The sequence below is a fragment of the Carassius gibelio genome, chromosome B14, assembly GCF_023724105.1.
Source record: "Carassius gibelio isolate Cgi1373 ecotype wild population from Czech Republic chromosome B14, carGib1.2-hapl.c, whole genome shotgun sequence".
Taxonomy (NCBI): Eukaryota; Metazoa; Chordata; class Actinopteri; order Cypriniformes; family Cyprinidae; genus Carassius; species Carassius gibelio.
Window position 1 is genome coordinate 6,161,368 of NC_068409.1, and position 52,378 is coordinate 6,213,745.

Below are 52,378 nucleotides of genomic sequence, written 5' to 3' on the forward strand. Positions count from 1 at the left end.
TCTGGAGCCGGTCGCTCTGGTACATTCACTTGTTCTTCACAAATGGAATCTGCAGGTTCTCTATTGTGGCGTATAAAAGCCCGTCGAGGCCCCCCTCTCAGCTTTTGTGCGAGCCACACAAATAGCATCCTGCTTTACGTCTGTTCAAGCTGTTCTCATGAATGTCCTCAGCTCAGATCACGTCCTGCATCTGAGAAACCCGGCAACTTACACCCAACCTGCAGCACAAGACAAACGAAATGCATATTCAGATTTAGATCACATGTCCTTGGCAAATTTCTGCATTAGCGACTGAGATTTTCTGACATTCTGGGAACGCCTGAGTGTGTTCTTTGAGTTCCACTTAGACGTCTTCGCCTGGGCGAGCTTTTATGCTGTTTGAAAGGAAATAAGAGGCTCTCAGCATCTACAAGTGCCTTAACCAGAGCGGCCTTCCTCCAATCCTGCTGCACTCAGCTGGGGTTCACGGGACGTGACCAAGGCTAAAACTAATGTGCTTCAAAAACAAGAAAAATGCTCTGCTTGTCGATTCCCGTCGCACGGGGCATTGCAGAAGGCTGCTTTAGAGGATATTGTTGCTTATTATAATCAGCTGCTATTCATAGATCCAACTGTATTTTATATATGCGTGATATTTCCTGATACTTTAGCCATGCAATAGCAGGAGTATTCTTGAAATAGTTTTCAAACACAGAAAACGGAAAGCATTGTAGTACTCAAACCAACATGAATTAAAAACTGGTGCTTTCTGGCAGCCATTGACTTTCATAGCATGGAAAAAACACACTATGGGAGTATTGTTAGTGGCTATCAGCAACTTGTTAGAGGCTTATTCCTTAAAATCTCTTCATTTATGTTCAGCAAAACAGCAGAACTCACACAGGTTTGGAACAACATGACGGTCAGGAAATTATTGAGAACACAATTTCATTATTTACACTATAGCAATAAATAATTCTGAATTTATAGATCCTCCTGATGCTTCTTTTTCATCGTTTAAATTACTTTTCTAAAATAGTCTACTGCTTATATGCGTTCAGAAAGTCTTCCAGTTTTGTGGACACAGAGATCGGTCACTAACATTGAGAGCCAATCAGCATTTGACCACTGGATTTGCAAAAATATTTTCAATTTTAAGAACAATTTTCTCAATATTTCAACACTGCATGAATTACTGATGAACAGGTGAATTAATTTTTATTAGAAGTTCTTTTTTTTTAACCCCAGTTTTGGAAACCTTGATTAATGTAATGTTTAATGCACTTAATGCTGTTAATAACAACGAATGGAATATATTTTTCTTTTATTCATATTTTTATATCACTATGGCACAAGAGTGTGCTATTAAAAACGATTTATGTCAAAAGTAATGTAAAATTAGTCCGATTGTATAAACTATAAATGTGTCCCTGCAGCACAGAAGCAGTCATCAGTTGCACCGGTACTGTATATGTGTAGCAATAGCAATAGCAATACATTGTATGGGTCAAAATTATCGATTTTTCTTTTATGCCAAAAATCATTAGGATATTAAGTAAAGATCATGTTCCATGAAAGTAATTTGCTAATGTCATACCGTAAATATATCAAAACGTAATTTTTTAATAAGTAATTCGCATTGCTAAGAACTTCATTTGGACAAACTGAAAGGCGATTTTCTCCATTTTATTATTTTTTTTTTTTATTTTTCACCCTCAGATCCCAGATATTCAAATAGTTGTATCTCAGCCAAACTGGTAATATCCTAATAAACAATACATCAATGGAAAGATTATTTATTGAACTAATGTATTAATCTTTTTATTTATTTATTTATTGACCCTTATGGTTTTGTGGTTAAGGATCACATGTGTTATGTAATTACGTTACTAATTTAAATTAGTAAAAAAAAAAATTGTCATGCAATCTCAAATCAGTAACGAATACAAATATGCCCAGCACTGCAAACACTCATATCCGGTCAGATGATGAGCAATTTTCCTACTTTAGAAATACGAGCCAGTAAAATCCCAGTGTGTATACTGTGCATGGTTAGATTTGGTTTTGGTGGAGTGGAAAAGGAAACTTTTTGGCCTTTTCACCTGTAGCACCTCCCCCTCACGCACACGTCACCGAGGGCGCGCGCACTCTCACTCTCACGAGCCGAGCGCGCAACGAGACTGCGCCCATCACAGCGCGGAACAATGGCAGCATCCAGCTCCTGACTCACAGATGGAGACGTGCTGGAGCAGATGAGAGCGCTTCAGAGGAGATTTGATCACACGCTCCTGCTGTCATCAGGGATGGAGCGATAGAGGCGCGCGGTTCTCCATCACTGACGGGAGGCGCGTCCACCTGCTCTCTGACGCAGGCCCGGGATGCGCGAGAAAACATGCACAAGTGCCTCCGATCACGGAAATTATTTCCACATACGAGCTCTTTTGTGGCGTTAAAAGCTCTCGGCATTTAGAAATAGGCACTGATCCGGCAGCGTAAGGAACGGGTAAGTCATCTGGCGTGCCTTTCTGCATGAGATACGGATGAAAACGCATCACTTTATCAATATGCATGCACCGCATGACTCTTGCAACACAGTGCGCGCTGGTATAATGAGATATGATGAGGAGGAGGTGTTCGTAGTGTGTGTAGTAATGTTACTTTGGGCTCATGAAACCCTGCTCACTTCTGACACTTGGCTGAAAACCAAGCGTTTTTTGGGCATGTTTCTTAAATCCTATGTAGAAAGCGTGTTTGGGCACCATAGTCTCATTGGAACATCATGATCTCAAAAACTGCTCATATAAATGCTTTTGGTCACAATGATATCAAAAAAACTAGCGAGCAGCCTTTCTTGACATCTATTTGGGCATCTGGTTTCCTACCTAGAGGGCATTTTTGGGAGCCTTATTTAAAATCATAAAGTGTTGGCTCCTTAGCGTTTTTTTTGGGATGGACTCTTGAGTGGACTGCTTGGTTATCATATTCATGGCTCAATACTGTAGTGAGCTGCAAACCCAGACAGCATTTCTGGCCATCAAAGGCACAGTCTTGTATATGCCCAAAGATGCTGTCAGGGTAAGTGTTCTTCTTCTAAAATACTTTTGCCGGCTTGTGCCAAAACGTACTAAAATGCATTATGCACAAATCCTTTGTGATTCATATTTGGTGAGAGTACAGAAATGCAGCATTTGTCTCATCAACCTCAAGTTCTTTAGGATTCATTAACAATTTTGTGTCTGAGTATTACATCATTTGTGGACTTGATGGTCTCAGAGCCTTGCGGTGACGCCTGACCATCGCTGAGCGTCCAGGTTTGGTTTGAGACGGCCGGGTCAGGACGTGTCAAAGACACTTGATCCAGGATGCATTTTAGGACTGAAATCTAGTGTTAGTGCAGATCTGATCATCTGTGACGACTGTTTGTTTATAGTCTTATAAAAGAACTGAATCTGTTGGCAGTTTTGAGCTCTCTGTCAGCCCAATCTGTGCCGCTCACTCACTGAGTCACAAGTCTATCAATGGGCTAGTGTTTCTCTTTCCTTCTTTTCTCCAGCGTTTAGTCATAACGTCTGCTGGTTTTCTTCTCTATGGTCCTCACAACAATGCCCTCAGAGATGATGGCTATGAGGATGAATGTTTTTTGGGGGGACCAGATGGCATCATGAAGTATTTGAACCTGGAGCCAAAGCGAGATTCATGATTTATTTGCCTGAGAAAGAAATTTGTTAAAGTGTAATAATAGAAGGTCTCGGCTGGAATGCATCCATTTTTCTTTTTTTTTTTCTCTCCGCATGATGTGTTAAATTCCACGACATTCCAGTTGTGGCTTCTGAATTCTGATTCATCCTTCACTATGCAGCATTCCTTTAATTTCTCTCATTATTTCCATTGTTTGTTTGTTTGTTTGTGTTCATGCATCTCTTTATGAAACGGCTCACTTTTATTGATTCGAGTTGAACTCCAAGCGTTCTCGCTGTTGTTGTGAGTGTATTGTTTTGTGCGTTTAATTAAAAGGACCTCGGCCTCAGGGATTTCTGAAAGCTACTTTACTACTAAGCTACTGCAGCAGCACAAATCCCTTGTTAGTCACATTACAACAACAGTTTTGCTAAGTGATTATGTAGCTAGAACCTATCTAGATGAGTCAGAAACCAAGTATGTGTTAATTAGTGAGATCAAAGCTGATTAATTGGTTGTAATTTGATCATTTTGAGATTATCAATATTAATAAATCGTATATGAGGCCACTGAACCAACTTTATGTCAGTTCCTAAAACTACCAATAAGCTCACATGCTATCGCAATATCTGCTTCAAATTAATTTTGGCATAAATACTGTGCAAAATGCATGCACATTTAAATGCGGTCTTTTATCTTAGCTATTATTGATCAAGTCAAGTCACCTTTATTTATATAACACTTTTTACAACGCAGATTGTGTCAATGCAGCTTTACAGTATTAAACCGTAAAATAGTGTGAAAAACCAGCAGTTTAAGTCTAGGTTGCAACAAACAATGATTTGGTCTGAAATCAATTGCTCTATAGTTATTAAAATCATCCATTGGCCATTAGAAAACCCAAATAGTCCCATCAATCATTTAAACCATATACTACCATCATCCACACTACGTTTCTGACGTGTCACATCCTACCACTGGTTCATGACGTGTTTAATTTTTCGACAGCTGTGATTTTGTGTGTTTGAGACATCTATGTCGGACCGTGGATAAGCTCAGTGAGACAGGCTGCTGCGCTGTAATTAAACAGCGAGGTGAGGTCCATGGGAGATTGTTCAGCTTCTTGATTGCTTTTCATGGCCGGAGGGGGAGAGAGCTCAGGCTTCTCCTCAGGGACTGAGACACATCTTCCTTTCATGCTTTTACAGACTTCCTGTGATCTCCACACACTGATCGCTGCAGCTGTCTGCTCACCTGAGGCTGAAGTTCATGAGCCAGTCCAGCGTTTCTGCTCTCCTGTCAATGAAATCACACATGAAATACAAAAAAATGTATTCCCATTGATTTTGACATCACCCTCTGAGATAATAGCAATTCCTCTAGAATAGTGTTTGGTGTTAGCTGTGCTTTTGTCGTGGTGTTGCAGTGTATGTGAACGCTTCAGTAGAGATGCCTAATTGGACAGGATTTTGGGTCATCATGGTCTGAAAACATAGTGAACCGTCTAGACGGAATGTTTGGCCATTGTGGCTTTAAAACCTTGCAAGCTGCCAAACTAGCATGGCATTTAAATCATTGATTTACCGCTGTTTACTGTGCCAGCTTTACTGAGAAGATGCACATTAAATATTGCATGCGATTTATCGTGCAGCCCTACTACCGAGATTGTATTTTTGGTATTGTAGACTCAAAACTTAAGCTGCCATCACAGAAAAGTAACACATAGTCAGATCCTCTAGTGTGCTGCTAACCTAGATCACATTTTTGTGAATGATGGTTTTATGGCATATTGGTCTCAAAACATGGTCTCAAACTGTCTGCCCAGACCACATTTGAACCTGGGTGTGTTTTAAGAAGTGGTCCCATGTTGTCCTCTAGACGTTTTTAGCAATGTTTTAATTGTATTTGTGGTGCTGTTACATTGTAAAGAAACCCTTCAGGAAAGCTGTATACTTCCACTTTAATTTTTTCCCTCATTCTTGGCACACAGTAAAGTGCTCGTCTTTGTTTCCCTCATCACATTTAAAAGCATATTGAAATGCCATGTGCATGGAACACACTGTACCTGGTTTAACTACACTATAATGTACAGAACACTCTCGTCTTTCTGTCTGATGTGATAATTTAGTGTGGTAGTACACATCTGAATAAGCAGAGCTGTTCGGCTCAAGTAGCTCTCGATGGAGCTGTTTTTTTTCCCCAGTGTGAATGGTGTGGTGGTTTTACGCTACATGTAAATTGCTGGGCTGTAGTGGCTGTGGTCAAGAGCTCTTTGATGAAATCATATTCCAGCCATGTGCGACTCGGAGAGAGTTGTCAACAGTGTGCTGGTTCACATAGAGATGACTGCAGGTGCAATGCAACACTTTATTTCATCAAAACAGGAGGCAAAATCATGACTGTCTAAAAGTGAAGTCTTCTCCACATGAAATATCATTGTAATTGCATTTTGTGTAAGCGATGAAAACAAAAATAATGGCTTTATTCAACAATTCCTTTGTCAATAGTCTCCTCTGTGTCTCTCCATAACACTGTATGCTGCGTATGCTCTTCTGTATCAGCCACGCCACAAAGATGTGCTTTTTCTAAATGTATTTAGCTTTGATTTGAAAGAAAACAGTGCATCCTTTTGGTGCAGCTGGTGAATAAAGTTGTTATTTTTGTTTTCTTTGCTTACAAAAAAGTCATAATATAATGTTATGGTTGTAACACTGATGGCAGATAAACTATTCTGACAATGCTTTTCATAATTTTCGGGACCTTGACACTGTTATTTATTTGGCAGTCTCAAGCCTCCCGGGTTAAGTCCAAAATATCTTAAATTGTGTTCTGAAGATAAAGCTTTTACGGGTTTGGAACGACATGGGGGTAAGTGATTAATGACAACATTTTCATTTTTGGATGGAGTAACCTTTTTTTTATATATATATTTATTTATTTATTTTATTTTATTTTTTAGTTTTTTTTTTATTAAGAAAAACATCTCAAGCACAGTACAAGGGATGGAGTAACCCTTTGTCGTATAAAAATTAGGACATGGTTAAGTTTTGAACATGCATTTTAATGCCACTCACTGGACATTTAACTTTGAAACTGTGGTGAAATGCGCACAAAGCAACGTAATATCTTATCGACACAACAGATGTTTTCCAGAGAGCCTGGGCTTTAATAGATATGCACTGTTATGGACTATAGCTGTGGTAAAAAATCATTTACAGAAACCGAATACAAATCTCTTTATATATTAGAATGAGTGTTGAATGTCGACATAATACATGCATAATATATAGAGGCTTCTCAGAAGGCACTCCTGCTTTATCTTTAATTGCGTTTTCATTACCCAGCCCCCCATCATCAGCGTCCTGCAGTGACACTAGAGTCTTTGTGTCTCTCGGCTCTTACGCTGTCGACTCTGGTTTCAGGATCTGCCACTGGAGCGCCGGAGGGGCTCAGAGAGGACGTCTTTAAACACCACCAAATGAGCTGAAAAAATGAGTCACAATGTTTCATGCTCGTCTCTTTCATCCAGTTTTTCAAAGGAGGGTATGATGGTGTAATGTTTAAAGATCTGGGCTGTTAACTCAGGGTTGCTAGGATCAGGCCTCGGTAGGGTCAATTTATGAAGCTCAGAAGTTAGATTTCATATGTCATTAGGTGTCAAGTAAAAAGAATAAATGGGAAATACGGTTTACTTGGATAGATTTTCAATACATTTAAAAGCATGCTCAGTGGAAAGCCAAAAACCATCAAAATGTTTACTCATAACAGCATACATATCAGAAGGCTGTCATGTTGCTGCACTATCAAAGGACAATCCTATCATGACTGTTTTTTGTTTTAGTTTTTTGTTTGTTGCAACCAGAATTATTACATACACGCTTACAAAAAAAGGTACAAAAGCTGTGTTACCCTTTCGAAAGGTACTCATTTGTACTTAATCCTAACATATAGAGTAAGTTCATGTAGTGAATTAATATTTCTCAGTACTTGCATAATTACACTGTAAGAAGGACACAAAGTGCAACCGAATATTGTATATTCTTGGTGCAGCTTAATTACAGTATTGAGTATACAGTATTATATTGAGCAGCAGTAGGAAAGCATTTTAGTGTGTTTAAAGTGCTGTGGTTGTCAGATGATACGCTTTACACTAGTGATGGGAAGTTCGGATCATTTTACCAAACCTTTGAGTCACGTTCAGCAAAATGAACGAATCATTTTTCGAATCATATCGTTAATTTACGTAGTTTTATAAAAATATGATTAAAATGTTTTACTTCCGTAACATCATGTCTACTTGTACTTACACAAACGTTGATCAAACTACATACAATACAAAACTACAATGCTGTAATAAACAGAAAAGATTACCTGGATCTTCAGTCTGTGATCAGCCAACCCGATCTCACGGCAATTCTTACATTTTTCACAAGGTGGCTTATTCGTACGAATTCGTACGACCACAATTGTACAAATCCAAACGATTGTTGCCAAATCGTACGTATTTTGCGAGTTGCACAATTCGTATGAATTTGTACGAATGACCTACACCTAACCCCGCCCCTAAACCTAACCGTCACTGGGGTTTAGACAAATCGTATAAAATCGTACGAATAAGCCACCTCGTAAAATACGTCCGAATTGGCCATGAGATAGCGTTGGATCAGCTCATCTCACCTCTTCTCTGACAAGTCTTCAGGTTTGAGTCGTTTCTTCATCACGTGACAGACCCATAAGCTTTAACCATACACCGTATAAAAGGCTTTAACATATCGTTCATTTTTTTGTCAGTGACGTGACCGCATTGGATAGAGAAATTAATTTACAAGCTTCCTTACAAACGGGTGCATAGTTATTATTATTATCATCATCATTATAATTATTATTTACTCTTACAGTTACTGTGTTTCTGGTCTCAAATTGTAGCTTTTTATGTGAATTTCTGTCATGATGGTTATTTTCCATATACTGAGTGTTGTAACAAAGGTAATAAAGAGTTGGTTATTATTATTATTAAGTCTCTTTCCGACTCAGACTGCATGGGTCACTTGATGAACAAATGACTCGAAAAACCAGAAGACTCGTGACATGAACTAATCAATTCTCTTTCCGACTCGGACTGCGTTGACTGAAACAGGTGAACTACTAGACTAAATCCAGTACAGAACAAATCACTTCCCGAGACGACTCATTCTTCCCGAGTCACATTAAAGATTCGTTCAAAATGAATGAATCGTTCAAGAACGACCCATGACTACTTTAAACTCCTTTATTCTCAGAGAGGCTGGCAGTGTCATGTTTTGAAGTCCTTTGACTCAAATGATTTCTGTAGTTTGGAGATTTCTAAAGGATGTTTGGATTTCTGTGAGGTTGAGGCCTGTGTCCTTTTAAACACTTGCATAGTATTACACTTTTATCACAGCTGCCAGCGCCAGTCGCATTGAGACAAGTTCTTACTGTCTGTGAAACTGTACACATAAGGAAATTACCCAAGGGCAGTCTTACACATAGACAGTGATAAGTGAAGCTCAAGAATTGTATTGCATTATTTAGCATTTTTCACATCACAAACAGTCAATCACAGTTTCTTATTTGAAATGAGCCACTCCACAAACAGCATTGATTTGCTTCCTCATATTTGCTGGTTTAATGTAAAGAATATTCACGTGTCCCAGGAAGTTCTGGAGAAAACAGTGCATTGATTTCCTTGACTCTGATTGCACCGTATATCTCCTCGTCCTCTCCTGTAAAGTGCAGGCAGCGAGGCTTTCACCTGTTTGCAGACTCACTCTTGGCCAGCTGGCAGACAGGGCTGTCATCAGCATGCGCTGGCACACTGGGACCTGTCAAGGGTTTGTTTCTCCACCTCGCTGGACTCAAGACATTTCAGCACAGCACCAGACCCAAACAGGGTTTTCTGAGCAGAAGAGGAGGACGGAAAACGGTTTTTAATTCATTATTAATCCTCATATCTGCTCTGACGCCTTCAGCGACATCAATTAATTTTCTATTAAAGTCCAAATTTGCTTAATTTCCTGATTTGCAGAGCACACTGTTTCATCGATGAATCAGTAGGGAGTCAAATCAGTAAGACGTGGCATATTTAATCATAATTGTATTAATAACCGTACTCTCAATTCTTCGTAGTTAGCCTGACTCACACATTAACCCCAGTTCAGTAGTGCTAACGATGACAACAGTTTGCTCTGAAACCCTACTGAGCCACCTACCTAGACAGCAGTTTTAGGCATCGAAGACAGTTTTGCAAGTTTAAAGAAATGGGGAATGAAACTACATGTTCAATTTAATACTGAAAAGTAAAAATTGCATTTCAAAATCTTTTACAGTGTTTTGCTTGTGCACTATTTCTTATGCTAGTTAGAGCTTTGCTTTGTTAGCTTAGCAATATGCTAAAGTTAAACTCTATTGATTACTGATGAGTAGAATTGGCGGGTATGACAGCACATGCTGTTTCATGTAAACAGTGTTGCAGATGGGAGCTTTCACAGAGTAACCGGTTTTGATTTTAATGGATATGTTTCAGTTTTTAAGCATTGTGTCACTAAACACGGTGGAGTCATAGGTAGTTTATAATTGCTGAGCAACGCCACGACTCACCGCATTAATAGAGAATTCATCATCAGCCATGTCATCATTATCATAATGGTAGTTTTTAATGTGTCGCATCGAATGTGCTTTAATTTAGTTGTTCGTAACACAAAGCTATTTTTGCAATAGTTTTGTTTGTTTGCGTCAAGCCCTAATAATAATAAATTTGAAAAATGTAGGGTTTTTTGGGTTGAATTCTCCAATAAAATAAATAAATCGTATTTATTTGTCTTAGAAGTTTCCTATTTAGAGCAGTGTAGCAGCACACTAGTGTTTGGAGCAGAGCAGATGTATAAGCAAGAACAGTAGGTTTTTATTAGAGAGCTAATGCATCTGTGGTAGTGATGAGCAGACCGCTCACATGCACCTCTGTGTTTTTCTAAACAAGCAGGCATGTTAAATCAGCCGCCCCTGGGCTTTGACTGAAGAACAGGGCTTCTGGGAACAGCCGAGGCAGAACAACACTCAAGTCTAGAGCACACTCTCAGTCCTGCTCTTCCTCGTCAGTTCAGCTCTCTAATGAAGATGCACCGAGCCGCCACAACGTGTCTTAAAATTAAATCTATGTGCTGCTGAGTTCTTGTAAACAAAGACAGATACAGTATGAGCACTGCTGCCTGTCAGTGTAGATGCAGGAACAGGGGTTTGAGAGCACAGGGGAGTGCTTCTTAAAGTCATCCTAGGTGCATATGACTTTCTTCTTTCAAACAAATCCAGTCGGAGTTAAATAAAAAATTGAGCTGCTTCCGTCTACAGTTGTTGGTGCAAGCTACTTAAAAGTGATTATTATATTTTTTAAAGAAAAAAACCTTTGTTCACTCCCTAGTGGTTTTATTGATAGGCGCTTTTTATTTCACTTCTTTTGGACTGATGCATGCAACAGCCGCGGAGTGCCATTAAAACAGACTGAAAGATCAAAGGACATTTTTTATATAGCTCCGACTGGATTCGTCAGGAAGAAGAAAGTCAAATACACCTAGGAAGACTTGAGGGTGAGTCATTTATGGGCTAACTTTCATTTTTAGGGAACTAACCCTTTAACTTGTTTCTTGATGTTTAACTCATGAACTCCAGATGAGCTCTTCTCCTGCTGATCTGTCAATCTATTGGTGCAGTTTTGATTGATCATCTGGGGCTCCCATGCTTTTTTATCAGCTGAACCCCTTTCATATAAAGGAAAAAGTATTTTAGGATGGATAATACTTTAATAATTTAACAGCACCTTTGCATGTAATGTATAATGTAATCTATGAGAATAATAATAATATGTTATTATTATATTAATTATTACTGTAATTTTAACTCCAAGTATACAAAATAAAGACAAAAATGTACAGTATGACTGCTATAATAAAAATATTATAACATTTAAATAAACAGATAAAATGTAAAAACAAACGCATTTAATAATTACAATAGTAAGTAAGCTTATGTAACGGAAATTACAAATAGGTTACAGTAGCACAATTATAATAGTAACGGCTATATTTAAATGTTTAATATGTGACTCACTGTTTGGCAAACCCTGATGTTTAAACAAAAATATATGGAAAATAAAATACAAAATATTAAATAATGCATTTATATATATGGAAAACTAGTGCTTATATATTTAAATATACTGCAATATGTATATGTTGATACATATAAAAAAATAATGCAGTGAAGAAGAAAAAATGCACTACATTTTAACATGCAGTAGCTTTTTTGGAATACTGAAATTAATTTCTCAAGAATTAATGCTTGTTTACATAAAACTGAACACATATTATCATTTTATTGTTTGCGTAGAATTCATATATGAAAATATGTGTGATCATATATGAGGAAAATAGCTGGAAAATTTACTGAAAACTGTAAAAATTTACTGGATTTTTGGACCGTTGGATGCCTTGGTAAATCATGATATTTTACATTTATTATTTAATCAACTGAGTGCTTATATATTTATAAACCCCCTTTTTTTGGAGTGATCTGTTTAAAGCAAAGGTCTAATCTAATGCTAAACATGTTCTTTCCTGTTTGTAAAAGCCCCAAATGAAATACAAACTCAAAGCAAATTGTTTATTAGATGAGAAAGCATGAGCTTGTGAAGTAAAATAAATCCAGCTTGATCCAGGGAATTGTTTTTCAAGGTTTGTACATTTTTGTCTCTCTCATCTCACGTCACCACATTTTCCCCTGCTAATGTCTGTTTTAGCAGAGTATTTAATACAGGCCGAGTCTTAATTGTAATTTTCTTCGATTCCGCTGGCATTTCCGCTGCGGTGAGCTGCACTTTTCTCTGGAGACCGTGGCTTCCCCATCACTTCTGAAATCAATTACATCTCATTCTCCGGCCTATCTGACTTTCTCACTTCGCCTGGCCTCTCTTCATTTCAGGCCCACATTTTAAAGCCCTTCTAGGGGCAGTTTGCGTTAAATAATTAACTCTCTGGAGACTGGAATATCCATACGTGCTTTCTGTGTGCTATTGACTCTCGCTTAATGCTTCCGCAGAGATTCATACCATTATGTCTTCCGTTTTCGGACGTAACGAACAAGCAGAATGCTTCTTGTACAGAAAACGTATAGATCTATCTACGTCCAGGCACTCGATGAGATGCTCGTGCGCACACTTTCACGCCAGCTGAGCAGAATTAACGTGCATGTTCCTGACGGCTCCTGCCTATTTTAAAGATGCCAGGTAGGCGGAGAAGTTGAACTGCGGAGGATCTCTGTGCAGCGAAGACTGCGTCTAATTAGTTTATCTAATTATGTCTTTGTGCTGGAAATTTCTGGAATTAGTGGCATGGCACAGATTGTGAGGATGCTCATTAGGCTTGTCACGAGAAATGTGAGGGTCGCCTCGCAGCAGGACACGTGGACAATTTCCCAGTACCTGTGCCTGTACCTAAGGTGTTACTATTCGGTTGCTAAGGTGCCCAGGATGGTTGCTAGGGTGCTGTTTTGCGGTTGCTTGGGCACTCTGTAGATCACCTTTAAATATATTACTGGTGTTTTTTTATGCTTCTGATCACCTGAGCAATTATTTGTAACAAACAGTGCATCAAATTGTTTTGCACACATTTCTCACACTATCACAGTTTACTCGCTATAGTTTAGAAAATAGTAATATGAGAAGAACTCTGAGTTAAACTGTGTCAGAACAAATTAATCTTGATAATGTCAGATAACTTTGATAGAAGGGTGTGTAATGGATTCGGTTGAATAGCAGCCAGCTGTTAGATTTAAGAACAAAATTAGATAATACCAATTTAGCTCAACCAGTTACTAAGCAATGCTTCATTTTGCTCAGTCTTTGGTATAAAAAGTTCTCATTAGCAATTAAGGAAAAAACTTCATTTTTGCTCCAAAACTTTGATCAGTTTTATTGCTACTACGTCCCCTTGGAATTATAAGGTTCTATCTGCATTCCGAGTAGTTTTGAGATTTTGGGCTTCAAAGTTTTTGCATTCCATTCGACTGTATAGAAACAACTTTGTTTTTATTTAAATAAAATGCCCCAAAATGTAAAGAAAATTAAAAAATCTATCACATAATATAAATACGCTGCCACTGAATAAGAATATGTGAATAACTAAATTTTGACAAAAATGTCAGATATAACCTTATAATTCCAAGGGGACGACTAGTCCACTGTATGAAGAATGTTTGGGTATAATATGTCACAGTTCACTTTATTTAGCTGTCCTCAATACTGTAAATGATCTACAGTGTCCTGCATCCACTAGTAAAACTAAATATAAAACATTATATCTGGTATCTATATAATTTTAGGTTTGACTGTATCTAGAAATATGGATCGAAAGATATTAATGACCAGTAAGGTTTCATTAATGATTCCATTAACCAATAAAATAATAGCTTATTGTATGAAACTTGACATTCTTGTGTAAAATGATGAGATTTCAGCAGAACAGGTTTGACAAATCAAAGCTAAATCCAGTACATGTCTTTCATAAGGTATTTACGTTTCACAGATCTGTCAGTGATTGTTTTTAAATGGATCATTCAAACAAACTAAAAAAGCCTGTTCTGTCATCATTTACTCATCCTCTTGTCAATCCAAACCTGTCTGAATTTCCGTCTTCTGCAGAACACAGAAGGAAATGTTAGGCAGACGACAGGCTCAGTCGCTTTCCTTGTTTTGAAGAAAGTCTGAGTCTGTCATTCTTCCTGTTCTTTGGGAAAAAAAGAAAGTCATACAGGTTTGAGTGACATGATATTCAGTAGATGATAACAGAATTGTGGGGGGATTTATTCCTTTATTTATAAATTAAAGAAAGTTACAAACAAAAAATGTGGTACATAACACATTTATTTATTTGTTAATAAAATGCAAAAAAAGTTATCTTTATCTACACATTTTTTCTTCACATTTAAGAAAACAGTCAGTAATTACGGTAACGCTTTACAATAATGTTCCATTCGTTAACTATATTTAATGCATTTAATGCACATAAACTAGCCATTAATGATACATTTGTTACAGTAATTAATAATCATTGGTGATATTAGTTAATAAAAATACAGCTGTTCATGGTTAGTTCATAATAGTTCAGATTCATTACCTAACTTTAATAGATGCAACTTTTAATTTTAATAATGTATTAGTAAATGTTGGAATCAACTTTAACCAAGATTAATAAATGCTTTAGAATCAGTTTTCATTATTAGTTTAATTTAGCTAATGTGTACAAATGGAACCTAAGAGTTAAAGTAATCACAATTATATAAGTCTCACAAGACGTATAAAAACATAACACAGTAATAATTCTTGATTCACATGGAGATGAGAATCAGTGAGAGCTCTGGATGTGTTTTTGAGCCTCTAAAAGAACCTGATCATAAGAGTCACTCGTTCATTAACAGGACTCCTATGTGTATTTTTAGCTGTTGGTTCTGAATAAGAATCATTTATCGGTTCACAACGACTCAAAGAGAAGCTGGACGTGACGGTAGTAGTGATTTGGTGAAGCATTCCTCTGAGTCTGTAAAGCGGTGAGAGCTGTTGAAGTGCATCTTAATGGCAGCCGGTCAGCTGGAAACACAGTAACAGTGTTTTACTCTAGCATTCGTCTGCCTCAGGACAAAAATAGAGATGCTCAGGAATGGTTGAGGCACAATTGTAAAAAAATGTAACAAAAACATTTGAGAAAGTATGGAATTGGTAACCTTGATTTATATCTCTGTAAATGAATGTGCAAGGCCTGTGGAGTCAGACATGTCCAGTTATTGTAGCCTTACAAACACTGTTTTATGCTTGATCCTGCAATCTTTTATTATCATAATCAGAAACATGCTGGTTTATAGCACACATAGATTAACCATTTAATGCACCTCATTATTATTCTAGTTATTTACCTACAGTGACTAATGAATCATAAATCTCTCGCATGCAAAGGAAATAGCTCCCTATTTAAAAAAATATGGTGGATAACAATGAGCTTCTTTCTCTATTAACACTAAATCAGTGTCTATCTGACTTACATATTACTAATTATTAACTATGCTCTCATAGATGTACGTTGAAAGGTAATTTCTGAAACATGTAATATATACAGTATATAAACATAAACACATGACATATATATATATATATATATATATATACACACACAAAATGTCTCAATGTAAACTGTATTATTGCACAGCTTAACCTGCAGTATAAGTATAAACTGATATAAAGAATATAGCATATCTCAAATGCCTGTTTTTATATAAATAAAAAAATGAATAAAAAAACCAAGCCTAGATTGTTATTAAAAAGATGTATATATAAGAATATCCAGCTTTATCCACTTAAATACAGTAAAACATAACATATACTATATAGCAAATCACAACTTTCTGATTGCTTTTTATCTTTATTATTGCCCAGCTCTAATCATCAACATTTTCTGTAAAGCTGCTTTAAAACAATGTGTATTGTGAAAAGTGTTATGCAAATGAATTTGACTTGAATAATTAGAGAACATATTGTTATAAATAGTTTCCTGCGAAAGTAAAATAACTAAAATAAAGTTGGTTTTGGTTCTAAAAAGAGACCCAAACAGCACAGTCTTCCAGCTTCCAGCGTAATTTCTAAAACACTTCTTCACGGAAGCTGCAAAGACCTTCTTGTTGTTTTGTAGTGTCCTTTCTCACTGAACCTTTCCCAGCAGCCATCTCTTTCTCACAGTAAAGGCAGCAGTGATCTTGCAGTGTTTGGCCAAACCCCCCTCCCTCCGTAAGCACACAGTAATTGGTATTCAGAGTGGCATCTGGGAGCCACATACACATTTCAGACCCAGCACAAATTCAGTGAGTCAATACACTGGTTCATTAGAGCACTGAGTCACTGCAAGCTGCCTCATTTGTTTGTGTTTGTCCAGTGCTTGCTCTTAAGAAGAACCCGCTGCCCATTGACATGAGAGACCTGACAAAAGGAGAGCTCGGTTTCTTAGTCACCTCATTCTTGCGGTCATTCGAATAATATCACACTACACTCCACTCGGATGGAGGTGACAGGCATATTTTCTGATTATTGTTGCATTTATTGATGCGTTTAATGGGTTAACTGTTAGTTGTTATGCTGTCTTGATATTAAACTGCATTTCATTAGCTCTGTACTTACACTCTGCACAATGACAATAAAGTTGAATCTAATCTAATCTAAAGGGAACCTATTATGCCCCTTTTTGCAAGATATAATATTGGTCTTGGGTGTTCCCAGAATGTGTCTGTGAAGTTTCAGCTCAAAATACCACACAGATCATTTATTATCTGGAAAATGTAATTTTGGGGCGTGTCTAAGAAAAGAGATATTTTGCTGTGCATCACTTTAAATGCAAATGAGCTTCCTATGAGCTGTCTCCAGAATAAGGCATAGTGTATACGTCTCTGCGCAGGGAGGACATGTTTGCTAGCATCACTAAACAGCAGCATGGCACAAACTAATCTAACCAGTGCTGCGCTAATCAATTACAATATTTTGATAATGCATGCACATAAATGCAATTAAAACGCTAACTGAGCGCTCTAAAGACAAGACATTCACAAAGCAGTCTGGAGTGAATTGGTTTGCACAAACACAAAAGCGTTTAGGTAGATTTTGAGGCGCATTACCTTCAAAAACAGAAGTAATCGTTGCCTCCTCAGTGTCTCAGATGTTAGGAGAAGATAAAGACCCTTATGTTCAGTCTTACATCCAAAGACTGCTTACAAGGGGAGAGGGGGTGTTCTTGAAGGGAAGTTTGTTAGAGTTTTCCCTCTTTCTCTCGCTCTTTTTGCTTTTAAATAGCTTGTAAATGCCCATGTGCATTTAACTTTCACTTTCGAATTGGCATCAGTTTGGCATCAATTGATTGAATGGAAAACAAAAAAACAGGACAATGACCAACTCTGCAAAATTAAAGGGTTAGTTCATCCCAAAATGAAAATTCTGTCATCATTTACTCACCCTCATGTCATTCCAAACCTGTAAGAGTTGTGTTATTATTTTTAACAAAAAAGAAGATACTTTGAAGGTTGCTGGTAATCAAACAGTTGGTGGTTCCCATTGACTTCCATAGTATTTCTTTCTACTATGGAAGTCAATGGGAACCACCAACTGTAAAACAGAATTTTCATTTTTGGGTTTACTATCCCTTTAAAGGGGACGTGTTTTGTGTTGAGAGATGCACACTCACTATGAAGACTGACTTGAAATGTATCCTGAAATTGGCTTATATAGAGGGATCCTGTCGCTAGATTGGATGGTGGTTTCGATAAAGTGGTACTGAGCGGCTTGTTTGTTCCAGGAGCTTTCAGTCGTACACATGGACCAGCGTGACCCTCATTATGGTTGCTTGGGAGAGCGTGTAAATAGGGTAGTTTTCACCACAACTCCAAAGGGCAGCTGAGTAGAGGCGCCTAACCTTTCCGACTCATAGAAGACGTCAACCATACAAATAACTCATTAACCTTATCCACTTAACGGGATGCCTGCACCCCTCACCCACCGCACCGGACTCTTTTAATTGGCCATAGCTAAGCCCAAAATGGCACGTCCCTTTACGAGCTGGCAGTCGCAGGCCGTGGAGTGGGACCTGGCCCCCGTTGAGTCGTGTTCTTCGCGAGGGTGTTGTTTTGGGGGTCGTATGCGATCACAGAGTAGCATTGATTGGGTGAGCTCAATAAGATGCGGCTTTTCATCGCCTTATTGAGAAGTGGGATTGTCTTAGAGGCTGCTGGAATAAACACATCTAATGCCCCAAAGGATATGCGTGCCCCCTTGTCCGGCACAAAGACCTCTGGAAGCGTCTACTCCCACCGATCAATACACTTGATTACTACAGGGCAAATAACTATGGCATGCTGTTTTCCTTTTGAAGAACTGCCCAGAATCCTCCTCTCCTAAAGGACTTCCTTTGTCTATGATGTCGTGGACAGATAGCATAATTTCTCATCTTCTAATAATGATCTGCTTTGTGTGGAGATATTGATTAACATCGACTGGCTAAGCTTGCAAAGACTCACACAAGCAAGACTCTCTTAAACCTGTTGCCTCACTGTGACTGTACTACTAGGGCTGGGCAATATGGCCAAAAAATCATATATCAATTTTTTTTTTTGGCTAAATTACGATGTAGTGTATATATCTCTAAAGTTTTCTGTGTTATTTTACATCCTGCCCAATGTTGTCCAGTGAAACAATGTTCATATTAAAGGCTTCAAAAGCAGTTATAGTCAGTGTAACCAAGTAGGTTATGCTGTATATTATGTGCAAAAAAGGGGCTAAAATTACATTTACAATTACATTATAGCATTGTAAAATTATATTCTAGAAAACAAAAAATTATGCTTTTTAATGCAGAACTAAAAATGAAAATGAAAGCAAGCAGACTACTGTACCTGTATAAGGCTACTTTGATTAGTATTAATTTAATTTAATTTGTTAATTTGATGATCAGATCAGAAAAAAAAGTCTCACTGCATTATTACAATTAATGGCATAAGAATGAACTGTTTTAGCTGCTGAGAATAATAGTGTTCTAATAATTTGGGCTACCACTGTATTTCAACGTCAAACAATATGTTTGACTTGAATAAAACCATTTAATTTAAATGTTACCATTTTTTCAGTATTGAAACTTAAAAAGACCAACTAGCTAAAATAAGGTTAGAGTTACACGAGCAAGATGTACTCAGACATATTTTATTGTTCCTGCTTGAAATCCATGTGGGTTATTTGCTGTTTGAGTCAGATCTCAAAAATAATCACAGTAGGCGCGTAAAGGCATGTCAGCGACAGAGCGATTTCTCACGAACACTGTCCTTGCTTTCACACCCTGTGCACTGCAGACAGGTGACACGCTTCAGTCCTCGATGCATGCTTGTGTTGAGAGAAATCTGCTTGTGTTTCAGTCTCTGTAGCTGTAGCACAGGACTGAAGCAGAAGTGTCTGAATAGTTTGAATTGTCTGTGGTGCATGACTTAGCAGAAAACACAAAAGAAAAGAAGTCCCTCATAATAGTGAGGGGTCGCAGACAGCACTGCCCGCAAGACACAAATTAAAGCAGAGATTTTACATGATGGATGACATTAGTTAAGCAATTATGTGTCCTGAATTTTTTATTCTGCCGTTATTTGCGTTATAATGGGAGAGTACTTTGCAGGGTAATTTAGGCTCTTGACCCAGTGTATGTTCATAGCACAAACATTTTGACACGTATTAAACACAATTACAAGATTAGTACCAAGTGCTTACATGCCAAAAAAAAAAAACATATATATATATATGCAAGATTAATGACCCATAGTCAAACTTTTTAATCCTCAAATTTGTCTTTCTTTTTGAGGAAGAGTGATGTTTAATGAAAGTTAGACAAGCATGCTTGATTTGAAGAACAGTGACAGAACTGATCTCAGAAAGCACCTGCTGTCTCAGCTTTAAATGATTCCTGTCATTGTTTTAATGAACTTCAGTTGTAAATGTGTTCAGATGTTGTGGATTTTCATTGGTTGGCGATCTCAAAAAGATCTGTGAAATTATATTTATACATTTGAACTTATTTCGATTTTTTTAAGCGTTGATTTTTAAGCATGAATATTCTAGTTGTCAAATAATCAAATCAAATAATAATAATAATTCATTAAAATTATTCATAAAAAAACCTATGTAAGTATCATAAATATTTCCTATTCTAAAACCACAAATGTGTTTATACTAAAAGAGGAGGTCAGATGTACACATATCATTCTTGGACGTCTGGATGCAGAATGTTTTAATATAAACCATAAAAGCAGTGTGCATTTGTGTAATGTACAGAAGTCAGTGTAGTCAAGAGAGATGTGTGAATTACTCTGTAGTTTATGGACTGATAGATGCTTAATTGCATGCATGAGACAGTGGTGTGTGTGTCTGGAGAGTGAGTGTGTGATGGGATGAGATTGATCCTCTCCGTGGAGAACACAGCAGGAGCTCTGACATAGGACTCCTCTCTCTCTCTCTCACACACACACACACACACACACACACACTTGCCTCTCTGCTTTTCACTGTTTCATGAATGATAGTAAGGTCTAGACAGGGCTGCATGAGAATAGTTAAATGATTGGTCGCGATTAATAAAGTGTTTCTTTGGAACATTATAAAGTTGCTTACACTGCATTCTTATATTGTAAGTAGTCCAAACAATCTGTGCACGAACAATGAATTACCTGGAAAAGCCTGCTTAAAATCCTTAGTTCATCTCTCAAAGTAAGTATTTATGTCAATGAAATAGCAGTGGCATCAGATTGACTAGTCAAATGCTTAGAAATGTTGTCCTGATGTGAACTATTTGACACCAGAATTGTGCATTTATCTTTCTGGCATTTATCAATTTCAACAGTACAGATTCACACACTACTGTATGTGGGATTCATTGAATATTGTCAGTGTAAGGTTATGATCGAGAGCTCGCTCCGCGTCTTCTTCTTCCTGGCGGTTGACTCTGTTTGTTTCCTTCTTGTTCTTGTTTTGTAACTCTGCTTTATATGTGCTTGCCAAATGAAGCCTCATGGGATCTTGTTTTTCAGAACTGATCTAATGCTTTACATGTCCCAAGATTTACCTGCACAATTCTTCAAGTCAGGACATATTTAAAAAAAAAAAAAAAAAAAAAGTCTAAAAGAGAAGTATAGAAAATATGCTTGATGCATTATGACAACTAGTTCAACCGTTATGTATTTAATGACTTACTGGTTAAATTAGTCTGTGTTTTGAGTGGTAAGACCGTTCGGCAGAGAGCCAGTGTATTTTGATCAGCCTGACGTAAGCAGTTGAGAACGTGGGAAACAGAAGATAATTGTTGATAACCAATTGTGTGACTGTACCAAAGCACAGGCAATTTGTTCAAAAGAATGAGAAATTGCTTTTGTGATGTGCACAAGTGACTAGATGTGGAGGTTTAACTGAGAGAAAAACTGTAATCACTGTTATTGTTGTTTATTTTATTTTATTTATTTATTTTACTTGTCATCAGACAGCAAACAAACAGCCGTTTGACAGAGAGACTTGCTCATCAGCAGTTTTTCTGTAACACAGAGACAGCATGCACGGTTGCCAGATTGGGAAGATTCAATAAACCACTGGATTTAAGAGCAAAGGTCTGATTGGGGGTTTAAACTCTTGAAATCTGGCAACCACAACAATGAAAACTTGCTGAGGCTTGTTACAAATGCAAGATAATGAAAATGTCACATTAAAATGAACCGTTTCCTGAATAAATAACCAGCCAGCAAATATTGCAGATGAGTATGCTTAATAAATCAGGAAAAGCTGAAATCGTGAGCATGATTACAATCCAATTTATAATGCAGGCCTAAAATATGCATACAGCTCTATTTAGATATGAACTTTACTTACTCTTATAGGAAAAGTTCACCCAAACATGACAATTCTGGCATTTCTTCACCCTCATATTGTAGACCAATTTCTTTCTTTCTTTCTTCACATAAAGTCACATAAAGTGACTAGTGGCTGTCGTGCTCAAAAAAGGACATATGCATCTGTCCAAACTGATCCCGACTGTTAGTGCCTGGAAATCTACCGCCACAGTGCATTATTATAATTGGAGATGGATATCTTGTAGAACGTATCACAATAAACACAGGACTTTAGGAAGGGTGGATGCAATAGTGTTTTGCATTAGCATGTTGCTAAGCTAATGACATGATTCTCTAATTAGCTTGAACAATATGCTGGGTAAAGCAGTCAGTAAATAGAGGTTTACACCTTTATATATGCTATTATCATTACCATATATGATATATAAGTCACTTATGCTCAGCAAGGATTCATTTAATGCAGTACATAAATAAAAACAGCAATATTGTGAAGTGTTTTTAACTTCTATCTGAATCTCTTTTAAGGTGAAATTTATTTCTGTGATGCTCCGCTGTATTTTTAGCATCATTCCTCCAGTCTTCAGTGTCACATGATCTTCAGAAATCATGAAAATATGATGATTTACTGCTCAAGAAACATTTCTGAACATTATCAGTTGAAAACACTTTTGAAACATCTTAATAAACACTTAATAAACACTTGAACAGTAGTGCATATTTATAAAATTAATTTTTCATTTTTTATAAAGTCGTTTAGGACACCACATTGACTTTCACTGTATAGACAAAAACAATATTTTGTTTTTCGCAGAAGTAAGAAAGTCATATAGGTTTGAAATGGGTGGACACATTTTCGGGTGGACTTTAATAGGAACCAACTGCATTTAGATGAATGTCTTGTCATGCTGGGCATTTTCACCGATTGCGTTTGCCTGTTTATAAACGCAGTGTGTTTGCTTAAAGGGGGGGTGAAATGCTCGTTTTCACTCAATATCCTGTTAATCTTGAGTACATATAGAGTAGTACTGCATCCTTCATAAATCCAAAAAGTCTTTAGTTTTATTATATTCATAAGAGAAAGATAGTCTGTAACGTTTTTCCCGGAAAAACACGAGCGGCTGGAGGCGTGACGTGTGGACGGAGCTAAAGAATCACGAGCGCGAATAGGCTTTTGAGTTGAGAGCGTTTGGAAGCCGTGACATTACCGTGAGGGAAAACCCATCATCCAAAACAAACCATGGCTTACAGTCAGATTCAGCCGTTTATTTATGATCCAGAATCAGATCCAGAGGCTGAAACTGAACGAAAGCAGCAGCAGCAACGACTCGCTCCGAGCGGGGCTCGAACCTGGGTCTTCTGCATGGGAGGGGACGCACTAACAAGGAGGCAGAGATATTTGAAGCAGTTTTACTCACCGCCTGCGGTTCCAACACACGATCGTGACCCTTTTTCGTTGGGATTGCATCATCCTTAAGAAATAAACGATACGCAAATCCGTCGTCAAATTACGTCGTCATCCACTGGTCCCTTAATGCTGTTTTTTTTGGTAATCTGTGCAGGGTTGTCTTGCCCTTGCAACCAAAAACACACTTCTTTTGTGACATTTCGCGACGCTCTCGCTCTGATCAGTGAAGTCTGTTGTGCTCTCAGTGCTCTGCTATACGGGAGCGCGCTCTTCCGGCAGAAGTGCCTCAGGACCCATATAAGGAAATTCCGCTCCATCTAACGTCACACAGAGCCATACTCGAAAAAAACTTTCCGAAACTTGTGACAAACCGGAAGGAGTATTTTGGGAACAAAAATACTCCTTCAAACGTACAACTTAATTTTTGAAACTTTGTCCATGTTTAGCATGGGAATCCAACTCTTTAACAGTGTAAAAAACTCAGTATGCATCAAATAGCATTTCACCCCCCCTTTAAGCACTGAACTGAGTGTGAACTCGCTGCCACAGTAAGACATACTTTTTTTTTTAGTATTGACTTGGAACTGAAGTAATGGCACTTTATTTGTAACATGAACTGATATTGGCATAGTCAAATATTTGCAGGAAAGAAAAGATACACCAAACCAGCTGTGCATCCTCACCTTCATCTGAAGAACTGATGCAGAAGGACAAGACAAGGCTTTGGATCAAACCCCCTTTCTACATGCTTTATCTTATCTCTTTATTCTTCACACGCATTTACAGACTCGGTGGATTAGATTACGGTAGATTCACGGTGAACTGAGTATACTGTCGTTAAACCACCTGTTCTGCATTTGGACTGATAAGAAACAACTGTTCGCCAGCTGGCTTTCATATTCAGAGGCTTGCTATTTAACAATTCAACATTTTAGATGGAGTTTAGAAGGTGCCATATTAAAGCCTGTGAACTGAGTGCAGTACAGTATCGCTGCAAACCATCTGAATTGATCCGTTGTGCTGCAGTGCATGGTGCTCTCAGTGATAGAACTGGTTTTCATCAGTTGAGCTTCCTGTACTGAAGCCTGTATCTGTTCTTATGCATGAAGAAACCTTGTTCTTTCAGACAGATTCAGTGTTTTGGAGAGAAACCTGGCTGTGTATCAGCGCTGGTGAACGTCTTCGGTCTCTGTGACTCAGGAGATGGACTCAGACACGTGTCAGTCAGTTACTGATGTTTGTTTCTCTGAGTCACTGTGGTGTCAGACTCAGAAAAACTGCACCCATGCTCCTCTTGTGTAGTGACCTACTTAGGGTTGCCACCTTCAGCGAGGCAAAATAAGGGACACCCATTCCCCCCTCCTAAAAAACAACACACCAAGGACGCAAATAATGAGGAGCTCGCTGCTCAACAGTAAACCATGAGAAAACATGCTAGGGTAGGCTATGTTAACCTGCAACAGAACACAGTAAGATTGTTATTTTAAATGTGATTATTTATAATTATTAATTATTATTAGTCTTCTTTGACAGTTCTGCATCTGTTATCTGTAAGGGATTAATTTGTATTATTTATTCATTTGATTAAATTAGGACTACATTATACATTATTTTATCTAAATAATAAAGCATTTTTAAATTCAGTGCTACAGCCTTGTGTTCAGATGTGAGCTCTAGATGTTTTAAACCGCGCAGCTTTAGTGCATGCTGCTTTAAAGGGTTAGTTCAGCAAAAAAATTAAATTAACCCATAAATTACTCACCCTCAAGTCATCCTAGTTGTATATGACTTTCTTCTTCCAGATGAATCCAGTCAGAGTTATATTAGTCTGTTTAATGGCACTCAGTGGGTGTTGCAGTGCATCAGTCCAAAAGAAGTGAAATAAAAAGCACTCAACCATAATAAAAAGTGTCTCACATGGCTCTGTGGGGTGAACAAAGGCCTCTTGTAGCACTGTTGGGAACGTTACTTTAAAAAAGTAATTAGTTATAGTTACTCACTACTTTTTCCAAAAGTAACTGAGTTAGTAACTGAATTACTTTATAATAAAAGTAACTCGTTACCAGGGAAAGTAACTATTTGCGTTACTGTAAAAAAAAAAAAAAAAGTTGCTATATATCAGATAATTTTTTCTTTTTTTTTTTTTTGCAGTTTTCACAAGTCAGTTGAAATGAGTAGAACAGACAGGTACATAACTTTCAATATTTATTTCACGTCAACAGACAGCAAGAGTTTTATCCTGCACTTCAAGTATTATCTTTGTAAGAAAGGGTGTTTTGGGCCACTAGCTTTGGATCCGTGTGTCACACATTACATGTACACATTACATGCACGTTCTTGCCTTTGACCACAATGAATTTGAAGTAGTGCTTATATCTCCACCTTGAAAATGAAAACTTTTCATCGGATTGCTACTGACTCGCCATTTCTGCTGCGAATCTCTGTGTAGCTCAGCTGTTGCGTGTTTGTGTATGTGTGTGTGTGTGTGTTTGGCGCCGCTGGCGCAGCCGCGTGTGCCGGCATGTGTGTAAAAACACTGGCTCAGCAACACATGACTCTGTCTCAGCCAATCACAACCGCTTGTCTCGTCATTAACCCACCTGCTCACTCGCTGTGTAAGCCAGGGGTCCGTTCGGATTGCATAGTTTATTAAATCAATGCATAGTAACGCACCGCATTTAACGTTCAGTAACGTTAACGGCGTTGTAACGATGGGAAAAGTTATTGGTTAGATTACCTCGTTACTGAAAAAATAACGTCGTTACCTAACGCCGTTCTTTTAAACGCCGTTATTCCAAACACTGTCTTGTAGTGACTCGTTGCATTTTTTAAAGAAAAATATTAATATTTAAAACGTAATAATCAATTTAATCTAGCTTAGTGGCAACCCTAGACCTGTTTCCGACACACTGTTGATTAATGACCTCTTCGGCTCATCGACGGATCTTTAGACCATGAGTTCCTGAAAGACAATTAGTTTCACCAGCCAAAGTAGCAGAAGTACCTTAAATGATGCATTAAGTTAAATAAATGACCAAATAAAACGAAAATAATACCAACAGTTTCCATTGACAAAGCTTTGAAAAATGTGTTCATAAAAGCAGAAATTTTAGTTCAATGGCCATTTGGTAAACTGCTCAGAAGATTCATATGGGCTTGACTATCTGTCCCTCCCAATGCATCTCTGATCAGGCACACCATGGACCGAGCGATGAGGGATTTTGTGTTGATGTTGATAGTAATATTAAACAATATTACACTGAGTGTGTTTTTGTGCTGTTTAAGCCTGTCATGAATCAAACAATATGAAGCTAAAGCCACCAGTTGGACAAGCAATCTTTCCATCTTAATGAATAATTCATTCAATCAATTCATTCAATCGATTTATTTAAAAAGGCTGATTCGTTTACAAATGAAGCAAGTGTCTGTCTTTATGGATCATTAAATCACAGACTCAGGAACTAAACACTGCGGTGTTACTCGAGACACATACAGTATATTCTGCTCTGGCTTTTGAACCATTTTTGTTAACATTACTGAGACAAACAGATAACAATGTGTCTAAAATGTAACTCACTCAATATTAACGTCTTGTTTGTTGAACTGTTGTACTGTATAATCAATATCATATTTGCAATTAAGATTCAGGAGAATCAGCACTGATGCATGTGTGATATTACTTAATTATATATTTGCTTTCATAACTTGTATTATAGAAACATCCTAACTGCATTCTAATAGGATTTGTGATGCATTCAATAATTTTGGACTCTCAAGATCTTTGTTTGTTTTTTGCAAATTACAGTAAGTGACAAGTACGTCTGTAAGTCAACTCCCACATTGTGAAAACCACAATTCTTAAATGATCGTACATGATAAAAATCACATGAAGAGAGATTTCAGAGGCTTCTGGAAGAGATGCTGAAGCTTGAAGAAATTCATCACTGTTACTGCTGTACTTCCAGTGTTAACATCCCATAAGGATCAGAACAAGACCACAGCTTCAGTATTTGATTTGCGTATATTGAATGCATGCCATGTGTAAGTCTTTCAGTTGCTGTATGCACTGATAAAAGGAAAACACCTTGACACTGCTGTAGGGACTTTAATTGCACAAGGCCTTGGCATCTCAAGTCAGTCAGGAACCAGTCATTTCATGCAGAAAGTCTAGATTGTGTCTCGTTCAAATGCTTCAAGATGTTGTAAAACAAGCAATTCATGCAAGATGTCTTGAAATTACAAATATTGAGTAGTTATCATCAGCTGCAGGAAGAATATTGTTGAGGTTATTGCTTATAATGATCATTTAATTAGTTAAGAAACATTAGGACTTTCACTTCAATGATCTTGGTTATAATCTGCCATTATTACATTTTTGACTTGAATAAACGTGCTGTTTTCTCAGAAATAGATACAGTTCATAGATAGAGATGCTTTGTTTTTGATCATGTGACACAACCAATGTAAATATTATTAGTAAGTTAATGTTCTCAATAATACAAAATAATTGTAAAATCAGGCTATTTTATGTGTTGTATTTATTCAGAATGACCAGTTCTCAGGGCGATTTCAGATTTATGCATTTATGAGAAATCTGGTTGACTGTCTTCTGTGTAAATGCATTGGCAAATATTACTTGGCTAATAATGATAATAAAATTATCTTTGAATCACATTTTAAGAGTGATTTTGATGCATTGCTACCATTCAGTTTAAAAAAGGGAGATGGCACAATCCCCCATAAACACTGGGAACCCCGCACTCACAAAATGCCCCGCGGCAGATTTGGCTTGTGTGGCACAGTAAAGCCTCTTTGTGACTCAGGCTGCTCTCTGATGCCATCCAAGTATCCGAAGGCAAGGCCTGCATTATCGCGCTCCATCAGCAGTGTTTCCCAGGCCTGCCAGCTTCTTTGTGGCAAATCTCACTCCGACAAGTAGGCGATTGGCAGGAAACCAGAGGCGAGTGACAACGGGCCGTAGTGGAGATGCATTCGGAGGAGCCAAGTCTATTCTTCTGCATGGAGAACCAACTGGCGCCAAGTAGAGCTCACCTCCCCATCCGTAACACACGCATACTCACGCTATGTGAGAAACGCCGCTTTTCAATTGTTAATTGTCTTCAATGATTTTATGTGTGCCAGCTGGGCCTGATTATCTGCCCCCGGTTGCTTTCTGGGAATTAAAGGATGTTGCAATAGTTGCACGCTTCTGTAACCAGCTCCTTCGTCGTGTAACAATCCTGTGTTACATTCTTGAGGAAACAACCATTTTCTGACTATGAAAAGCCAAGGATCTTCGCCCTCCTCCTGGCTGTGTGTCACAGATGGTGGCATAACCTTTGTAATGCTAATATAATATCAAACAGTGCAGGGACAGCTTAGCAGTGCATTTCATGCAACCAAGCGCCCTTTTCCATAGAGTGATTAAACTGGAGTCGGATGAAGAAATGGCCACCCTTGGACCTGAATGAAAAGCCGGTTTTGTGAGTGGGTTGTTTCACACAACATAACATGAAAAGGCCTGATTTCCCTTATTGCTAAGTGCAGTTAATTAACGTCAGTGCAGGATATGCGCCACAATGCATGATGCGTCAGCCTGACATTTTAAAGACATGTTTCTTAAAGGAATGCTTCGGGTTCAAAACAAATTAAACTCTCCCGGCAACATCTGTGACATGCTATCAATTACCACGGAAAATAATTTTGACTCCCGGTTTGTAAAAACAAGTAAAAATTGTGTTTACAGAAATGCACTTACACTAGGAGACTATGGGGAAAGCCATTTCAGAGGGTTGAAAAGCTACTCGTATTTATGTTACAGCACTTTATATATACATACTGTAATTATATTTGATGTTTCTGTGCAGAAATGTGCTATTTAAGGTGAAGAGTGGCTCAAATCATCCTCAGATAATGGTTATGCATTATCAAAGTAATTCCTGTGGGTTACGACATCTTTGTGTACATGTATCGAATGTAAAAATGACAAATTTACCAGCTTAAACTTTAATGCACCATATACAAATATGCACCCTTTAGTGGTAAAGAAGGTAAAAAGGTGTCCCTTTGAGGGTCCTGCCCCAGTAACTGTTTACAATTGTAGAATTTTTGAGAATTGTATGTAAATTTTGTGTTCTATTGTTGTTGATTTTAGGGCTGTGACGGTGGCAGATTTTTACAACCGCGGTGGTAATGGACCATCTACCGTCTGTAGTATATATAAATGCATGGATATATTTAAGAAAATATGTGACCCTGGAGCATAAAACTTAAGTTGGTAAGGGCCCTATTTTAACGATTTAAATGCAAAGTGTAAAGCTTACGGTGCAGGGGCACTCAGGGTGTGTCCAAATCCACTTTTGCTATTTTAACAACGGAATAATGGTTGTCATGCCCGGGCGCATGGTCTAAATGGGTTGTCCCTATTCTCTTAATGAGTAATGGCGTAACGTGCAACAAAACCAATCAGAGTCTCATCTTCCATTCCCTTTAAGAGCCAGTGCCATGACAAATTTGCTATTTACGGAATTTGGCAACCACAAAAACTGAACACGTCTCCGAGATGAAACAGAGCTGCTCGTGTGTGAGCAAATAGATATTCTGATACATGCGATGACTATCCATTATGACATTTAGGCATATATGTATATATATATATATATATATAAAATAAGCCTACAAAAAATTTGTATGCATTGCAATCCTTTAATTTTTTATATTTTGCATGTTTGTGTGCTGCTGTGTGTCCCTGTGTCTAATAAGCAGCATGTACGCTCTTTAAATAACAAAGAAAAAACACATTGACTTTAGACTTTAGACCAGGTTTGAGTTGGTCTATAGAGCAGTCTATTTTCAGCTCCTTAAAATAGCAATGCACCTGAACACACCTCTTTTTTAGACCAGCACGCCCATGGGCGCACAAATGAGCTCAAAATCTTTTGCTGAAATTACATTTGCTACTTAAACGACGTGGCACTGGACGGGAAAATGCGAACGGCGCCGGACTGAAACTAGCAAACACACTTGCACTTCATCTTGTGTTGCATTGCAGCGAGTATATTTTTAGCAATAGCCAAAAAAAAACAAAAAAACTTGTATGGGGCAAAATTATAAATTTTTCTATTATGCCTAAAATCATAAGTATATTATGTAGAGATTATGTAAATTTAATTAATATTGTTCACTGTGCTATCCTCTCTACCTGTCCCTGTAGTCATCAAGGCCTCCTTATTTTCAGTGGGGGACTGGCTTATCTGCTGCTCAGAGCTACAAAAAATGTAACCGCATAATTGTATTGAATAAACAGATCAAGCTTGAGTTTTGTTATCAATATTAAATTGCATAATATTTGCAAAAGTCTATGAATCGGCATGTATTGGGTGATACACAAAAGGTTAATATTTTAATTAAATTTGATATTTTGCTTATGAATAGGTTGACAATGGTATTAGATGAGTAATTCAACCCACAAAAATAAATGATGCTTGAACATCTATTAACAAACGTGTGTTTATTTTAGCACTTCCATCAAATATACAGCCAGCTAAACACGGAAATAAAAATCTAATAAATAATACAGTTAAATAAGAAAATAGCCAAAATAATAAAGTTAAATACACCCTGTCTACACCGGACTTGAGCAGCGCAGTGCGACACAACACGACAAAATACTGATATAACCCGTTATAAACAGTGACGCTGACTGTCTGCACTGGATGCCTGACAAATCCCTGACAGTAAACTGATTCCTCGTTCTATTTATGACTTACTGACACAAGGATCAAATTATTTTTAATTGTTGCATCACGTCCAGAGTAGACAACAAAATGTATTTGCTGAATGCAAAATTAAATAGATTTTTTTTCTGTTCTCAAACCCGCCAGTTTTGAATTAATAGACGTATAATCTACAAAACTATTTGCAACTGAAACCTAGTTGGTTGTTGACACAAACTCTTCTTATTCATGTCTTTTTTTTTAAAAAGGTAACATAAACCTGGAGTACTCAGGTACTAACTCAGGACAAGTAAACCAACCAGCAGAAATTAGTAGTCGGGCAGCTCCTACGTTACGCACATTTTTTGTTTGTGATCATTTCTTTGTGTTTCTCCATAGTCTGATATTGAATGTGTGGATGTTTGGGTGACAGACTGGCAGAGCCGCCCACGCACCAGCCATGCCTTTCCGGTTTCTCCTTGTCACTTTCAAAGAGTTCAAAAGATAATGAGGGAAGCCAGGAGTGGAGCGCTAGAAGTGCGGCGAGGAAAAAACAAAAGGTTGTGAGGGCCGTGTCAGCAGCAGCAGGTAAACACTGAGGCGACAGATGTCCTCTGAGCTCCGTTAACATCTCGCATGTAGCCACTGCTCCGTCACCCCGCTTCCTTACTCTCCCTGATATTTGAATCGTAAGGAGGGGGGATGAAGACTATTGGCTGTCGATGTAATAGTGCATGCTGGATTATGGGGTTATTTCCCTGGAGTGCAGATATGAGAGAGCGTGTCACTCATCCGCTCTCTCTCGCTGCTCCAGTGTTGCCAGGGAGCCTCCTTGCACCAAAATTTCCACGGCTGCGTTCTGGACCCCGAGCCACGCGGAGGAGAGCGGGATGAAATATGCCATTTGGAGGATTGTTGTTATTCCAGTCACACTTCAGATGCGGCGAGCTCTAATTGGCAGCCTGCAGACAGAGCTCCTCCAGCACACGTGGGGTTTTCACCAGGGCTTATTAAAATGCCTATTTCTTTAATTAGCAACTCTAATATGTGTGTTAATCAGTACAGAGCTCTGATTGAAAGAGCCACAGATTGCAAATGTCAGGATTAAGCATTAATTACTGTTTTTGTATTTTATTTTTTATAAAATAACACATTTTATTTACCTTTCATGGCAATCAGTGGTTTCTTCACCTCTCATTGTAGTGTTTCTTCTGAAGATATTACAAATATAGAAGTATAGTAAGTAGCTCACTTTTACCCACAATAGTTTTTTTTTTACATTACATACTGTATGTAATTAAGTTATAAATACTTACAAATCAAGTAAATGCAGATGCATATAGAGACACATAAATGCACGCATCGACCAAGTCATTTTATTTAGCCTTCATAAACTCTTATGTTCAGATTCCTGTTTACTGCTAAAAGTTCAATTGCACTCCAGTACTTTCTGTTGGAGATCAAGGAAATTACTGTCATTATGTATTAATAGAATAATAAAAGAAACATGTATTTTGTTTGAAAATTAAATATTTGTTGTGTGGGTTACTGTACTTGATGTGTCAGATTATAATTTGAAAGTCGTTGTATTATTCACATAATAGTTACGTTAAGTTTCATTAATTGTTGTGTTGGAAAATGGAAAGCAACTTTTAATGCATTGCAAGTACATATTCATTTTAATGGCACAACTGTTTGTTGGGAAGTCTATTGCACCCTTGAGGACTGAGATGCTAATCTTAATATGTAAAATGTTGGCGAGGTATTTGCGTTTACATATTACTGCTGTGTGTGTCTGGCCAAAGACTGCAAATCACAGGAAATGATTTCATTCGGCTCTTCCTTCTGCTGTTTCCAGTTATAATTTTCTGTTCTGAAATGGATTTTAAAACGCTTTGAGCAACAGAGCAGCTAAAAAGATAAAAGGAAAAGATTGAGCAAGACAGGATGAGAATGCACTTCTGGACCATAATGCATCAGTCAAGCAGATTCATAACAAAAGGCTGAATTAGTCAAGGGTTCTGCCAGATCGAAAAGAGCACCAGATTAATGAAGAACCTTTGTCTCTAGAGACAAGATGATGGATTCGATTCTCAGGCCACATCCTGATGGACAATTATGAACAGAGCTGATTGGGATGATTGACGGAGAAATATTTCAGAGTGGATTTCATCACTTCCTCAAGCTTTCAGACCTGACACAAGGACAGTCCCTGGAGAACACACCCTGAACCCTACTGTCCAGTCAGTCTGATTTATCTGAGCCTAATTAATATAACAACTTATTGTCTAATCTATACAGTCTGGCATTGCACATAAAGCTAAAACATGGCTAAATGACAAAGCTGTGCTCTAGATCAACATGTCTCGTCTCAGTTTTATTGATAATTGCACTCCAAAACATAGCAGTGCTTTTACATTTTACCAAGAGTGATGCATGCCTTTTGTAAAACTGATGGTCTGGGAATGCAATGCAAATGCTAATTGTCCTGAGTGTTTATTAGCATGATGCTAAGCAAGGTTTCTCAGGGGCCGTTGACAATGAACAAGCTTTTTTCATTTATTTTTGCTACATTTCCATTGCTTTTCTGTGCAAACAATCACCATTCCTTTTTTTCCAGGCATACAAATATGTGTGAAAGACCAATGTAAAAAAGAGCCACCTTAGGTTCTTGTCTGAAGATGCATCTCCTGCTCAAGCTTTGTAGAAGTCTTATACAAAGAAATTTAAGAAATTAACAGCACGCTTCTACTCATCGTGTTGCATGATTTGACACATAATTCACTTATATAGCACAAAGGTACAGCAAACGTAAAGTTTGTCTCTGAATCTATGAGCAATAGTAGTAAGGACTGTGCTATTAGCAAAAAAAACAAAAAAAAAAAAAGAAAGCAAAGGCTGTGATTTAATGAACCTCTTAACTGTCACCAATCTTTTTTTAACAGAGACATGAAAATCTTAATTTAAACGTTTCTAATTTAACAACGCTTTGGAATGCAATATCTGTAATCTATAATAATAGATTCTCCGCTTTCTTTCATGAAGTTTAGTTTATGAATTCCATGATTTTGATCCACCATTTTTTTTAAGATGATATGCATCAAATAACAGGACAGTATTAAAGAGCTGGTATAAGAGATAACTGTAATATCATTGAGAAGAAGTACCTCTGGACAGTTATCATTTGCTTTTAGAGACACATGACTGGAATAGACTTCCATTGGAGCTGAAGTAATTAAAATATCTTACAGCTACTTTCTCTACAATGCTGAAAACATGGTCAGTATCGAATCATGATCATGACCATTCGTAGATGAAAATGAACCAATCTGGCTAAATCTGATACATTTTACACGTTGTTATGTATTATTAATGCATATTGATAATCAAAATAAACCATAAATAAATAATCATCAAAATTATCAACAACATAAATAAAAACTAGTTTGGTCTCTTTTAAAGAAAATAATCAGCAGATTAGGTCATTTAAAAATTGAAAGTGTAAAAAAATGTATATTGTAATGAAAATGTACTGTAATAATAATAATAATAATATATATATTATTATATATATATGTATTAGCTAATTTTATATAAAATCAATATTCTGGAATCTAAGGTCAAAGCTATATATCTAACATGTTCCAAATTTGAAGTTGACAGCACAAAATTGAAGTTCCTATGATTTTGTTAAGCACTCTACCAAAAAGATGCATTTTTGGATGCATTTTCCGTCACAAAATTATTATTTAGTTTTTTTTTTTTTTTTTGCTTTTGATTATGAAATATTGTAGTGATTTTTGCAATATGATATTCGACCATATTTAATATGCCATATATGTTCAATTTAATATCCTATTGATATATAATCACAAAATTGTGCAACATTATATACAAGCACAGTACATATTTTTATTTGAAACACATTTTAAACTGCTGTCACAATTTTTTATTTTTTTTTATCACAATAACATTTTTCGCAAAAGCAGGCCCTAGTTGACACCCCTAATAAAAAGCCACTGTTACTCAGCAGATAATGTTTTAAAGGGCGAGCAGAAATAATAAAACAAGACTGATGACATTGAGCAGTAGTGTGTGTTGTGTGACATTACATTACTGATCACTGCTGTTTAATTTCCCCATCGCTTATTTACATTCCCTCAAACAAACACGAGGGCCGTTTGTATGATATCTGCGTTCCAGAGAGCTGACCTTTTCTCACACAGATGTCGTTGTACTATCTATCTTGTTTTTGCTCTACTAGCTGTGGTTTTTGTCAATTAGTGCATTTTTCGCTACAGCGGTTCGACTACAGGCCCATATGGCCAATGTGCCAGGCCTCCATTAAGTAAATACGGCAGGATTTGGCTCATTAAGTCCATGACTGCAGCCCTCTGGGATAGTGACAGCTTCGACGATATGACCTTTAGACACCTATTCAGCGTTTAACACCTCACTGGATCTCCTCAGCAGAGAGAGTGAGAGGAAGATGACCGATGCGAGTGCGTCGGCCCCCGAGGTGTCGCTTCAGCCGGAGAAATCTCTGTGAAGCAGGAGGCTTTTTATAGGAGATGTGAAGAACAATCTGATCCGCACAACAGCTAAACAGACAAATACAGATCTAAGTGCGGGCACCATTCACCAAGCTCTCGTGGTTTCTGTGCATTTTTAGTGAATGCACGTGGTGGCCAATTTAAACGTATTGTTAGTGCATGTGTCAGTTCCTTAAATACTCTATAACTGCTTGTCAGAATCTTTCTACACAATGTTTTATCAATAATGTCATATATAAACTTTGAAAGAAATATAATTATGCAGTCTTTATGTCATGTAGTGATTGCAATTAGGTGCTCTTTTATTCCAGGAGTGAACTGATATGAGATGTCAGCAGTGTTCTGCAGTCTGACGTGCTCAAAACAACCTAAAACTTCAAATGTTTTATAATAACCATGCATGCTGTTTTTATGGCAAGCTGGATTACTGTATTGTGTCCAGATATTTTCAAATTTTTTTTATATTATTATTATTTATTTATTTATTTTGCTGGATCTTCAGTATTACTACAATAGCAACACTACAGTATTTTTTTATTTGTAACACACAGAATTTAATTCCGTTTAAATCGACAAAAAAGCAGTATATAAAATATTACCATAATGTATAAATACTGTTATTTGTTGTTTTTATTAATTTATTTAACAGTACAGTATTGAGATTTATTGCATTATAGTATTGAAAATAATATGCTTATTTGTCCATCCTAAAATTGTCAAATTTTCATTACATTTTTTCATATAAGAACATTAACCTTACACAATATTGAAAATGATTGGAAATTTGGGGGAAAATGTACCATTTAGTTCTCAAACCATTAATTTTATTGCCCGTCTGAGGAACAATGGACTAATTCAGTTGTAATAAATCATGTGAAGTGTTTTAAGATGCAGTGTAGAGGCAGTGGAAGCAGCGATTGTCAGCAGAGGAATAATGAGAGGTATATGAGAACAGATGGTTAATTCAAGCCTTCCTGTCCGCCTGCCTCCAGCTCTCAGATGCACAGCACACAGATTCACAGCTTTGACTCAGTAGTGCAACACAACAACAGCCTCGTGTTTTATCTCTGTTCCACTAACCGCATCTCACATTGTTTATAGCAAAAATCATAATGTGAGTTTCCCCTCACTTTCAGTTGTTTTACTTCAATGAAAGGTTAGAATTTTGTGATTTTTATTTCTTTTAATGAAAGATCAAAAAGATAAACAGATTTATTTTCACAGCTGCCTTTGCTCACATTTACCAGGAGTGCCAATACTAGTGGACTGCACTGTGTATCATTATCATCAAATAAAACTACTCATATTGTGAAATAAGATTTTGGTCATAACTCTCATCCCAGCTCAGGACCTCAAATGTGATTTAAGTGAAACAAGTAATTTGTTTTGGGACTTTTTTTAATATTGAAGTTTGACAAGACAATTGAGGGGTTACTGGTTTATGTGTTAAATCCGGTAACTGTTTTATTTGGCAGTTATTAATGTGAAGTGAGTGGTTACCTACGTAGTGTGTTCCTAATCACCGATGTTCAGTATAGTAAGGATGCTGCCTATGTAGGCCTTGTCCTATACTGCAGGCATGTACAGGTGCTGGTAATATAATTATAATATCATCAAAAAGTTGATTTATTTCACTAATTCCATCCAAAAAGTGAAACTTGTATATTATATTCATTCATTACACACAGACTGATATATTTCAAATGAAATGTTTATTTATTTTAATTTTGATGATTATAACTGACAACTAAGGAAAATCCCAAATTCAGTATCATAACATACATTATAAGACCAATACAAAGAAAGGATTTTTAGAAATCTTGGCCAACTAAAAAGTATGAGCATGCACAGCACTAAATACTTATTTGGGGCTTAGTTAGATTTTTTATGGGGTTAAGGTCAGGCGAGTTTGCTGGCCAATTAAGAACAGGGATACCATGGTCCTTAAACCAGGTACTGGTAGCTTTGGCACTGTGTGCAGATGCCAAGTCCTGTTGGAAAATGAAATCTGCATCTCCATAAAGTTGGTCAGCAGCAGGAAGCTGTGTTGACCTTGGACCTCAGAAAACACAGTGGACCAACACCAGCAGATGACATGGCACCCCAAACCATCACTGACTGTGGAAACTTTACACTGGAGCTCAAGCAACGTGGATTGTGTGCCTCTCCTCTCTTTCTCCAGACTCTGGGACCCTGATATCCAAAGGAAATGCAAAATTTTCTTTCATCAGAGAACATAACTGTGGATCACTCTGCAGCAGTCCAGTCCAGTTTGAAGCGAGACTCTTCTGACGCTGTCTGTTGTTGAAGAGTAGCTTGACACAAGGAATGTGAAGCTGAAACCCATGTCTTGCATACGTCTGTGTGTAGTGGTTCTTGAAGCACTGACTCCAGCTACAGTCCACTCTTTGTGAATCTCCCCCACATTTTTGAACGGGTTTTGTTTCACAATCATCTCCAGGGTGTGGTTATCTCTATTGCTTATACACTTTTTTTTCAACCACATCTTTTCCTTCCCTTCTCCTCTCTATTAATGTGCTTGGACACAGAGCTCTGTGAACAGCCAGCCTCTTTTGCAATGACCTTTTGTGTCTTACCCTCCTTGTGCAATGTGTCAATGGTCGTCTTTTGGACAACTGTGAAGTCAGCAGTCTTCCCCATGATTGTGTAGTCTACAGAACTAGACTGAGAGACCATTTAAAGGCTTTGCAGGTGTTTTGAGTTAATTAGCTGATTAGAGTGTGGCACCAGGTGTCTTCAATATTGAACCTTTTCACAATATTCTAATTTTCTGATACTGAATTTGGGATTTTCCTTAGTTGTCAGTAGTAAACATCAAAATTAAAATATATATTTTTTTTTTATATATCAGTCTGTGTGTAATGAATGAATATAATATACAAGTTTCACTTTTTGAACGGAATTAGTGAAATAAACCAACCTTTTGATGATATTCTAATTATATGACCAGCACCTGTAGTTGACCAGATCTGCTCTATGCTTTTTAACACTACTTGTACACTTATAGGTCCTGATTCTTTTTGTTATAGCAGTGATTTTACACCGTCATTCTGCACCATAAAATATTATTACTCCACTTAACATCTTTCGTGTGAGTTGTTTACGTTTGAAAAGTCATCTCGCTCAGTTCCTTTTGCCTGCAGTGAATAAATCGTGACGGCTTGAAGTAATTACCATAAACAAATATATTGAGCGCTATATATACATACAAAGTTTCTAGGGGTTAACAACTGTACTATGGGTGTTAAATTGAGCCTAAAATAGTAGATTGTTGCATGCAGTTGCCGTGGCGATGGAAGCTCTGGTTCTTTACTTACATCTTGCCTTGCAGCTTTTTAGTTCAAACTGTAAATGTCTTGGTTACAATTAGCTTGAAAGGGAGAAATCATTAGTCCTTGATCTGTTCAGCAGAAATGGTTTCTTATTTGTGTTTGGTTTTGTTTTCTCTCCGTGTTCATCACTAATCATGCAACCACAGTTTGATGAATTAGTTTAACTTTTTTTCAACTCACCATTTTAGATAAACAATGAAAAACCATAAAAACATTAATTCTGCCCTCTCGTTCAAGCTCTTTCAAGTTCACACATGCAATAATCGTGCGCACATTTTGGCAACGTTTTTCAACGCATCTTTTGTGTTCATTCCCAAACGATTTTCGCTGAGTATGAAGTCTAGTATTACTGGATATCAAGTTTGGTCTACAAGAGGGTTTTGTGCTTGAGGGCCACCGAGTCGTGTTTTACTGTAACTTCAGCAGCTTCGGGCACGTGAACAGAAGCGCCAATCTTATTGACCCGGCCAGTTTTTAACTCAGCGTCAAACCAAAAAAACAGGGATCAGTGTGCACCTGTATATGCTTTTTTTTAACATAATCTTCTTTACTGTTGAATAAAAAAGGACTGAGGGTGAGTAAATTAACAGCAAATTTGTGCAAACTCTCCCTTTAACATCTTTTCAAATTTGGCAAATCCAGTGATTATTTCATCATCAGATGTCGCAACATTAACGCGGTGTCTCATAAACACGCGTTCGTTTCCAGGCAGACAGATAAACTCACCCTACAGAGGATACTGGATGGAGAAAGAGTCTGTGTTGAGTTTGGTGAGCCGTATGCCTCAGACGGTCAGTGGAGGTAATGTGGGTGTCTTGTAGGCATGACATCTGAGTCTTGGCTGATTAGGGATGTTACTGCGTGTGACGTAACAGTTTGTAAAGTGGCAAATATCGCAGATGATTATGCTTAATAAATCAAAACATCACAACTAAAACATGATTTATCATGCAGCTCTAGCAGTATACGTTTCTGCTTTTTCACATGTTGTTTGATAAGAAAAAACATTATCATAAGCACACTCCTCTCAGTTCCCGGAGCTCAAGCGGCCACACTTTCACAATCACACAGATAAGTGCTGAAAGAAGGCTGAAAAACAGCTTCATTGAGCTAGTGGTTTTAATAGAGGGCCAATAAACCATCCAGCATTTCCTTTGCTCTCATTACCTACATCCGGTGCAGATAAATTGATCCTTTGCCTCCATTCACAAATGCCAGAGACCATTAAGCACTGGACTTGCGTCTGTGAGCTGATGGATGTCCTGATGCTGTTTTCCACACCTCGGGTATTTAAGTGCCTGTGTGCGGCATTGAGATGAGAGAGTGGAAAAAGACTGTGATTTAATTAAATAAACAAGCACTGTGTGTTTCAGAGTCAAGCGTGGCACTGTGTTTATTTACACATGATCCAACCGTGTTTGCAGAGTCGTACAGTAAATGCTGCTCCGCACAAACTCAGTCTCTGCATCTGCTCAAAGTTTGGGTTGCTAATGTAACATAACATGTGCTGACTGTCTTCTCATACTTATAACGAGATGTGATTTTCAACAAAATATAAGCTTTAAGGGAAAAATAGAAGTTTGATGGTTTAACTTTAAAAAAAAAAGACTAAAACCAGCCATAAATATTAGAATTGTGATTTTCCTTTTGTAATATAAAATAAAAATTCACATTTTGTACTATACATTAATATTTGTATTAAATCTTTATTTTTAACAGTAAAATATTACAATAGTAATACTACTTATTGTTTTTATTTAGTAATTAATAATAATAATAATGTATTATACATTAGTATAAATTATAGTACTTTTCTTATAATATAATATTTATTAAAACCATAGCCATATAGATATATAATTACAAAATGTTTGCCAAATTGCGCAGCCATACAAACAAGCCAACAAACCAGAATTGTATTTTTTTATTTTTACATCAGCTTTTTTTATACATAGTTACTGTTTTATCAGAAAGATTGCAGTTTGAATTTAAATTAATGTTAGCTACACAGCATAATTTAGGCAAAATCACATGTGCTGTCTATGTGCTGGTGATATGTGATCTGCTCTCTTTTATGAAGAGGAGGAAACAATCATATCGTGCTTTAATTAGTGCATTTACCTTCAATTCCTTATAACCTTCTTGTGGTTTAAGAAACTATTAAGAAAGATTAAAAGAAAAAGCTAAAAAGAAAGCAGACACCTTTTGTTTCTATGGCAGTCATGAGATAATATTAGCATTTGATTATCAACATTTGTTGTATTTTAGGGGCTTCATTTACAAACCTGCCCTGAAAGAGGCGTACGTCGCTTCGTACGCGAAAGATGGTTCTGGATCTGTTCGATGTCGTGTCAGGAGATAATGGTTGTACGGTGGCCAGTAGGAACGCTCTGTGATGATGCTGAGCGTTTGTGGTAGATGTCTAGCAGTGATGGTCTGTACTGCAGTGCTTTCTGAGTCTGCGTAGAGCAAATGCATTAACATCTAATGAGTTTGCTCTCAGTATGCTCAAATAATAAGATCACCCTTCCATTCAGAAGTAATAAGAATCGATTAGTTCACAGTCATAACTCTGAAAACAAAGCATTAAACCACTGGCCTCGAGGATATCATGTGCAAACAGAACTCATGCATATCTTTGTCAAGTCTAGAAACTAGTTCATCCTTTAAAGGGCTTATTGTAGCAGACAGCAAATATGTTTTTTTCCAAGAAGGCTGATAAAAACCTGTTGTCTCTGACTCTGAACATTGTGTAACGCAGAGAATGATATCAGAGCTTGGAAAAAGGCTCTTTCTGTTTTTGTGACAGAGTGCACGTTATAGGGATCGCTAACCTCAAATTACCATCGTGTCATCATCAAATCTGTCATTGTAGACCCGGACAGTCAGAGTAGTAGACATCTCACCAACAATGACCTTCCTTCTTCCTCAAAAGATGTCCAAGATGGCTGTGGCTTTCATATTTGAAAAGCAAAACTGGCTCATAATCATATTCATGATCCAGTTTCACCATCTGTGTTCCTCTTGCAGTAATGTAGTTATTGAGGGATGTGTGGAGCTCAAGGCCACATGTGCAGATAATGCAGCACACAAGAGCTGAAGCTTCGGTAAACAGGAATCCCATTTGGGCATATTTTTCCCTCTTCTCTAGTGTAAGTTAACCCCAGATGTAACGCTACACATCCAACGCAGAGGATGCTGAGCGTGTCTGGCAGAGGTTAGGTGCACCAGGGCTCTGTCACCTGCCTAAACACCATATGCTCTCCTGTACTTCCCTGTGGATTTATGTGATCCAGTCAGCTGCCAACTGATCCGATACATTATCCTAGAAGAGGATAACAACATTTCACACATATGATTCACAGCAAATCCTCAGAGATTCCTCATTTATACTTCATACGTGCTGGTTGAATGGTAAAATCCCTTTCATAACGAGAGAAAATGAACTTCTCCGTCCGATGTCAGAACCAGTTCATTAGCACCATGCAAGTGTACAGCACATAATCACGATCAGTGCTGTCTGTAAGCTGTGCATGTTCAGATGACACTCCTGCCATGTGATAGCCATGTGATTGTATTATAATGAAGGAGAAATAATTGTAGTGTTCGGTTCTACAAAATTAGTGTTGCTATAGAGTAGAATATGAAACATTTCTTGAAATAATATAATAGACAGGGGTGCACATAAGTGGTCCGCAGGTGTATAACTGTATGTAAAAAAATATTTAATACTCACTTTTTATTGTAAAATATAATAGTATTATCACAGTTTATTATTTTATAAAAACAAAATAACATTCAATAATATTATTATTACTATTATTAATTATTTTATTTTATATAGTTAAAAAAAAAACGTTTGTGCACCCCTGATAACAGAACTAAGAGCTTAAATTTGCTTTTTATGTTATGTTATGTTATGTTATGTTATGTTATATTATATTATATTATATTATACCATATTATATTATATTATTGATCTGTTCCATATTACTTTTTTTAATAGTTTCTAATAGAATTTCAAAAGTTAACAGCACTGATAAAAAAGAAGAAATTTCTCAGCTAACCTAAATGTGCTTCAAACTTACTATCATCTGTATTAACAGATTGTCGATTTAATCATTATTTAAAATAGAATTTCAAGGTTCAAATAAAACAGAAATATCACCTTAAAGTTACAAGTTGCACCTGCATGATGTAATCAGATGTCGAGACATTCAAGGAATGTGCTGATTCCAGTTTTAGTTGTTCTGATTGTAGTTTAATTTAACTATTCATCAAAGATTCTATTTATGAGCAATTTAGTACTTTTGTGGAACATAAATTAACAATGCTTGAAAGACAATTGTTATTGTATTTACTGCATCAGCAGCCTTTATTAAATCAAATTTATTATAATTATTATTATTATTTATTTATTTATTTTTCAACACTTTATACATCAACATTTATTGCATTTCACAGATTTGCTGTCTTTATGTAAAAAAAATAATAAAAGTGGCATATATGGCACAGAACAGATGTTTTGTTGATGGGAGACGAGGAACATCACACACCATAGTTTGTTACACAGACAGAACACTGCATTGATGATCCCCATGACAAATTACATATTATCAATACGGTGTTCAGTCTGCAACGACAGAAGAATGCAGATGTTCCAGAACTGGTAACAAAATCAGAAGTCATGAAAAGTTTTTATTTTTTATTTTTATAAATACTTCTCAGCTCTACATATGTTTTATAGCACTGTATAGCAATGTTTTAGGTGCCTGCTGTATAAAGAGCCCTTGATAAATTTAAGTTTTCAAATCTACAAGTAGGTCTACTCATTTTTTGAGGTCCAAACTGGTCTTTGTAAACCTGTTTCCAAAGAATAGAAGTATATTGGAACGTGAAATCCCTAAACTGCAAAAAAAAATATATATATATATATATATATATAATTAAATTAAAAAAGCATATGTTTACACAATAGTAAACAAAACAAGTATTATTAGAGAGAGAAAAAAAAAACCTAGTTTGCCCTTTACAGGTGGAGGAGTCTTGGTAAGCACACTTCAAACTTAATAATTTGTACCTCAAGTGAGCACAAAGTGCTCAAAATCATATTTTTGTAATGGTCTTTTTCAAAAGAGCCTTGTTCTGAATGCTGCAGATGAGTATTTCAAATCTGTTTTAATTTAACAGCTTGGACGATGTTGAAACAGGCAGGTGGATATAGTAGTGGTTATTTTGTTTCAGACACACTGGTCTGCCTGTTCCCTTGAGATTGTGCTTTTTCTGCTTAAACTGCTATAGACTAATTATTCAAAACAAGCAAACCAGTCTCTCTGTATAAACTAGCCTCATATCTCTAATACAGTGCTATTTTTTTTCTCTTATTCCTAACTGTTGACTTTAAAAAGGGGGGAAAAGCAAATCCTATGTACTTTGTTAATACATTGCATGATACAACAGTGAATGTTTTCCCTAAAAAAAAGCCTTATATATGTATATGTGAGTGTGTGTGTTCGCATGTATGTATATATTGGGCTGTAGTATTTAATAAAATTATAAGCTGTTAATATTGTGCTTGTTTTTCTTTGCCTAGATTCACATAATCTGAAGATTAATCTAAAGCTGAATGGTGTCGCAGATGCTGCCTTACACACATCCTCCAGAGCTGCTGCAGTGAGCACAAAGAGAGACGACTTGTTCTGCCTCAGTGCTAAATTGGCCTTAAAGAAGCACCACCTACCACGGCCACTGTCAACACAAACTCCTTTACAGGATCACCCGACTGATGAGTCCTCAAACTACACAATATCCCTCACACCCTGTGCTGCCAAGGGCTTGAGCCCCCTGGGCTTTACCAAGAAAAACGCAACCAGTGGCATTTCACCATGATCGAACCCGCAAGCATTCCTGGGCTCACACAGGACTGTTCGATTCAGCAGAGTCACACCTGTCCCAGCTGCTTCATTGAGACCAAAGATATGTCCAATGAAGAGACCAGCATCAACCTCAAAATGACTGATATGAGCCGAGACTACAGCACCTGCCCTATATCTGATATTAACATGCAATGCATGAGCACAAGTGAGACGGGAAGTTACGGGGACCAGCTCCTCACGGATCAGCTTTTAAACTTTCCAGTCCCCAAAACTCAGCTTGTTGAGAAGAAGGAAACAGAGAAAACAGACTTTGATGATTCAGCCTCCAAAAACCTGTATGAGGGCTTGCTATTAGACAAGTCCAATGGAGAGGATGGTTTGCTAACGAATTCAAATCAGGACTGGGGCTACTTCGAGTCCTTCATTAACGAGAGTAAGATGGAACTGCTGGATCTCTGCTCCAAGAACGAGCTCTCCGTAAATCTCTTCTCTGAGGAGGACGTGGACAATTACATGTTTGATGACGATGATGACTCCACTCTGAGCAGCGACGTGTGCTCGTTAAAGATCCGCTACGAGTCCTTCCAGGACAACATGAGGGAGAAAACCAATGTTCTGCAGGAAGAAACCCAGTTCAACTTTTTTCCAAGTGTCTTGGTGAACTGCACCAAGAAAGAGGCTGGTGTGGTAAAACGAGTTGTAGATGAGCCACCACCTAAATCAGAGGAGCTTGGATTTCAAAGTGACAGCAAAGGTGATGGAAATGACTGCTCCGTAGAGCAGACACCTGATTACAGCCCTAAAATGAACTACTTAATTGACTCAAGCAACTCTGCTGATGACTCAGGGGAGTATAGTAATGACAGCTCCTCCACCGTTTCCTCTTTTGACACCTTCCAAGACAACCGGCCTAAAAACTTGTTCTCACGAAAGAACGCAAGCTGCTCCAACCATCTGAACTATGGATTGCGGGCTAAAAGAAAAGTTAGGTATAGTGATGACTACTTGTATTATGTTGAGTCCACTGAAGGAGAAAGAAATGTTGAAAAGCGAGAGAAACCACCGATCGGTCCAAAGCAAGAAGAGGATCTTGACTGGTGCCCTAAAAAGAGACGAAAATACTCTCGCAAGGATCCACCTGTAATAATCAAATACATTATTGTGAACAGGTTCAAAGGAGATAAATGCATGGCTGTGAAGCTGGGCAGAATTGATTCAGACGACACTACTGTAATCTTAAATGAGGATACAGTCAACAAATATGAGAAGCTCGCACCTCTGAAAGATTTCTGGCTGGAGAAACAAAGAGAAAGAGAGGAACAGCTTAAGCTTGCAGCAGGAGATAAACACAATTCTCACCACCATGCCTTCAGTTCCAATCCCCCCAAAAGGAAACACAAGCTAGCACACAGGCTCAGAATTCAGAGGATTCAAACTGTGGAGCAATCACCCAACAGGCAGGGCCTATTTGCCTCTGATCCCAGGCAGGAGGTTGCTTCTACAGATGAAACTGTCTCCATGGGAATGCCATTAACAATAGCCACCAGCTGTGCAAGAACATTAGACCCAAATGACATCATACACACTGCAGCCCGGAAGAGCAGATCACAAGAGAGAGAGGAAAGGAGAATAGGGAATAAAATATTCAGAATACAGAAATTTAGAAGTGAAGCCAGAATTAGGAGCAAGAAAATGAGAGACCTTGCGGAGAATAGCGAGAGCGTGACAGACCTGACAGACGTTTGCTCGCTGCAGAAAAATATGGACGCAGTAGGAGGTGCTGAAGATACAAACGTCAGCCCAGCTGCACACAGTCCCCATTTGTGTGAGAGAAAAACGGCTAATGCAACTGACAAATGTGTTTTTGTGTCTAGAACCTGCTCCCCTAACAAAGAGGCATCGTCTGAGAATGTGGCCCCAAGTGTTTCCGTTATCCCGGGTGGTTACCTGCAAACATTGTTAGATGCCTCTGATTCTTCAGGTAGCACCGGTATGCCCTTTTTCCCCCAGCAGACCCAACACTCATTGGATCTCTCTTTGGAAAAGCAGCAATTCATCTCAATTCAGCTAGCGCAAAGCTGTGTCCTTTCTCCACCATCAGAATCAGAGCTCCAGCAGTCACCCCAGAATTGTCCGACTCTAACCCAGATGTGGCACCCCCAGCTTGGTCCCAACCAGCAGTTCGCCGCTGCAGATATTGCTGAGCCTGTGATCCAGCCCAGCAGCTTCACTAGAGAGATGGCTATGCCGTTGTCTGAGAGTCTGACCATGTCAGGCTACAACCAGCTGAGTATGGAGGGCAACAGGATGCTTTATGAAAAGAATTACATGACTGAGCAGCCGTTGCCTTCTGACGCTCAGTTTCAGGCATGTCAGGGGCAGCCACAGTTTCAAAGAGCCACACTGCACACAGACAACGGCCGACTCATCAGTTTCGACTCAGTTGGCTCGCTGTCAGCTACTTCTAGCAATTACAGCTCTCTGAGTCTTAAGTCCTGCGAGAAGGATGGCGAGGATGATGTGAACGAGAACTTTCTGGCCCACTGCAGTCCCAAACTGGTGATTCAGCAGAGTATTGATGCAATCACACCCCTGAGGGAGTCTACAGACTTGCTGGATATCTCCAACTTCACTCCGGATAAATTCAGACACACATCATTGTCAGAGCTCTCTCCCCCAGAGACGCCTAATTTATCCCCTCAAGTTATGGGCCGTGAAATGAAGATAGCTGGGAAGGCTGCTGACGTCCAGGATGGGGCTAAGATGCCATGCACCAAGGACGTGGAGTGGAACTGCAAAATGATCGAGCAGCAAGATTTGGCTAGATATTCAGTGGATGGGCATGATTTTCAATTACACGTTTTTAACAGTGAAGACAACTTAAGCCTTGGGACAAAAGAGAAAAATCTAGCTGACTTTGATGGTGAATTGATGAGTGCAATCAAGGGGACTAAGGCAAAGAGGAAAAATAGCAACAAACAAACTGCAGGACAGGGTACCAAAAAAAGCAAAGCACCAAGAGCTCCTAAAACAGAGAAGGGCAAAATTCCACGTCAGACTTCACGAGTATCTAAAAAGTTAAAGGCCTTACTGGATGAGAAAGGTGGTAAAGGCCAGACTGAGAGCATTGCTCATTTGCTGAAGGACAGCGGATCAGAGGAATGGACAGGAATAGGTATTTCAGAGAGCAAAAGTCAAGTCCACGATGACCAGCGAGAGTTTGAAGAGCCATCCAACATCTTGTCAAATATTGTCTCAGGAATGGCCGAAGTACAGAGATTCATGATGGCCTCTGTTGAGCCAATATGGGGCCCTGCAACAAATATCTGTCTGCCCTCAGACGCTAACAGCCTTAAGTTAAAGACTCTCAAAATCCTAGCAGGAACTTCATCTGACCCCAAGAAGAAAGGAAATTTGGCTACTGGGGGCACAAAGGGCAGAAAAGGTGGGACAAAAGGTGGCAAAAACCAGGCAAAGTTCAATGCCTCCTTGCCTTTTTTCCCTCAGTTGGCTTTGGGCTGCAACATGTTTGACAAGCCTAACCTTGTTGTTCCTGCTATAAATGGGCCAGCGCACAAAAAGATGTACCGTCACAAAACCAGTGCAAAATTCCCTCGGATTGAAAATCTAAAGGGCACGCGACCTGAACGAGAGCCAAATAAGGACATATCGTCAATGGCATCTTTTGAGAAACTGAGGTAATATTTTATATCTAGCTGCTGATGCACGTTCCTCACTTTCCCACTTCCTCCTCATTTCTTGACATACCTACACTGACTCAAGACCAGAGATGCATGGAATTACGTTATCCTTTACTACCCCCTCTTTGTTATTGCCCCCGAAGAGGATATTGATATCTTGCATGAGAAACTTCTTGTACTCGCAGACTACCTATTGATTGATTGTGCAAGGCTTGATTGAGATTTTAAATGACCATGGCTGCATTTTTCTTCTGCATTCTTGTTTTTGCTGTTTTGTTTTTCCCTCACAGTTGCTGATTAGTTTTTGTCTGAAAAAAACAAAACACTTTAAGTGCAAATTCTGTTTTTGGACCTTTTTTTGGTTCCTTTCTCAGTGAATCTTGCTGCCCTTATATAATTATATTTCTCTCTTCAAACATGTAGCTATTATAAAATGTATTTGTGTGAAACAAGCTCCCCATTTGGCTATGTATGCTGAAACAGATGCCCTCATCTCTTTTTACCCTTTTCCTATGCTCAGCCCCTTGTCTAGGATAACAACATCTCTAAACATTAACAGCACACAGTGGGAAGACATATCAGATAAATGTTGTTCTAATTTCTTACTGTTGGAGTGTACTTATGATTTTCTCTTATCTACTATGCTTTTTACAGGAGTTGTACTGGAAATTGTCTTAGAGGGATATTTCTATGCCATGGAAATCTCAAAACGCTTCATTTTTGCATTGTTTTTTATACTTTAGTTTAAATAATGATGATAATAATAATAACGGTATTGAATGATTATTGACAGGAATACTGTAATATTACTACTAACAGATTATCATATTATTATTATTATTATTATTATTCAGTATCACTGTACAGAAATGCGCTGTTTAAAGCAAAACATGAAATCTATCCGTGTGCCAAATGTAAACTTTCTGTACACATTTCTAATCTGTATGAACACTGGCTGTTTCATTTACGATCCTGATGAATGCTGGCTGTCCTCCTTCAAGACTAGTTTTTTGTCTGTAGTTTTGTTTTCCTTGGGGACCCTATCGTTTGAAGAGCACCTGCAGCTGACAGTGGTACAACCACTCCAAAACAACTCAACTCTGAACCTTTTTTATTATTGTTTTATTATTCTTGTCACCATATTTAACTAATTCAATGTACCTTAGCATAACGTCCACTTAGAATCAAAGAGAAGCAAAGAAGTTGGACACAGATAATGTTAATTGAGGATGCTATCTGTCTGGTATCAGTCGACAAGCAATTATTACACAATCTACTGTAACAGGAACTGTGAACATGATGTTTAATATATTACATATTTGTTGAATGGATTATTTTTGATGGTTCAGAAACTACAGAATGTCTCTTTTGCTTAAGCCCACTTTTACACATTTCCCTTCCTGTTTTCCATAAATAGTCAAGTAGTATCCTGTGCGAACAATTACACCTGACAACAACAATATATATTTATTTTAATTATATTTTAAGTTTTTTTGGTTCACTCTGTTTTGGTGAACATGCTATATTTTGTTTCATTCATTTTACTCGACCCAGGCTCATTGGAAATATGTGCTTACGATGATGTTTCTGCAATGCCACTATTATGTACCTTATTCCATGTTTCGCAGAATTTTGAAACTGAAATGTCCAGTGAGTGGCGCTTAAATGCTTGCTCAATGTATGATGGCCATTTTTTATTTTTATTTTTTTTTGCATTGGTACAGGCACATATTGTACCGTTTTTGCTTCAGGTATATTGTGCGGCAGATACATATCAGAATTCAAATGTCCAAGTTGTACTGCTTAAGGGTTAATGCTCTGTCATGTTCCCAAACCAAATCAAATCTAACCGTGCTAACTATGCTATTTTACCTTTTTTTTATCGGGGTTTGAGCTGTTAGTTTCACAGGATTACCATCGGAGCGCTTCACCAAACAAGTGCAATGCCGTATCGGGTGAGCTACCGAGCAAACTTACTTCTGTTAGAAAACCATGCACATGAAACTGTATTTGTAATGCTAACGTACAAAAGTGTCATTTTTCAAATCTCTAAGCATATTAGAATAGTTTTGAGGTCATAACAATAATATGTTATAATTTGCGATCATTTGTACGAAGTCGTCTGAGTTTTACTGCCTCTAGTGTTAAATTCAACTGAAAACTGCAGCAATTCGTACACATTGGTTGTTTTTTTTTGTAATTTTGCAGAAATGTTAGAGGTATGTATTTCCAAAGTGCCTGGGTAGGTTTTATTAGCGGCACATTAGTGCCCCCTAGGTTCTGTCACAAATTTAAAAACTGTAGCTGGAATACCTTTGAAACCAAATTTGTCCTTTGAAAAGCACTGAATCCATTGGCATTTACCACACATAGATGAATATATGACACCTCTGATTTAAAACAATCACTCTAGGAGGATATCTCAGGTAAAGTAATGCCTTACCTATAGCTTTTACCTTCGAAAGATTTCACTCCATTCGTCCCCTTCTGCCTCCAGCTAGCCATGTTTCGCAGCAGAATGATGCTGATGAGGAAACTGCACATGGGCCGCTCGCCCTTCTAGCCTGCCTTCTCTCATTTCTGCCTGTTGTCAACTGAATGTACTTCAAGATTTTTACAACGTGCCACTGTTAAGCTGCCTCCTCCTACTGGTGCTAAGAGGGTAACTGTATTTGCGCAGAAATTATGACAAGGATTATACTAAATGAAACCCTACTCCTCTCTTTATGAATGTACAATAGATGGTTCTGTTCGATGTTTTCACAACAGTTCTTTGTCATTAACTGGAATTGCTTTTGCCTTTTTGTTGGAGAAATTATTGAGCTTTATAAATATTGTCTAGAGTTGAAACCAGAGGGATTCTTAATTAACTCTCGACATCACAAAAAATATTGTATATTTTTCTCTGTGCCAATTTGTAAGATATTTTGTAAGTGTATATTTTTCTTAGAAAGTGCAGTGAAGTATTAGTATGTGTGTGTGCGTGTGTGAGTAACCTTTTTTGTGCCTCTGCGGGCAGTGAAAAGGATGTATAATGACAAGCTTTTGGTTTTAAAAACCAAAATATTAAGAAAGAAAAAATGAAAATAAATTTAAAAAGACTACATTTTGTTGCAAGTTTTGTAAGAGGAAACTTATCTTGTTGTGAGAGTGTTGTGTTACCGTGGAAAACACTTATAGGCAAAAAGGAAAAGACAAAAATTGTGAACTATTCGCTGTTTTATAGATTTTCATGTAAATTATTCTTGTATTATTTTATGTTGTATCTGTTGCAAAGGTTTTGAATATTTGTGAACAAGCCTGTATGGTGAAATGTACTATTGGTAACTTGCTGAGTTTTGTAATAATGTTTATGGAGTACATATACAAATTAAAAGGAGATTTTGAATGCTGCCTTTTGTATGTTGTTACACTTCTTCCATCGCTTTACTCTGTTAATGCCTAGATTAAATGTGAACAAAGATGACCGTGGCTGATTTTCCTAGTGCATTTAAGTAAGTATATTTATAAGCTTGTTATATCTACACATTTAATGTGGCATATTCATGTGCTCTCTCTCTCTCTCTGTCTAAAATTATAGCAATGCATGCCTGAATGGTAAATATGACATGAATTAGAGTTTAATGAAATGTTTACCCATTTCAACCGTCATC

At 37.6% G+C, this 52,378-nt stretch overlaps 1 protein-coding gene across 1 annotated transcript; it reads left to right on the forward strand.

Annotated features, from left to right (window-relative positions):
* Nucleotides 1-2,105: 2,105 nt before the first annotated feature.
* Nucleotides 2,106-52,118, forward strand: nexmifb (neurite extension and migration factor b). Its single transcript, XM_052573702.1, has 2 exons — nt 2,106-2,482; nt 44,742-52,118. Exon 2 carries the CDS (start codon nt 45,034-45,036, stop codon nt 48,724-48,726), a length of 3,693 nt encoding a protein of 1,230 aa, XP_052429662.1. The 5' UTR covers nt 2,106-2,482; nt 44,742-45,033; the 3' UTR covers nt 48,727-52,118.
* The last annotated feature ends 260 nt before the right edge of the window (nt 52,119-52,378 follow it).

Bases quoted from the DNA above. Each gene is read 5' to 3' on its own strand.
- nexmifb (XM_052573702.1), top strand. From the start codon at position 45,034: ATGATCGAACCCGCAAGCATTCCTGGGCTCACACAGGACTGTTCGATT.